The sequence below is a fragment of the Sturnus vulgaris genome, chromosome 2 (genome assembly GCF_052056855.1).
Source record: "Sturnus vulgaris isolate bStuVul1 chromosome 2, bStuVul1.hap1, whole genome shotgun sequence".
NCBI lineage: Eukaryota > Metazoa > Chordata > Aves > Passeriformes > Sturnidae > Sturnus > Sturnus vulgaris.
In genome coordinates this window covers 114,413,187-114,480,423 of record NC_142244.1, presented here as the reverse complement: position 1 = coordinate 114,480,423, position 67,237 = coordinate 114,413,187, and the positions used below count along the sequence as shown (strand labels likewise).

Genomic DNA, 67,237 nt, shown 5'->3' with positions numbered 1-67,237 from the left:
CCAGCATTTATTGTCTGGATTCTGTTAAAATGTTTGAGGGGTTTTTTTTGTGCCTTTGCCTGACATACAACGTCCAAGCCACAGATGTGCTGGGGAAAAACTGATTGGAAAGGAAAACAGCTTCTGCTTACAGAATTTCTGACTAAAATGTGCCTGAGGTGCCACCTAGGAATAGACAAATAATAGCTGGGATATTTTATAAAAGAAGAGAGACTCAAATCCCAGTTTCTGTTCTGCTTGATAGGAAGCAGGAGCCTCCCTTGTGAAAATCTTTTGTGAAAGCCCCTGGCTGCTGCTGGACTCGCTGCAGGGGGGGTTGTTTGTGTGTAGGAAGGGTTTATAGGGTGGGAAGAAGGTAAATAAGTAGCAGGGACAGCAGTGTCGTGTTCCTAAATCACTTTGAGACTTCTTCTACCTGTAAGTTCTGTGAACCCACTGTGCACCAAGCCTCAGTCCTGTGTGTTTTGCTAGTAGGGGAAATTCCAGAAGGGATTCTGCCATTCGTTTAAGGAGATTATTGCATGTGCTTCTGGCATAACATCCTTAGAATTCAGTGGGAATCCTCCACGTGTGTTTGTGCCAATGCTGTGCTGCCTCAGACTCTGGCTGAACTCACCATGTTCATCCCCGGGCTTCTTTGGTTGCTGCTGGAAGGTTTCTGATGGCTGGGGTGCAAAAAGTGCTGCTCAGGGTTAGGCAGGTGTAAGGTAGTGTAAATTAAATCAGAGGGTGTTTAGAGCTATTGGAGGCTGGTGGTTTTCATACAGAATTAATTTGGGGAAGATTGATCACAATTCCATCAAATGACACTCAGAATTGGTAATGGTGACGTTCTCTGGTCTGAACTAAATTTATGGCCTGGGTATTATGTAAGTGATTAAATTAGATTATTTCATGGTTTGTCCCAACCTCTGATAGGATGTTCTGATTGCTCACCTATGCCCTTTTCACCTTGGAGCAAGGCTGGTTGGGTTTTGTTTTGCTCTGTGGAAGCTGCCAGGGGATGGTGGGGACATGTCCTGCCCTGCTGTCACAGCCTGCAGGGGCTGCAGACACTCCTGGGGTTGTGTCTGCTGCTCTGGGGACCTTGAGCTGCATTTGCAGCCATGCTGAGTTAAAAACGTGGCTGTCATGGCTGGGGAGAGGGAAGGGGAGGATTTTTAACTGCTGGTATAATTCAGCCTCATGTCCAGTGACCTTAAGTGCAGGGTTAGGTGTCTCACTGCCTAAGATTTAATAAACTGGGTTGTTCTAAAGTGTTAGTTGTTTCCTCCTTTGTCTCTCTTCTTTTGGTTATTTTCCAGTTTGGAATAAAGAGATAATTTAGTTGATGCTTAGGGTGGGTTTTTTTGTTTTTTTTTTCCTCTGTAATTCCTCTTGTCTACCAGCTACCCTTTGCTGCAGTGAAACATTGACTGCTCTGTAAACTGGGAATACAAGAGCCAAACTTTCTTCAGCATATTTCAGGATCCTGCTCAATTCCTGTGTCAGGAGATCAGCTACAAAAATGTGTGCCGAGTTTCTTGATGCTGTACTTAATGTGGAGGGTTTTAAGGATGTTTTCTTCACCTCATGGTGATACTGGGATAGGGTTTCTCTCCCTCTTCTTACAAAGCAGCTGACAAATACCCACATTTCCACAATATTCCCTTTGGTCCAGTTGTTTGTTTCAGCAGAAGAGGACACTAAACAGACTTCACATGTACTGCCATGGACTTTAGAATGCTGTTACCAGGCTGGGGTTATTGTCAGTATATCTGGTACCTAAACCCTGAACAGGTGGTGTGAATTTCATGGGTTACTCAGAAACCAGCAGCTGCTTCCAGAGTTGGGGCCAGAATGGAAGCAGCAGCCTGAGTTGGTGTATTGAAACAAAGTGGTCAGTGATGTCTGAGTGCTCAGCTTCTCTTCCCTGGGATGTGAAGGGTGCTTGGTGTGGGCAGCCCATCACAGCTGAAGGACACAGGCAAAACCTCTCAATCTTCCACCAAACACACTGCTGTTATTCCTGCTGCAAGGGCAGAGTATTATATTCGAGTCTGAGTCACCCAATTTCACCATAGGCCACATGAGGCTTCAGCTTAGTAAGTACAGCAGGTTCTGAATTTTATTCTTAAATTGCTCAGATCATCTGGTTGGAAGCAGCTGAATGTTGTGTCCTGTGGCAGAATCTGCAGGTTTAGTTTTATACTGAGAGGTAATAATGGGATTCAATTTAGCCATTGCTGTTAAAAGTCTTTATAAACCTTCCTCTCCCTCTGACTGCAGCTTCTCAGTTACATGAAAGGAAGAAAATATGGTAAAAAAAGAACAAAAGAGGTCAAAAAATGTCTCAAAAATGTGCTCTTTCTTCCAAATTTTGCTTACTTGCTTGGCACCAAGGGAGATCCACTATCACAGCTGGTTTGTGTGTCTGCCTGTAAATCTGTGCAGAGAAAAATAGAAACCTTTGGGTTTCCTTGCTCTGATTTTCACAGTGGCAGTTCTCAAAATAGATGTCCCCAGCCCAAAAAGGCAGAATTAGCATGACTGACAAATCTGGGGTGCAGGCTGAGAAGCCCAAGGATATTTGGTTTAGGACTGATACCTGTGTTAGAGCTGGATTATATAGATTAAATTCCCATACAAATCCTTGTCCCTGAAGGCTCTAAACTTACCCCGGGTGTCAGCAAATAATCTTTTGAGGAGAGTGAAATCCATCACCAGGAAAGCACCAAGAAATGGAGCTAGAATAGATGAAATCCTGCATTTCTCAGAACAATATTCACTGTCATTTGAAATGAGACCTCCTGGTAGAAAGGTTGCAGATGATGTAAACCTTACAGTAACAGGGAGAACAAAGCTCCTCTGTTTGCCTGCTTGAAATCCTCTAATAAAATAATGCATCTGTCAAAGCAGCATCTAAATGCCATTTCTCTGTGTCATCAAAAGGGAAATGTTATTCCAAAATGCAGACTGATTCTCACACACAGGGTTTTTTTAGGCTTCCCAGACCCATAAAAGCAGTCAAAAGGGATGATTAGCAGCTCTGGTACATTCACCTCATGCATCTCTGCAAACATCAGGAGCTGCCTTCTGCATTGTTTTTGCCGTCTCTGTTTTTCAAGCACAGTTGGAATTGTCCACATAAACGGATTCTGTTCGGAACAACAGCAGAAAAACAGCCCCATGATAAACTGCCTTGCTGGTCTTATTTTTTAGGCCAAAAAAAAAAAAAAATTAAAAAGATGTAGTGCTGTGTGCCTTCCATACAAGTTTAGTATTCTGTGGCATGAGTCTGTTTTCAAGCAAGTTTGCCCAAGCAATTACTCTGTGAATTTACAGTTCAATTCACCCAGAGTCAAATCCTGGGTTGTTTTGGAGCAGCCTTTGCTGGGCTCTGCCCCTGCAGGTATCTGAGCTGCCTGGCAGCAGCTCCTGCTTGTGCTGGGATGCCAAGGACAGGATGCTTTCACAAAGTGATCCTGAGTGATGGGGTTTGTGTCTCAGAAGGATTTAATCGAGTTTAAATCTCCTCACCTTTGGAGAGAAGCAGAGCTGGTTTCTGAAGCCAGCAGGCTCCCAAGGGATCATGGCCAAAGAAACAGAGCAGATGCACCCAGGGAGCAGCAGAGAGCACTGGGGAGAAACTGGATTCCAAAGACACCAGGAGAGAGGGGGGCTCCTCTTGGGTGGTGTTGGGGTGTCTTAATCTTGTTGGAAGTCTGTGTATCCTTGCAGAGGACTCGGTGGGACTTCCTCAAATTAATACTCAGCAATGCTAATGGTGATGTTTGTTGTAACGTGCCAGCAATATTTAATTCACAGAGCCACCACCAGTCTCAGTGATGTGTGTGTGTGTGTGAGGGGGAAGGAAGCCTGTTCATAGTGCAGGTTATGCCTTCAAGCTTTGCAAAGATTCTCCCAGACATGGGTGTGCTCACAGACCTGCACACAACACAGGCACTCCAGCGAACAGCAGCTCCCCTTCTTCAAACACAGCTCCAGCCTCAGTCCCTCACCCTGGGAATGTGATGTGTTGGGCTGGGAGGAGGGGAGAGCAGTGTGCAGAAATAAAACAGACCCAAAGCACCATTTTATTAACAGAAACAAAGTGATGTGTTGCCTTTGGCTTTCTCCCTAGCGCCAGGGTCAGGCTCACATGTTCCAAAGTAAGCAGGGCTCGGGTTCCTCTGCAGGGATCCTGCTTGGCTGCTGAGTGATTCTGGCTTTGCTGCTGCCCCTGGGCACAATTCCTTGGGCAGAGGGAGGCAGAGAGCTGGTGTTTCTGCTGGCAGAAGGGCTGGATGGCAAATTGAAGGGAGACTGCACCTTTTGGATGGAGTGGGACAGGAGGAAGAGTGTGGAGCCCCTTCCTCCCTGGCAGGTGAGGACAGCGAGGCAGAGAGTGGGCAGCAGATGATGGTGAAACAGCAAAACAAATGAGTAAAAGTGCAGGAAAAAGGTGTGGGGTTGGAGAAAAGAGCGGGGCACAACGTTGTGTCCTTTTTAGTGGAGGGCTCCTGGGTTTTCACTTTATTTCTGTGTGTTTATTTCTGTACGTCCTTGATCTCAGTTTCTTGTTCCCGATCTCAGTTTCTCCTCTGAAAACCTCCTTCTTGCCTACTGGAATCTTTTAGGCAGGGGCTAAAGCCCAAGGAGAGGAAAGCCTTCACTTCCAGTGTCCAGGTTGTGGGGAAGCAGCTGAAAGTGAGAGGATAGGATTTTGTGGGGGGGAAAAAAAATTTGTGTGAGTCCAGTGAAATCCAAAGACAAAGGAAAAGGAGAAAGAGGAGGATGAAGGAGCAGGAAGGAGACACGGCTTCAGTGACTGGAGAGGGTCCAGCCTCTAACAAAGCCCCTCTGCAAGAAGCTTCTCACTGAAAGGTTTGCCTGGGGCCACCTCTAAGGCAGGAGGGAAGTGGTGGCATGGGGTAAAAACCAGCACTGGGGTGAAAATCTGGGCTGTGCCCAATCAAATGGAGGCTGGAGAAAGCAGAGTGAGAAGTAATCCAAAAATAAAATAGAATTCAAGTTCTCTATGAGGCACTCCCTCCCCCCATAAGCTACTTCCCTTTCATTTTCTGCATTACTTCAGCACTGCCCTCTCTCCTGACCATACCATTAATCCATGATGTTTACTGTTTGCTCAGGAAATTGGATTGTCTTATTGCATGAAAATCTCAGTTCAATTTTCCTCAGTGAGAGTTTCTGTCTCTCAGAGTTCTAGAGGGAATCTTATGTACCTGACATGGATGAACAGTCAGGTCCAGTAAAGTGGAGACAGCCAAAAAGAAGAGCTACAAACGTGTTATTTGAAAGCAGACAATAATGATTTGTCATCCAATCTTTTGAATTCCTTTGGTCATGACCTGTGATTTTTGGAGATGGTAAGAACACTCTGGAGAGTCGTGGGACTCCCAGGAAAAGTGACACTCAAGTACTCATAATTTTGGGAATTTAGTTAAAAATGTCTCCATTTCATGTTGGCTTCAAATGTTCTGGCAGAGCAGATCAGACACTTTCAGTGCTACTGCAGGCTTTTGTCATCTTTTTCACATTGATTCTGTGGCAGTTTTTTGGCCTCCCTCCCTAAAAGCTGAGACTCTTTCATCTCTTCTATTGAGAAAACGTTCTTTGGCCCATTAATGGAAACAGCACTGCATAGACAGAACAAATATGAGAAAATATCCACATCATCGAAAAAATGTCATAGATCTGAGAGATTACCTAGCTATTTATGAAGACTGGTATTTTTAAAATGTTAACATAGAAAGTCTAAACTTTGATGTACTGCAAAGGAGTGTGAAAAATCTGCTTGACCCCCCCCCCCCCAGGAATTCCAGGTGGCTTTCTCTGAAGTGATGCAGCTGAAGGACAATCTCCCACCCATTGAAAAGCAGCCCCAAGCAGTTTGCCTTTGCAGGCATTCCTGCTGCTGGGCTGGTGTTGTTGGAGGGGGTGACCAGCAGCCTGCAGACAAGGAGGCTCCAGGGATGAGTCAGGGATGCAGAAATGATCACCTCGTGCTCTGCCCGTGCCAGCTCTGCCCCTGTCCCCACCTCTGCGAGCTGTGGGACAGATTGCATCAGGCTGGCACCAGGAGCAGCAGCCCTCAGTCTTCGGGTTAATCTTTGGGTTGCCAAGAATTCGGGGTGTCTGAGGTCTGCTTGTCAGGGAGATGGAGGAGCTGATTTACAGTGAGTCACTGCACAGCTCCGAGCTGCTCACATGGCAGCCTCCCAAAACAGGCATCTGAAGCAACTTCACTTTCCTGCACCACATCAAATGCCAGGCAGCTTTCTTCAAGTGGAGCCATACATCCCTTCCCTCCAGGCTGGGATTATGGGCTGCAGCCCCTGCTCAGACTTTGCTGCCAAAAGCACGAGCCAGCCTTGCCCAGTGGAGGGAATTGATCTTTCCACTTCTTGGCCATCAGCCCTCTAAATGATCTAGTGGGTGACTCCAGGCACACTTAATTTCACTTATTTTTGTTCTCATCAGCTCTTGAAAGTTCCAGTTGGGTCTCTTAATTTCTTCCATGACCTTATGAAAACAGAGCTCTGAGAGCTGGGCTTTCCCAGCAGCTCTGTTCCAGGGATGCAGCAGGATCATTAGCAGCCCCGTGTGTGTGTGTGTGCTTTGCTTTGCAAGCTCCAGATCCTGCAGAGGTGCCTGGGACAGGATTCTTGGCTCTCTCCTACTTCAAATGAAAGCCTGGGAACAGACAGCTGGATTGAGGAGATGGCAGTGGGAAACAAAGAGGTGGGAAATGGAAAGCAGAGAGGAAAGGGAGGCTGAAAATCAAGCAGAGAGGCTGCAATGAAAGCAGGGCAGCCAAGGCTCTCTGTAGGCACACCAGGGCATGGAGATCCCTGGGGTCCTGTGGCTCCTGGAGGTGATGGAAAGTGGAATCAGGATGGGCTGTGCCAAGGACTTGGTGCCTCTGCCATAAAGGAAAGGAAATGTTTTTGGTGAGTGAGCTCCTGCCACACCCAACAGGGAAAGGCAGGGGGTCTGCACCACTGGGAGACCTTCAGGAAAACAACCTGGGACCTGCCAGGTATTGCAAGTGTTGTAGAAAACAGATCACTGAAAAAGCTGCTAACATGGAGCAGGAGAAAAAGGATTTTTTCCCCTCAACACATGAAAGAGAAAAGCCAAGAAATGCCAGATGCTGTATTGGACAGGTGCTTTACAAAATGGAAGAATTGCCCATGGCTTGACTCTGCTCTTCTCCATGCCAGCACTGCACACACAGATGTTTGTGAGGTAACAGGGATGGCTGTTTCCACTTCCACAAGATTTGAGCCTCTTAACTGGCTCTGAGTGTTGAGACACAGCACGAATTCCTGGTAGGAACCAGAATTTTCCCTACAGCTGTAAAGAGAATGAAGGCAGCATTATCACCCAGGCGGCCAAGGCTGCTGGATTAAAGAGCAAAGCTGGTTCCCCAGTGAGTAATCCCACATCTCCCGCCCACAGAGCTCTGTTCTGCACCCCAGTGCCCTGGACCAGCCACGTCAGATGTCACAGCTCCCTCCCAGCCCACGTTCCTGGGGGTTTGCCATGGAAACCAGCCTGACAGCGAGTGTGGCTGTACTGCGTGGACTGGGAATGGGGCTGGGGTGAGCAACAGGACCCAAAAACGGGGCTGGAGCCAGCAGAGAGGTGGAGAGCTGTGCTGCTGAGTGGGAAGGGGCCAAACACCCCTCCCAGGTGTTTCCAGAGTTTTCAGGGCCTGTGTGGACAATTCCTATAAAGGTCCCATTATTAATAACCAGTCATGCTCTAATTAACATTCATCGTGATCACTTCCAGCACTTTTCCATGTGGAAAAATAGCAGTGTACAAAAGAAATGTGCAAAGAAGTGAGGTAAAATTTCCATGTGCAGCACACCATATTCTTTCTGTGGGTTTATGGAGAGGAGTGAGAGCTGGGCTGGAAAGGTCAGTCATGCTCTGCATGGAGGAGCTCCCACTGCCACAGCCATCACTTGGCTGTTAAAAGCATAAATCAGAAAGTTAATTCCTGCAGAAAGCCTGCCTGACTTCGAGTGTACGGGGGGGAAAAACACCTAGAAGCAAAAATGGCAAAACACCAAAGAGGGTGAAAAGAGGGAGAGAAGACTGAGTGAAGTAGGGAGGAGCTGTGGGAGGGAAAGGGAAACCTTCCCAGCTCCAGGGGCAAGCTGGCATTTTGGCAGGTTGGAGCATGGAGAGGTAAAGCAGCAGGTCCTGTGGGACATGGAGACAGACAGACACACATAAAGGACCTGCAGGAGAAGGGATTAATGGGCAAAGAAAGCACTTGAAGGCTTAGATATGGAATAGGTGAGGAAAAAAAGTTGATTTCAAATAAATACTATTCTCTGCTTTTAATTCTAGGCAAACGTTTTCCAAAGTACAAAATCTTTCACTGAAAGTTTTAAATTTTCTGCCTCTTTTCCCCCCATCTCAATCCCTCTGAAGATCCCTGCTGTGCTGTCCCCAGGGCTAGATGTGCACACAGAGAGTTGCAAGGGGCACTGAATTTTTTGGCTGCAGCAAGAAAAGCAGGTTTCAGAGAGGCTGAGGGCTGTGCTCTCACAGTGACCTGGAGAAAGACAGAGATGGGAGGGAACAGGAACAGTGCAGGGCCTGCATGGAGAGTGGCTTGAGCAGCCCTTCCCATCCTCAAAGCTTTTCCCTCGCCCTCTGAGCAGGGTTTTTGCAGCAGGGGGAGATCTCAGCCCGTGCAAAGCCAGCGTGGCTGAGCTGTGCCTCGACAGCAGCGAGCCCGAGGGTGATGTGGGATCTGAGCATCCTCTGCTTACACCTTGGAAAGCCCAACAAAGCTGGCTCTGAACCACAAACACAGAGCTGATACCAGGGCTGGGACACAGAAGTGCCTTTTTCACTCCTTGGGGTAAGTGACATCTGGCCGGGGCAGTGCCATGTCCCCGTGCCCAAGGCTTAAGCCCTGACACTCTCCAAAAGACACATTCCAGGGCTTGAGTGCACAGAGTGAAGAGTGTTGACCTCAGTAAACAACCTAGGGGAGGCAAAGCAGAGCAGTGAAACACTTGATGTGCCCCTGTGGTCAGGGGTACAAATGCCAGGTAGTGCCCTGAGCTGGGCAAAACATTCCTCTAAGGCAAATGATGGGAAATCACTGTCTAGCACTGTCCTGCTTGGATTTGGTCTTGGATTTGAAGGATTTGATGAGACAGGATAATGCTTCCCAATATTTTTTGCCCCACATTGCCCAGTGTATACTGAAATAAGGAGACTCTGGAAGGTTAAATCAGTTCAAGGCAGTGATCTGCTGGAGCTGCACATTCTCTTTGATGAATGTTATCTTTCATCTCCTTTCAGGCATGGGCTTGAACTGAGCCTTCGATTGCATCATGCTTTTGTTGTAATTTCTGAGTGCTCGGCTTTTGAAGATTCACTTCTACATGAAGTTCTTGAAAAGAGAAATAGTCAGCAGTTTTACAGCATAGCAGTATTTCCAACAAGTATTAATGTAATTAGAGAGAGAACGATGTGTGCTGGAGCTTAAGAAACACAATTTTAAATACAAAGAAAGAGTAGATAGGACAAGGACAGTGGAGAGGCAGGACTAGGATCATCACTTGGATTGCAGAGCTTGTCTTTGCTGACTGAAGAAGCTGGTCACATTAAAAACAAAATCAAAAAGTAGATTCTCACTAATGTAAGGCTGACCATTAGATATCTCAGTGAGGTGTGATCAAATCCTGAAATGCACCAGTGACATTGTCTGACCACTCCTAGTGTGGATGATCACAGTGGGAGAGCTCAGTATCCTCCTCTACAGTCCCAAATCTCCCATGTGCATCCCCCAGAGTGAGTGTTCTTATTGTCTCTTTCCAAATGGCTGCACTTTTGTCATCATGGCCATCTTCCTCAGGAACCTGCTGGGTCAGTCAAGTCACTCAGGGCTGAATCACAGCAGGACAGGATTAGGGCAGTGCTCAGCAGGGCAGGCATGGAGTGATGGGTCACAGAGGTCCTGGCTGGTGTACAGAAGCACTGGGCTTGGTGTGGAAGGGCTGTTGAAGTGGGAGAAGCTGTAGGTCAGAATAGCCGTGGGGATTGCCTGTGGAGTAATCTGAGGGATTAGCCCCTGGGGTAGTTTACAGGACAGTCTCTGGGATAGACTACAATGCAGCCTAGAGCACAGTGGAGTGGCTAGTGGGATATGGGACAGGCTGTGGCACAGCCAAGGGGACAGCCTACAGGACAACCCCCAGGGCAAGGGCTCTCTCCTGAAAGACTTCCAGTGCCTGCTCCTAGCTGGCAGAGGAAGGATGTGAAGCAAAAGCTTGCACTTCCCAAAGGAAGTGCCTTGCTGCTGGCTCTGAGAGCTTTAGGAGTACCACTGGCTTCAGCCTGAAAGGTTCTGACTCCCAGGCAGCTCTGGGACCCACTCAGCCCTCCAGCCCCTACAAACGCCCTTTGCAGAACAGCAGAACCCTGTCTGAATTTCCAGGGGCAGCCAAGGACAAAGCACAGCCAAGGACAAAGCAGAGCCAGGGACAAGCCACAGCCAAGGACAAGCCACAGCCAAGCCCCTTTGGTCTCAGCTGGGGTCAGTTTTGTCTCTCTCTGGCTGTAGAGAGGGCTTGGGCTGGGCAGGGTGAGCAGCACCGACCCCACTGCCCCAAGCCCTGCTCTCCCAGCCTGCAGCACTAAAGGTCAGGAGATGCTTTTGCAGCCCCTCCATCAAAAGCCCCAGAAAACCCAGAGAGTCAGTACTGGCAGGACGGGCTGTGTGCTGCCTGTGCAGCCTCTCTGCTGCTTCCAAGCTCCGTCCCTGCCGTGCCTGAGCCTCGCCCCGACTCCCCGGGCACAGCATCCCGGGCACGGCATCCCTGGCACTGCATCCCGGGCACGGCATCCCGGGCACAGCATCCCGGGCACGGCAGAAGGCATCGGGCATCTGCTCCGGGAGCACCGCCGGGGCTTTGCTCCCTCCTGCCTTCCTCACGGGAGATGCCTTTGCCAGGAGGCTTCACGTTCCCCTAAATAACAAATTCCTTCACTCCGGGGGTGGCACGGATGGCGGTGGGCGAGAGCATGGGCTTTGTGCTTTCTGAGTGCTGCTGGAGCTTACAGGGGGAAAAAAAGCTTCTGCTTTTCCCTTCTGTCCTTGTAATGATAACGGGGAGGGATGTGGAAATGGAGCTGCTGAGTTTGGATTGAGATGGTCCAAGCCCTGGCTGGCAGTGGGTGTCTGAAAGGACACTTCCAGCACAGGGCACTCCAGACAGAGCCTGTCACTGTGCAAGCAGCTCACCAGGAGAAGCACTAACTAATAATTACGGTCCTATTTAAACGTAAAATCAAATTATATCTCTCACCACCCCGATGAAGGAGGTTTTTCTCCCTCCGCAGCACCCCCCACCCCCCATGCCGAGGGATAAATGCCACTTGATCTTGTGCATGACAGGAGCTGGTCAGTCCCAGGATCAGAGCCCCAATGCAGATGCCCAGCAGCTCTCAGCCTTAAAGCCAAGCGGGGTTGTTGCCATGGGAATGGAGAGGGGGTTTGCAGGCAGCATCTGGAGCCTGTGTCTTTCCCTGTCCGAGGCAGCTGGATTTGGAGGGAAGCGAAACTAAAAGGAGGTGGCAGAGAGAGACAGAGGCACAGCAAAATGCATGCATGTTAGAGGAGGGACCTTCCCAGAATGAGAGTACAGTGGGATCCAGAAGAGCGGGGACACCAAACTGTCAGGCAGCGGTGGCTCGGCTGGGTAGGATAAACCTGAATTTCTGCTCTGATTGACACTGGAAACAAGTCCGGTGAGAGCCCAGCTGTAGCAAGATGGGATCTGCCTCCTCCACTTACCGGCCCAAATGTATTTATTTGGACATTGATGGAAGAATTCAAAAGGTACTTTTGCTGTTTTTCACCAAGTGGCGTCTCCGGCCGCGGCTGCGGGCGGTGCTGGCTGCACTGCCCGGCCGATCCCGCAGCGCATCCAGCGGGCTCCGGATCCCTTTTGGAGGGGAAAGGGGGGGATCCTGCGTGCCTTCTGCTTTGTACACGGATGTTTGTTGAAAGGGGAAGGGGAGGCTGTCAGAGGGGAGGGCTGCCAGCGCTGAGTCGCTGCCAGCTCTCCCTGCCGGCGTGGGGATGGATGCTCGGTCTCGCTGGCTGGAGCAGCGTCGCTCCGTGTTTACAAAGTTTAGCCTGGGGCGAGGTTTCCCCCCCTAGGCAGAGGGAGTACAGATAAGCCCCTTGGAGACTGCCTGCCCCAGGTTCTGTCCTGGCCGTGGGTATCACCCCCCGAAGGTCAGGCAGGTGCCCGGCTCTTTGTGCGATGCTGCTGCATCGCCGCCGCCGGCGGGGACCCCGCCGCCCCTGCCAAAGTAAATGCCGGTAATTAAAACTTTCACTGCCATTTGTTTGGTTAAGCACGGTTCGAAGCTCAGGGAGAACTGCGGGAGAAATGTGTCCTGGCTGAAAGGGAGAGCTCGCACGCTGCCGAGCTGACAGCCCACTGCTTTTAAACACAAACAATACCGACGCCTTTATTCAAGTCTTTTTTTCCCCCCCTTCTTTTTGTCAGTTCTTTGGCGCAAACCAAATGCCTTTTCTGTAAAAGAGGGCTGCTGCCAGGCTCCAAGTAAACTCTGATTTGCATAATTTCAAATGTCTCCCGTCTTCCTGCTCTAAGTTTTCGGTTAACCCAGCCTTGCCTTTTGTTTCTTCTTGGTAAGGAAACAGCAGCGGTGCCCTGTCCCTTCCCTCTGCTGTGTGAGTGGCCGCAGAGGTGAATGGAGAGCTGGTACTCACAGTCCCATCCCACCACATACGCCTCCAAAATCCCCTCCATCACCGCCCTGGAGAACCACGGCGACCGCTCAAAGTCGTGTCCTCAGGAACAATCCTTGGAGAATCCAGATCTGTGCCGGATTCCCCAGAGAAAGCTGCTCCTCTTGATCATCTTAGACGTGGTTTAGCCGTGATGATGGTCCCTGTGCTGCCGTGAGATTGTGCCTGCCGGCTCTGCTGAGCTGAGGGCACTGATTCTCTTTTTCCAGGGTTTAATATATCGGTTGCCTGGTGGCCTCCCGAAGCATGGATTGAACGGAGCCTCCTGGTACCTTTTGTACAGTTCAGTACAAAAAAATATTTTGGCATTTCGAAAGGGTGGTGAGTGTTTCCATAGATGTCGTTAATGCACAGTGTTTGTCATCTATGCTGGATTAAAAAAAACAAAACAGCATTTCTCCAACCAGCCTCTGGAGAGTACTTTTAACGCTAGAGGCACAGTCACATGAGAAAGCAAATGCAAACTCAAGCAGCATTAAGGGGGTTTAAGCTGGATAAATGTTATCTGTTTCTTTTGTTAGATGTAAAATCCCGCCTGTGTAATGTTTGGAAGGATTCCTGAAGTAAAAATGCCGTGTAAATGGGGTTCACCCAGCGGTAAGCAGGGCATATCTCACATTCTCCTGCCTTCTCAGTAACATCATTAGAAAGAAGCAGAAGGGAGGGGGGATAAAGCAGCAGCCCTTAATCTTCCAAGGAATGCAGCAGTGGAGACTTCTAAAGGGAACTCATTAAATCAATGCTAAGCTTCTTGTCAACCAATAACGAGGTACGAGCTTTGTTATAACAGCACTTGTTGAGCTTGAAAGGGCTCAGCCCCAATGAGAACTGGGCATCCTACCCCAGCACTGCTTGTGCTTGCAACTGTTCAGAGGCAATTTTTGTGTTTCCATGGCCTCATCCTGAATTTCCTCCGGTGCAGCCGCAGGGTGTGCTGTTGACTTTGGGAGAAGTTGTTGTTTCACCTCGGTGCCGGGGTAAAGGAAGGGACAAATCCAGCCCAGGGAGCCTCCTCCGGGACCCTGAGCACTGCAAAGTGCTCTGCAGCAGGAGATGGAATTAAACTAAGTAGGTTTGTGTGCTGGCAGGTCCAGAGGGGCACAGCAGGGAGGGCAGAGGGACCTGCTGGTTATGAAAGAAGAGTTGGCTGGCTTTGAAACCCTTCCCAGGAGTTATTCAAATAAAGGAGGCACCACTGGTTGAAAGCAGGACCACGCCGGTGCCAGCACGTCCCAGAGGAAGGGCTGGAGTCCATTTCTGTCTCACAATATCCTTCTGGACAAAATGTCCAGCCCACAGCTGGGCAACTGTGTGGAGTGATGGGTGAACAAGTGGCTCACAGGTCAGGCACAAGGGGTAGTGAACAGGGTGACATCAGGCTGGTGTCCTGTCACTGGTGTCATTCTGGAGGGCTCCTGTGATTTTCAACACCCTCATCAACAACCTGGACACAGGACTCTAATGAAAACTAAAAAAGTTTGCAGATCACACTAAATTGGGAGGAGCTGTTGAGAGGCCCTGCAGAGAGACCTTGACAAATTTGAGGGCTGGGCAATCACCAACTGTATGAAGTTCAACAAGGGAAAATGAAGGATTCTGCACCTGGGATGGGGTGACCCTGGCTGTGTGCATAGACTGGAGAATGAGATGCTAAAGACCAGCACCCAGGAAAGGGACCTGGGAGTCCTGGTTGATAGAAAATTGAGTATGAATCAGCAGTGCTTTGGCAGGAGGGACATCCCTGTCCTGGGGACATCAGGCACATCGGGGCAGGGGAGGGGATTGTCCTGCTCTGCTCTGGGCTGGGGCAGTCTCACCTCGAGTGATGGGGGCAGTTTGGAGCACCACAATATAAAAAAGTCATTAAACTATTAGAGAGTGTCCCAAGGAAGGCCATGAGAATGGTGAAAGGTTCTGAGGGGAAGCTGTATGAGGAGCAGCTGAGGTCACTTGGTCTATTCAGACTGGAGAAGAGGGGACCTTCCAGAGGCACAGCCAGGCACAAAATTGTCTTCACCAAAGCTGACCACAGCGCTGGGCTCTGCTCCAGTGGGCAGAGTTGGCTGAACACCTCTCCAGGCTGGGGCAGCTTTAGGAGGGAGCTGAGGTGGCCCAGCCCAGCCCAGCAGACTGGCAGAGGAATGGTCATACAGGGGCTATGGGATTACAGCCACACTCCACATCCAGGGCTCTGCACAAACCTGCTTCAAAGAGGTCACTTGCTCTTGGAGCTGGGTGACAAATAAAATTCCAGTGTAACCCTCTCATATCCAGTCCCCACAAAAAGGGGTGCACACCTGGGGGAAACAAGTGCTGCTCAGTTTATTTATTTCTAAGTTTGTTTAGAAACTTTAGAATTATATTAGAATTATATTAGAAATAGAATTAGAATTATAGTTAATAATAACTATAATAATAGAATTACATTGGAAATTTTCAGTTTATTTATTTCCATCACCCACTTGCTTCGACACACACCTCCCTCTGCACTTCTCAGGAGCACGTGGGGCTGGGCACACAGGGAAACACCTCCGTGTGCCAGCCCTGCCACAGCTTGCTCTGCTGCCAGGCACAGCAGGAGACAGCAGGGCAAGGGGAAGCCGTGGCTGTGTTTTGTGCAGGAGAAGGTGATCTCGACAAACCACCATGGGCTGGGATTTCTCCTAGCTCCTGGAGTGCCACTAGATGGGGTCGAGCATCCAGACCCCCAATATCAGTGGAGAGGTGCCAAATTTAAGCCAGATCTGGAGTCTTATTTTCCTTCATCCTGTTATTAACCCTTTAGCTGCGCTTTGAAGAAAAATTCCTATTGAGTCTGTTTTGAATTAAAAATCCACCAGAAAAAAAAAGAACAACATTCCCCAGCTCATGCCCAATCTTTTTTCCATGGAGAAACTACTGGGAACATTTTCTTTTGACCTTTGAGATTTAAATGGTAGCAGAGCAGAACCAACCAGTGGCCTTATTCCCAGCAGGGTGGCTTCATGGCTCTCCTTTCCAAATGTCACAGGGTAGTGGCTTTGCTTGCAAGGTTTTAAGGAGCTCCTCTGAGAAAAAGGCTTGTTTCAAGAGGATTTCTGTCTCCAGTGTCTTAATCAACATCATATTTGTAACAAGTATGGAAAATCAGTGGGCTACAGAGCCTGAAGTAACTGGAAAAAAAGTACTGTTGCCTTTGTCAAGGATTCTATGAAATCACTCAGTGGTATTTTCCTCAGAAAGCAAGTAAAGAATTTTGGAGTAAATTTGCTGGTTTAATGAGTCATTCTGGATGTTAAGCAGAAAATTTGGCTTTTTTTTTTTCCCTCAAAGAAATGCATTGAGCTCAAGCTTTCTGGGTGCCTACTGACCTGTGTTGCAGGACACTGAGCCATCCACAGGCATTGTTCCTCTTGGCCTGAGGTCCCAAACAAACAGGACAAGGCTCAGACTGAGCTTTGGTGCCGTGGTTGTTGCATCGAAACATCAGCGCGCAGAAATTGCTTCTGTCACGTGAGATTTTCTTTTCAATTACAGCAGCAGCATCTGTGGTATAAATGCCCAGATTCTAGTAAAGCCAACAGATTTTTTCCAAGGCTCACCAGGCTATTTTTAACCTGCAAAACTGGATTTAGATGAAAAACAAAACACAGCAGAAGAAATAATGGCGTGATGATCCCTTCAAGGCGATGGAGAATTTTTGAATCCTGATGATTCTTTCAACTCAGCAAGGCAAGCATGGATCCCATCCTGTGTCTGTTTGGACTGAGGATTCAGGGAATCCTTTCAGCTGCCAAACACCAAAGGGGGGCAGAGGGTGGGTGTTCATGGCAGTCAGGACACAGACACCCCTGGGGCTGCTCTGTGCCACATCCTGCTTTAGCATGGTGAATGCTTTTGTGGGATCAAGGCCATTTTCTTAATGCTGGCAGACCTCTGTGGGTGTGGGAGGGTAAAAGGTGGCACAGCCTGAGTCTGGTCAGGTCTTGGCTAAGTTTCTCACTTTAGCTGGCCCTGGTGAACTGGGGGTGGCTGCTTGTTCTTGTGAAGCAGCACAAAACGAGCAGCAGGTTCCTTGAACTCTGTCACATAGCAGCACTCAAACATTTTAAGGACTAAACATGACTTAAACCCATGCTTTTAAAAACATGAAAGATAGCATCACACATGGGCCTCTCTGTCCCCTACTCTCCCTTTTCCTTCTTCCGCAAAGCATTTAGGGGATCAAACCATAATCCCAGCACAGCTCTGTAATTCCAGAACAGCTCCAAAATTCTTCCATACCCATCACTCGGCAAGGCTTGTTTACCTTGTTTATTTTTGTTTATCTTTTACTTGTTTGTCTTTGTGAAGTCACACTCAGTGTATCATATTTATTACAGTTTATGTTCACACTAGTCCAGACAAAGTGTAAGTTTAACACTCTCAGTCTAACACTTTTCTCATAGGTAACTCTGGTGTTACCTATGGGTTTAGACCAGCCAAATATAGCTTATTCTCCTCATATACAACTCTTCTGGCTCCTCACAAACAAGACAAAATTATTCTGTTTCTAGAACTGATGCCTTAAGTTTCAGCTTTCATATTTTCCAGATTCTGTACTGCCTTAGTGCACAACTCTGAACTTGATATAGAGTGTTAGCAAGTTCTCCTCACAGCTCAGTCACACAGAACAATCCTTTTCCAGCCCCAGAACCAAGGACACCACTGCAGGTTCAGCCCCAAAAAGTGCAAACAGCAGAGAACTGAGGAGAGAATCTGGGAGGATGGGACTGCAGAACCTGGAGCTGGAACTGGACAATGAACCCCAATATGGAAATGGACCAAAACTTATAAAAGTGTGAAAACTCCTGGCTCAGGGTCCATCTTGGGTCCATTTTGGGTGGAGCCCTGGCCAGGCTCTTGTACTGCCCAAGGTGCATCCTTTGAAGGCCTTTTAATAAATCCCTACTTTATTCCTTCAACACTGTGTAGCCTCTGCTCTAGGCCAGCCTCTCAAGGCATCAGAACCTTCCTCATGAACTTGCTTATATGGATTCAAGTCAGCCTTTTGCTGGTCTCTCCTCAAACCTGCTTTTCCTCACTCCATTAATTAACATTTTCCTTCTAACAGTCCTCTATCACCAAGCCAGGTCCAATGTCAGAGTTTAATCATGTGAGCAGCTTGGAAACAAGAAGCTTCACTCAAAGCTACTGAGAACATTTGATGCTAAAGCATCCCTATTATCCAGTTTACAAAACACTTCAAGCCTCATGCATTTGTGTGCTGCAGGGTTAATTGCACTTAGTACTCCATTAGCAGCAAATGTGTGCCCTTCTTGTGTTAAGAAAATCCAGAATATAGACATTTGTGTTGTTTGTTAAAGGTTGAGATACTTACATGAAGTGGGGCTTTTTTCTGCTGCAGAAGACCTGACCCCTCACAATCAGCCTTGCTGGTTCCTGGTTGTGTTCTGCCATTAATAATTAGTACTCACAGATGGAATATTTGCAATATGTCCCTTAGTAAGGTCGGTAGGTTGCAAAATTTCTCTTGAATGTAATCTCTCTATAAGCCCTAGTGACTCTAAGTATTGCTGAGATCTTTCTTTGCTCACAGTGAAAGATCCAGCCTCTGTCGTGCTGCCCCTCTCAGTGGACAATCTGCAAGACTGTTCTGGGCTCATTCATCTATGAGTGCATCATAGACATTTTTCTTTCCTAAAAAGAGGAAAATCTCTTTTCCCACAGCTCTCTTTTCAGAGATGCTACAAGGGTGGGAATTGTGACTTATCACATGCCACATGCCTCGGGATCCTGGTATGTCAGCTCTGTCTGGCAGCTCCTCTTTCTGAATTTAGGGCAATGTATACGATAAGGAAACGAGCAGGATTAACCACAGGCATCCCAAAGGGAGTGATGGCTGCTCCAGGAGAGCCATGCAGGCTCCCCTGCAATCACTGGGGAGGCAGGTGGCATCTCCAGGGCATGATTCATCCCATCCTAAAGGGGGTTTTGGAGATATGTGGGCTAATTTGGACATCTCCTTTTCTTCTGGCAACAGAGGGCACCTGGCAGGGAGACACTGGAGAGATGCTGAGCCTGTGGATGGTTAAAAGCACATCAGACAAACCCCACCCGTACATTTCGTGTTGAAATGAACATTCTCAAGCCACGTCCCTGCCCAAAACTGTGAATCAGCAGGATTACAGAGCTGTGGCTTTTGGGACAAAATATCTGCCACACTTCTCCTCTTCTATCAGAGTCAGTGTTTGAGGAGCTCGGGGGAGTTTTCATTTTTGCTCAGCTGAGGGCTCTCGTGTTTTCTCCCCCACACATGGACATGCACACATGCACTGGTTTTCTGTTCTTCTCTTAGAGAAGCTCCCACTGTATCAAACAGATGGTGAATCTGGCAGACTATTTTTAATGCTGCCTAACATTCAGAGCTCAGATAAATGAGTGGTTTTCTGAATACCAGCTGTTAATTAGTGCGAGAAATAAAAAAAGGAGACGGGGAGTTTTGGTACAGTTGGGCTGATGCTATGTTTGTATCTGAGTTTAAAGAATGAGAAGGCTGGAATGTTTTTAAATATGGGATTTTAGGTAAAGCTTCTTTTGGATATTGGGGATCATGACAGAGAGGACATTTATGGATATTTTTTGAGAAAGACCTATTTGCTTACATGTCGAGAAATATTAATTCCTTCCAGTGATTCCCACAGAGGGATACCTCAAATTCTGGATTGTTCTTCCTTTTGTTATAGATGACAAACACCTCTGGAAAGACAGGGAAAATCACAATGAAAAATTTCACATGAACCTTCTGCCTTAATAGTTCAGAAATCCTCCATGAAAACTGCTCTTACAGAAGCAGTAGCAATTTTCACAGTCCATGCCAGATACATAACTGAGTTTTACTAGAATCTTTTCTGACATAGCATCCCCCATTCTCATTAGTGAAAGACTGTAATTTAGAGTGTTTAAAGTCTGCAATTTCAGCCCTGATTCTGAACATTGCTCACTGAGCTGAATGAAAGACATGACCAAGTGCTAAAGTATTGAGGACAGCAGGTTGAAACCAGAAGAAAAAAAGTAGAACTGGAAACTGAGGGTACACTGGCTTCAAAAATATTTTTACATTTTTTATTTGGGAATTTTACTAGAGTAAAATAAAAATAATCAAACAGAAGTTAAATTCTTGGAAGAATACCCAATTACAGACAGCAGATCAGAACAGGATAGTGTTCTGGACAGAGTTTGCTGTTTACAGAAAGGATTAGTTGTTCTGAGGATCAAATATAGAACAGAAATTGGATTTGTAAGATGTGTTTTTACCTATCCTATCTGAAAGCAAAATATAATGTGATTAGTTGTAAACTGTGCACAATGGTCCTTTTGTAAAATCTCCATCACTGAACTCCTCTCCAAGTGGGAAAGCCAGCCCAGAGCACCTGGGCTCTTAATCCCTGATCTTCCCAAGAGGGGTTTTCAAATCCTTGTCCTAGACCAGAGGTGGATACTGTGGATTAAGAGACAATGTCTCCTTATTTCAGAAGAAAATGGTTCAAAAAAAAAAGCAGAACTGTTTCCAGGAAAGAAACCAGTCCCACAGAATGGAGGGCCAGGCCTGTCATCCCCATGGAACCACGCTGTCCTACTTTGCAGTCCCTGCATGCCTCATCAAAATGTTATTTCCACTCCAAAAATCCTCAGTTATTATTCATTCTGCTTTCCCCCGTTTGTGTCACGTTGCTTTCCAGGGCTGGCAGAACACTGCCCACTTAAATTGAATGGCTGCTCCTTGATCTTGATGGAAGCTCCTTGACACAGACAAGTTAAACCTTTTCCTGTCTTTTTTTTTTCTAGGTGTGGCAGAATCATAGAATTGGGTTGGAAGGGACCCTTAAGGGTCTAGTTCAAACCCCTGCAATGAGCAGGGACATTTTCAAATTGATCAGGTTCCTCAGAGACCCATCCAACCTGGCCTTGAAGGTACCCATGGATGGGCCATCCACCATCTCTGAGGTTTTGGTAACAACAGCAAGGACAGAAGTATGAAATCATGTTAACTCTCAGGGGGAAAAAAAAAAACCTGTTTGCAAATGTTGCATGGCTTTTCAGGAATATAGCCTTTTCCTCTTGGCACAAATCCAAGGGAAATGCAGTTAACAGGGTTTATATGTGGCTGATTTTCCTCTTGGCAATTAGTCATCAATCTGCAAGCTGAAGCTGAGGCCTCTGTTTCCCTTTCCCACGTGGTTTGTCACTGCTGTGACTCTGCTCAGACATGATTTCAGTTCTGCCTTTGCTTTCACAAACTGAGTGTCTTGTGTTGAATGGTCTTGCAGGAGACTTTCATGCCACCAGGCAATATTAGAGTCCCTGTATCTTCTTCTTCATCCCTGGATTTTTTGGGCTGACATTTATGACTATGCACTTTTAAAATGTGTATTATGAGAAAACCTGGAATTTCATTACAGGAAATCCTGTACATGCACGATCTTAGACCAGAGCTGGAGGAACTGCTGTGATCTCCTGACTTTGGCCTCTGTTATCCAAGATCTCAATCTTCTCCTAAGCAAGGATTTCTTCCAGCACCAGGCCTTAATGCAGGGAATGAGGTCCTTGAGACACATCTCAGCAGTGGCTTGTCACCCACAGGGACCTCAGCAAGATGACTGTGGGTCAGAGACAGCTGAGACAGGTCTGAAGGGAGAGGACATTTGTGGATCAGACCACCAGACAGTGTGTAATGATTTGAAAGCAAAACCTGTGAGAGACTCCAAGTCAGAAATACAATTTAATAGGAAGAAAGAGAAAAATAAAATACATGCAACAGTACAAAAGAAAACCATTGACAGAGTCAGGATACAACCTGACACCCCGCTAGTTAGGGTGGTGGTAGCAGTCCAGATGAAGTGATGCTGTTGAAGTAGTGATCCTGTAGAAAGGTCTGGTTGCTCTTGTCCTCTGGATACCAGTGGGTAAGGGCAACCTTGGTGTTCCAAATAGGTAGGAAATGCTTGGCTCCTCCCCCTGGCTGGAGCATCTCCCAATGGGATGATGTCATTTTATCAGTCATGCACTGGGACTCAATGGCCCATTAACAGGACATAGCTCCCTGGAGGAAGGATGGGATGTGGAAAAGGTCAAGAACACTGCCCCACCTGGTTCTCAACAGATGGCCCATAAGCAGAGAGTCTCTCCCTCCAGAGATAGGGATCACTGCCCCACCTGGTTGCAACAGATGCTGATAGAATACAAACTTTTGGGCACATCTTTACATTGTAACCCAGGACACAGTGCCAGAAATGTATGATCATGGAGACTCAGGCTGAGCAGCAAAGGTTTTGGGACACCTGCCCAAGCAGGGACATCTCCACAGGGCTGGGTGAGATGTTTCTGTTCTGCAGTCAGTGCCAGGGCTGCCTGTCCTCAAAGCTGCAGGTCATCCTCTGCAGGTCACAGGAGAACCCACGTGCCCCACACGGCCAAAGTGTGGCCACCAGCCAAGTGTCCCCACGTTGCCTCTGTTCTGCTGATGTCCCCCCAGTGACAATGGACTCCAGGCAAATAGGATTCCTATACTGGGCTGGAGGCATCAACAGTACTCAGTGCTGTCCTCCCACCCTCTGAAACACATTCCAATTGTGTTCCATCAGCACAACTGGCATCGACTTTACTGGGAGCACGAACCTGTGGACAATAACAGGAACAATTGCACATTGCCACAGAACATCTGAGGCTGGCTGCTGTGTTTTAGAGCAGAAGAGGGATGCTCAGAAAAGCTCAGCAGGCTGCAAAAGAAGGAAACTTTAATACCATGTGCTTTTTGATTTAAAAAAAAAAACAAACCAGCTGAGGACAAGCATCCTGAGAGGAGTATGAATCTGCAGTGGGTGATTCACAAATCCAGTTTTAGCAAACCCAAGTAAAAATGCCAAGTATGGAAAACTGAAAATCATGTATGGAGATAGCTCATGATCTAGTATCACAGCCTTTGTTTCGCTTCCCACTCTTTCACTACTGCATGGAGTAAAAGGAAACATTAAAATTCATCCTCAGTGCATTGAAAGCTCCTACTGCTTTCAATGAGTCAGGCCAACTTTCTTACCTTTAATGTTTGCTAATATTTTTTTTTAATCTTTTCTTCTCTTGTCTGTCCAGGTCAATAATAATTGATTTCCAGAATAAGAAACCTCAATACCTGAAATAACACTCCTGGCACATCACAAGCCTTTGGCCTCTGTTCAGCCACAATTAACATCATCTGCCCAGTTACTGCATATACCAGTTGTAATGTCCAATAATCTGCCAGCCAATTTTAGCAGCTGTCAGTCTGTCAGGAGGCTGGGTTCTGCTAGGAGCAGGATTTCAGCCCTATCTGAACTCCATTGGCTATATTTTACTGCTCTGATTGCTTTAATAACCGAGAGTCAATCACTGGGCAACAGAGACTTTCAGAACACACCCATTTCCCCAGCAGCACTTACTATCTGCCTCAGCAATCAAGTGCCTGCAGGTTTAGTGAAGATATTGCCTGAAGTAATTTTATTTGGGGCAGAACCCGGGGAAGGTGGGTGTGAGTGTAGCTGTAGGTCACCTCTTGAAGTGGCCACCATCATCTTCTCTGCCTCAGCACCCCTGATGCTTTGCTCAGGAGTAACAAGGCTCCTCAGCACCAGGGAAAGCTGGAGGCTGGAGCTTTGCAGTGTCTGTGCACCCCAGGAGCAGCCAGCCTGGCCAGACCTTGCTGAGCAGTCCAGCCTGTCCTGGTGCTCCAGGCTGGCAAGCCCTGAGCTCTGAGCAGGCATTACAGCCTTGCACAGCCTGGGATCTCCCGTGACTTCCCCATTTGCAGTGGCAGAGGTGTGGTTGGCACCGGGTGACACCTCCAGGTGAGGAGGGATTTCCCCAGCAGCCTGAAAGGCTCCTTGGAGGAGGCACAGGGGAAACTGTCACACCAGTGCTGTGACAGCTCAGGAATTCAAGCACCTGAAAGCCCAGGCTGACAAGGTGAGGCTGCAGGCTTAATTACCTCCTGGCACCTACACCTTTCCGAGGAGTCATTAATTAGATGATGACTTGTTATTTTTTCCAGCGTGGTCCTCGCCTCACTGAGCAATCTGGGGAGGGTGGCTGCAGCCCTTCTGCCTTCTCCCAGCTGTCATCCCAAGAGACACATTCCTTATTCCCTGGGTCACCAGCCTCCAGGCTGATCTGTGGACATGCACACCCCTCGTGCCTGTGATGGGTGGCAACAGAAACTGTGCCCGAGAATATGGAGTGGTTGTGGGGAGCAGAAAATCGCATTTCCAACACTCAAGGAGAGGAGAATTTTGACCTTGATGTCCCTGTTCATCTGCAAAATGCAAGTTTCTTGTTCCTCCTGAGTTTTGCCATTAGGTCAATCTCCACAAGTGCCTTTGAGGTGCTGCATCCCGAGCCCAGAGGCTCTGTGGCTCTTTCCTGTGGGATGTGAGAGGAGAGGGCTGCAGGGCTGGGCAGGGAAGCTGCCCCTCTGTGCACCACTGCTGCCCCACTGCCAGCCCCTGCAGCTGCAGCATTCCTGTGTTCACCAACAGCAGCAGCCTCTGCACAAACCATCCCCACTGCTTGCTGCTGCTCCTGGCTTTAGGAAGGAGAGTCTGCCTGCAACAGAGCACTTCATTTCTATGGCAGGTTCAAAGCCTCCCCCATAGTCACTTGAAAGAACTCAGAGCTGCTCTGAGAAAAGGGCCACAACACTGGCAGAAGCATTCAAACCCAATCCTTTATTCTCATGTCTACACTTTTTTTTATTCCACCCACACTTTCTTTTTTCACTGGCAGCAGAGATACTTTTCAATGGCTATGTTTTCCCCAATAAGTCCACTAGAAACAAGATTTTGATTTAGAGCACTGGAAGATTTGATAATGCAACATGCACCCAACAGAGGAGATGTGGGTTTGGATTGGAAGTAGCCTCAGGGGCCTCAGTCACAAGGACAGACATCTTATAAATGCACATTTATTGAAATGGGACACTCCTCAGGCAGAGTTCTGCTGTTGAATTCTTGAGTGGTTTTCTCAGGTTTTTCAGAGGCACACTGCCTCTGAATCCAACAATACATCAAATTAGGACCCCTGGGTTCCATTTCTGACCTGCCACTCACCCATGATAAGATACAGGGCATGTAATTTAACATAAAAAAACTTCAGATTACAGAGTTTAAACATTGCACAGGGGCATAGTGAGACTGATGGGAAGTACTACAATGGTATTATTAAAGTGTTTTCTAACTGCAGAAGAAGCTGGGAGGACCATGACCTGCAAGTCCTGATGGACACATGAGTCTTGGGGAAAACTGTGGCATGGGATTGTGTCACTGAAGGCACAGGAATAGCAGGAATAGAAAAAGGGATTGGGGGATGTGCTGCTCAGTCTTCTCTGCATTGGGGCTGCCTGCTGTGTGTGGAAGGGTGGGAGGATGAAGAGGTATTTGGGGAGATGGGAAGGTAACTGTGGCACATTTTATAATTCCAGGTCTGGCTTCTAACCTAACAACAGGAACATCTGACAGTCAGTAGGAATTTTGGCACAAGCTCTGCTCACTTTAAACTTAGTATAAGATGGTATAGTCCAAAAAAACAGTGCCCTTGTATACCATCCCAGGACCTGCCCAAATCCGGGCAGTGTTCTGCCTAAATCCAGGCTCTTACATTCTTAAATTTACAGTTGTTATCATCCCACAGCAACACTGAATTTTGAGAAGCCCTGTGCTCTCAGCTCACACACATTATTGCTCCACTTCTGAACAGCACTTAGGTCTCCAGAGCTTGCTTGCTTTATCAACAAAGACACAGGTTTTACACAGGAGTAGAGAAATATTCCAGCTCACAAATCAAATCAGATAATTGAAATCACAGACTGTGCCTTGAAATTAGCTCAGTGCATGCCTGAACAGGATTCATATCTCACTGGGAACTAACCAACCTTTCTCTTTTTTTTTCATTTTATCCCCTCTGCTGCTGTTTCCTTTGGAAGGTGATCTTCAGTAAATACTGCAATTCCAAAGATATTATGGACCTTTTCTGCATTGCAACAGGGTTACCGAGGTAGGTCTGTCATTTGTGACATTCATTTCACTTTTGTTTCTTTCCTTTGGGAACAATTTAAAGACAGGCACCAAATGATTTATTTAGCTGCTATTCAGGCTTGTTTCTCATTCCAGCCTGCTGGAAGAAGAAACTGGGGCAATCAAGAGCTGGAAAAGTGAGGAGGCAGGGAATTGAGCCACCTCAGTGTTGGCTGCACATGAGGAACAGAGTGGAATAGAGTAGAAAGAGGAGAAATAATCTAAAATAAAAGCAAGTGAAGAAGCCCAACCCTGAGTACACACAGGTTGGGCACACCTACCACTTATATCTCAGCACTACATTTTTGAGTGAAATGCAGCCACATGTTTAGAACCTGTATTTATGGGAAAAAATGGGGTCAACAAGAAGTGTTGCCACTAGGTAATAAGCTTTCTCTTTAGGTGTTTTAAAATCTAATCCCAGGCATGGGATAGTCAAACAAAAAGCACCTCAGCTGAACCATTTTATAGAGCATAAATATCACCATATCCATTGCCCAAGACACATATTTCCTAATTGATGTTGGCTTGTGAAGTCCCTGTATCCCTTCTGCTGTAATTTTCCATTTGGGGAAATTTCAAATAGGATTTTTTCCCTTCAAACTCAAGAGCAGTATCCAGCTGAAACCTCAGTGTTGAGAGGGGTCCAGGGTCATGGGTGGGTGTGTGGGAGATGCCAGGATGTGGTGGAGGGTGGCACAGTGTGACATCCATCCATCCACATCCATCATCCATCCATCATCCATCATCCATCCATCATCCATCCACATCCATCATCCATCCATCCATCATCCATCCATCCACATCCATCATCCATCCACATCCATCATCCATCCATCCACATCCATCCATCCATCCACATCCATCATCCATCCATCCACATCCATCCATCCATCCATCATCCATCCATCATCCATCCATCCATCCACCCATCATCCATCCATCATCCATCATCCATCCATCCATCCATCCATCATCCATCATCCATCCATCATCCATCATCCATCATCCATCCACATCCATCATCCATCATCCATCCATCCACCCATCATCCATCCATCCATCCACATCCATCCATCCATCCATCCATCCATCCATCCACATCCATCCATCATCCATCCATCCACATCCATCCATCATCCATCCATCCATTCATCCACATCCATCCATCATCCATCATCCATCCATCATCCATCCATCATCCATCCATCCATTCATCCACATCCATCCACCCATCATCCATCCATCCATCCATCATCCATCCATCCATTCATCATCCATCCATCCATCCATGCATCCATCCATCCATCCATCCATCCATCCATCCATCCATCCATCCATCCATCCATCCATCCCTCCACCTCTGCAGCACCTCCAGCCAGTGGAGCAAGGGGAGGGAAGCCCCTAAACCATCTCTAGAACCTTCCATCACCTCTAGAAGGGGGAATCTGCTGTCTGCACAAGGACCTCGAGCAGCACAGGCTGGATGCAACAAGGCAAAGTCTTTATCTCTGGACACACAACTTTACACTACAGGAAAAGTGCAGGAGAAAAATAAGCCAATCTTTTAATCATGGTTTTATTGCATGACTCCAGCTCTGAGGATTGAAAGATAAAATTAAAATTTGCATAAGTTGCTTGACAGAATTAATGCCCTTTGCTGTTTGTTCTATTTCCTCCCATTTGACCTTAGAGAGGGTAATAACTCTCATTTTCCTATGATGTCAAATACTTCCACTCCATTACCCAGGAAACTTTGTTCAGCAGTTTTAATCATTCACAATCAGGATGTTAACTGCATACTTGGCATTTTATTTTCATCAGAAGATTTTCAAAGGAAAATTGCATCTCAACCAGGATCCTGGAGCCAAAGTAAATCTCCATCTGAGCCTATGAGATCACCTTTAGCACAGTATTTATAAAAGACCCAATATTCAGCAAGATATTTGTTTTGTTTGTTTTGGTAAATGAGTAACTAAATAATTTCAATACATTCATAACACCAAAAGTCAATTGTATGATATGAGTCAATATGTACCTGCTGAGTCAATGTATCACAAAATACAGCTTTTTAACAGAAATTATTATTCAGTGAGTCAAGAGAGCAAATGAATTAGCAGGGAGCAAGGTCTGCTCTGAGATCAAAAATGATCACACTTCACATTTTACATGGGTGGAGCATCAAGCCTACCCTGCCCTGGGCTTTGACTCCTTCTGCTCTGAGGTAACAGAGGTGCCAGGCCATGAGTGAGGAGAAAAGATGCTTGTGCAGGAGAGAAGGTGGCTCTGCATCACATGCAGCAGCACAGAATTCCAGCTGGCATTTCTAGGTCAAATAATCCTCTTTGGAACTTGCTTTTCAGGAACACAACCATCTCCCTTTTGACAGCAGACAACTGCATGGTGTCCATTGACCCCACGATGCCTGCAAACACAGAGAGGTAAAGCCCTGCTGCCACCTGCTCCTCCAAAGCAGGCTCAGCCCCAAGGCCAAGGGATTTTACCTGCAGGAGCCTTTTGTGTGCAGTGGGAGGGGAGCAGCTCCCCAGAGGGAGGGGGATGGCACTAAGAAATGCTGACCTCTAACACCAGTGCTGGTTTGGAAGAGTTTCACCTGTTAAAGCAGGAGTAATTGTCTGAGGGAAAAAAAAATACTGCTTTTAGGTGTTTGATGTAGAACATCTGTTCTCATCCCTCCCTGTTTGCTGTCTGAGCTCTGTTGTTCCCCCACTCCTGATTCTCTGCTAGGGCACAAGCAGCAGATTACTTGAAAAGCAAACACAAAGCCTGTGATGCGTTTAGCTCTCTTCATTGCTGGCTTTGGCTCATATTTCATCATGATTTATCACTGCCATTGCTGTTATTGATACCGTGTGGTGGAGCCCCAGCAGCTGGGAGGGAGCTCCTGCACAGGACAGTGCACACAGAGCAGAAAGAGATTGTGGCTACTCCATCCCTAGAAATGTTCAAGGCTAGGCTGGACAGGGCTCTGAGCAACCTGGGATGGTGGGAGGTGTCCCTGCCCATGGCAGGGGGTTGGAACTGGGTGATTTCTAAATCCAACCCAAACCATTCTATGGTTCTAGGATTCTGTTTCTGGTAAACCACAGGGTTGTATGTTCAGGAAAAGTGCCTATTGCTCATTCAAACTCACAGGTTTTAAGAGAGCTTAGAATATATTCAGATATTTCTCCCTGTTTCTCAGGGAATATGGATGTGAACTACAAACTGCATTTTGAGTGTTGCTTACATCAACCCTCTGTGACTCTTCCAGGTCTCCATACAAAGTGATACCAGTTGTGACTGAGCAGCTCTCAGGTAAAATGACCCTTTTGAACTGGATCTAATAAAGCTGAATTAAGTAAAGCTGGATTTGCAAACATTTGCATGTGGAAATTATGAAGCAAAAACCCAAAGATGTCGGTGTCATGGTTGTAGCTGCAGCAGAATAAGAAGTGTTTGATCACAGTGTTCTGCAGGAAAGTTTAAAAATCGTGCCAGAATTTCAATGAATTTGAGGATCAGGTAAATGGCTGAGTCCAGGGAACTTTCCCAGTGCCTTGTTCTGGTCTGGCTCAGCACTCCTGATGCCCTGGGGAAAGTCTAGCATGGAGCACTGGGGGTTTTTCAGGCAAGACAAATGAAAGCCTGTCCTGCAGTGTTTTGTTAAACCTGCCCATTCCTCAGCAAAGCTCTGCTGGAAAGCTGAGCACAACATTTGGCCTCATGTTATTTCCAAATGGCTGAGGAGAGAACATAATTTCAGTTGTGGGCATGGTAGCTCTAAGTGTGATAAATATTTAAATTCACCTGACAAGATTAAAGAGGGCCGGGGTGAAAGAACACATCTGGAGCACATTCCCCAGCCACAGGCAGGGCTCAAGTGCCACTCCTCCCACTTCTCTTTTCCTGCCAGTATCACCCTCAGGCCAGCAGCTCTCAGACACGAGCAGAACATTGGCTTGGGGCAATTCCTGTGAGCATCTGGCTCATGGTTTCTCTCATCTGTGCAGCTGCAGCTTCTGCTGCCACTCACATCAGGGCAGCCTGAACACTCTGGAGCCACGGGGAGAGGCTGGCAGGGGCTGCAGCAGGAGAGGAGACATAAGCTGGGGACATTCCTTGGAGCAGGCAAATGGGAAGATAGGAGAGACAAGGGACAAGAGGTTATGATTGTCCTGGAAACACGGAGTGCACAGGCAGAACAGGAATGAGACAGAAAGCCTGGGGCCGGAAAAAGTAGTGAAGTTGGCATAGGAGAGATGATGTTTTAGTGGTCCCACCTCATCTACTGGCTTTTCACCCTTTTTCATCCTGAATTATGGATGAAAACAGAGTGCCTGACAGCACTTCTTCTTCTAGAAGGGGAGGCACAGGGAACTGAGGCTGTTCTGTGAGGCATCTGCATTGGCAGAAACATCTGGAAAGGAGGATGTGGGGAAGACAGAGAGGCAACAGCAGGGAGATTGTGCATGCAGGGAGCAAAGGTGAACAGAGAGCAAAGAGAGCACGGAGGGTAGGGAGCAGGGAAGAGCCTACCCACAGTAAGATCTGTAACAAGCCATAAACAGGCTGCATGTCAGTGATTTCCAGAAGGAGATAGTCACAGCCAAGGGACACGTGACTGCCAAGGCATAGAAGCTGTCTGACAAACTATTTCCTTATTGTGACAAATCCTGCTGCAGCAGCATCCCTCTCCTGGCCTGGGAGTGCACGGTTTGCATTATCACATGAGAAAAGGTGGGGTGGAGCACGTGTCTCTGTGTCCCAGCTGGTGTGAGTAGCCAGTCTCCAACTGCCCCATGACAGAGAAATGGGGCCAGCATGGCTCCACCAGGGAATGCCACTGAGTTATACCAGCTGGGAAGCTGAATGAGGGGCTTGCTAGAAAGTATACTCCTTTTTGAATGTAGTTTTTTATTCCCCTAACGTGAAGCTAACAGTATATTTTTAGAGGACCATGGATGACTTTTCACACTCTCCCAAGGCCCTCATTTTTCATCCCCAGCTGACAGCACGTGGCTCTGCTTTGTGCAGAGCACAGCTCACTGTGTCAGCAAGATCTCTCTTCACTCCCTGCATTTCATAAAACAAGGATTTCCAAAGATCTGAACTGAAAAGGATAAGAAATATTCTGGTCATAGTTGTCAAAACATAAGACAGAGTCTGCTATGGAAAGAGGAAGAAAGTTGAGCTGAGTGTGATGGAACTAATGTTCCTTGGTATCTTTTTCTCTTTCACATGGCTTGTCATTAATCTTAAGCATTCCTGACATTTTGCTGACAGTAGGAAGAATAAACAGAGTGGGAAAGTGTTCCTCTTCATTAAAAGAAAAAAACCACAGCTCTGTTCTATTCTTCAATTCTCAGACAACTCTGCCTGCATGATCCTGCTTCCCAAAGCAACTCATCCAAATATGTGCCAAAAAGGGGGTCACCCCAATTTTCACAGTGGTGGGAGGTAATGCACCTCCTTTCAGCAGTCTCCCAGGCAGCTGCAGAAGAATGACACAGGGAACAGAGGCTGTAAAAGGTGGGACTGGAAATATAATCCTTCGGGAGGAAAAACATGAGCAGTGGCTTCTACCCAGCAGAGGAGATATCCACTGGTGTCCTGCTAAGAAACAGTTCTTCATTTCCTGGCCACAGTCATGGGAGAGGGTTGGAAATAAAAACATTATTATTCCAGAGAGTGTTGGATGCAGCAGCAATTGATGTGTCAGGGCTCAGCTGTCTGCAAGTGTTAGGATTAGGGTGAGGGTGAAGGCAAGAATTAGGGTTAGGGTCAGGGTGAGGGTTAGGGGAGCCCAGAGCTGGCTGGCTCTGAGCCTGTGAAGCTGCTGGATCACACCCTGTCCCTCCTCCCATGGCCCTGGACCAGTAGACACACGGCTATCCAAGCAGAGCATCAAAACCCCTGTGGCAAAGCCTTTTCTCTGTGGTATTTAAATTTCCAAGCCCATTGAGTGAGCATCCTCTCCCTCCCAACAGGAGAAGGGCTCTGGTCTGTGTCCTCCTGGTGAAATGACTCAAAACTCACGAATTGATGGCTGTGCTGTTGCTCTAATTGGTAGGCTTCGGGCACTTATAGATTAGATGGAGGTGACAATTAATTGAACAAACCCTATTAGCAGCACCCTCTTGGGGGATAAAATTGAAGTCTGCTGCATTTCTGGTAGTGCAGAGAAAGGAGCTACTGTGGAGATCAAGTGAGTCTGAGCCACTGTGGTCCTGAAAGGACAGGAAAACACTCACAGGGACTTTCCTACTGTTCCAAAGGTAGGGCAGCAAAGCCCAGCAGTGGCTGCACTAGAGATCTGCAGGGATGCTTTTTCCCCCTGGATGATTCAATACCCGAGATCTTGTGCAGTTTGGTATTGCTAAAACAACAGAAGCTTGTTGCTGTGTCTAAATCTTCTTATTCTGGCATGTCTCTCTTCTCCTTTTGGAGTCTTGTTCACGCTCACAGCTCAGGCAAGACTGAGGAGGCAGAGACTGGGAGAGAAAAATCCTCCTCCCACTCCTAAATGCTGCTCCTTAGTGCATCCCACATGGATGCATGCACCGGGATGTGGCCAACTCGGGACTGCTCACCTGATGGGGAATTTGCATGAGACAGCCCAAATTAACCTGAGCTGTGAATTTCATGAATTTGGGGCTCAATATGACAGATTCATGGACGTGGGCTTGGGCTTGAAATTCACCCTTTCCCAAGACTCTGGCTGCTTGTGGGGTTTTTTAAATTACGCTGACTGCCCTGATCCAAGCAAACCACAGAAAGTGAAATGCAGAGAGAAGCCCAGAGGCAGAAACATTTGTGAGAAACAGGGTAGGGATTCACCAGCCCGATGCTGGCAATGAAGGGGAGATGCCCAAGCCCTCCCAGCCTTGCTTGGCCACAGCAGAAGGGACAGGGCGAAGCCAAGCCACCCCCCCAACCCCATGGACTGCCTGCCCACAGCCTGCTGAGGCTGGCAGGGTGGCAAAGGGAGCCAGGGACAGTGGGAGGATGGAGGTGGCTCCCTGGCCGTGATCCCAGAGGGTGAGAGGGTGGAGGGAGAGGCACTGCTGAGTGTGAGGCACAGGGTGCCTGCCCGTGGGTAATAAAGCACCTGTGCCAGTGCAGGGTCACCTGAGCTGCTCCTGTGTACCTGGTGCCAGTCTGGCAGGGAAGGTGTGCTGTCCCTGCCAGCCTCCCACCCGGCCACAGTGGGAGTCACAGGAAAAACTGCTGCTGCCATATTCCCCAGCACCTGCTTTCTTCCCAGAACCTGCTGGAGACAAGGCAGAACTGCTCCTTTCTCCACGGTGTGCTGGCCAAGCTCCCTGCTGAGCTTGGCAGAGGCCATAGGGCAAAGAGCAGGAGTCCCTGTGCCTGCAGTGAGCTGGGCAATGAGCCACGGGGAGCCTGGGGAAGCCTGGGCTGACCTGTCCCCTGCCCAGCATTAACCATTGCAGCATCTTCTGGAGGGATGGGGAGTTCTAATTGTCGTTTGTCAGCTGTAAAACACCCAGAGTGTTGTGCAAAATCCTTCACCTGCGTTTGTGAGCATGGCACATTCACGGTGCTGGTGGGAGGCGAGGGGAGAAAAAAGGGGATTTATTTGGGGATGCTGCAACAGGAACCTCAGCAGAGTGCCCAGAGCTGCTGCCAGTGCTGCTTGCAGTAGGATTTCCTTTTCAGAGAGGGAATCACGGCAAAACAAATGCAGCAATCCGAGGTAAAAGGTGTCTGTGTGCACCTGGGGCTCCAGCCCTGCCCAGAAATATCTAAAAAAAGAAGGCAGAGGGTAATGAAGGGAGCAAAAGCACACTTAACTCTCCTGTCCTACAAAGGAGGGGACAAGCAAGACTAGATAACGTCAGAGCAATGTCTCATTTTCTTCAGAAACAGGGGTTACCAGAGGTCTTCTTCTCGGAAAGGAACAGGGCAGAGAAATGGATCTTTGTCTCTTTAAGATGAGGCGAACTGCCACTCTTAGTCATATATCTTTACTGCACCCTAGGGTTATAAAAACATACATCTTCATTTTGAAAGTCTTTTATTACATCCATAAACATCAGATTGCAGCTGACTGTTCCCTGGACGAGAATTTCCAAGCACTCCAAGTGAGTTTTGACAGGGGGAGGGAGTGAAAGTAAGATTGTTGGCTTTTTTTTTTTTTTTTTTTTTTTTTTTTTTTTTTTTTTTTTTTTTTAACTGGAACAGTGTTTATAGGGAACTTGTCAGTCTCTGGCACGCTCCAGCCACTGTCAGAGGGCTGAGCAGCATTGAAGGGAGAGGACACGGGTTTCTCTGCTTTCTCTGCTCATTTTCTCTGTTGGATTTGGTGCCATCCCAGGTGCTGCCCTCGGTAAGTTTTCCTCCTTTCTTAAATAGGACACAGCGTTTGCTTTGTTTCAGCGCTTGGGTTTTGTGAGAAAACTGGAAAATGGGTCTCTGTGAGACGAACCAATCTCTCTGTTTTCTCTGCTAGCTGCTCTGCTGGGAGCTGGGGGTAGGAAAAAAAGGAAAAAAAAAAAAAAAAGAAGGAATTAGATCTGAGACTTTCAGAGCACAGAATGCTAGCTCCAGTTTTGAGACACAGGGGGTAACAGGCAAATTGTTTTGACCAGCAATGTGAATGCTCTTGACAAGTATCACTGACGTCTCTAATACCCAAGGAATTGCAAATCCTTTCAACAGGTACAGGAGCTATTATTTAGAAATAAATTGTAAATGCTGGGCTATACTTCTATCTGATGTCTTTTGCCTGGGTGATTGCACTTGTGAGTTGTTGTGTTCCCTCGGGGAAGGACAGAAGTATCTGCAGAAATGCCATCGGGGTGTTTCTGTGTGGGGTATAAATAGGTGTTCTGTGATCTGCAGTGTGTTGATGAGTGCACTCAGTGTTTCCTTTCCTTGAGCATATCCCCAGTGCAGGAATCACTGCAGCGCTTTGGGGCAGTTTGCATTAGCTGGTGGGGGAAAGAGGGAACAATCCCAAAACAGCATCTCGGGGCTCAGCAAAGGTGATTTGTGCTTCCCCTTTCTGCGTGGGCATCCTAAAAGATGGGAAAACATTGCCGTCGTGCTTCTTCCTTCCTAAAGTGTGCTGTCCCTTGAAATCTAGGGTCTTGTTTTGAGGGATTGTTTGCTTTTCCCTGTGCTGGTGATTGAAATCCTGGGAAAGGCTGGGGCTCCATCGGGCTGACTTTCCTGAGCCAGCAGAAGATCCTGAGCTGGGGAGCTCCCAGTGCTGCAGGAACTCAGGGAACAATGGGATCTTGACAGGACCTCTGTGGCAGCTCCGTCCAAGCTGTGTTCCCAAGGGAAAAGGGGCTGGGAAACTTGTGCCCTGCTGTGTCCATCCCACAAACCAGGAAGGGCAGACCTCGTTCTGCAGGGACAGCACTTCGTCATCTCATGTTTTCCTGGGCTTCGTGCAAGGCAGCACAACCCTTAGGCATTTACAGCAGAAAAATTGGTCTCCAGGATAAAGCTGGAAGGCAGGCTGGGTTTTATTTTGTGCTCATGAGGTGTGATGCTGTTCATGGGTGCTCTGTCATGGTGTGCTGGTGCTGCAGACACTCTGACTGTCAGCAGAAATTTTCAAAAGCAAGCTGGGATTCTGGGTGTCCCACCCAAGATCCTCTCCACAAAGTGCTGCCTTAAAACAAACCCCTTCTCAGAGACCCAGCCTCCCAAAAATAAAACTTCTGAGAAATCCTGACTGCAATCTGCAGGAAGAGGAAGGCAGGTGAGACAAGGAGTCATTCCCAAACCCTGTCACTCTTCCAAGGACCAAAACAGTTTTTGGCCTCACCATCAGAACTGGAAGCCTGAGGATGCCACTCTGAAGAAGGGTTGAGGGCGTCTTCTTTCCTTTCTATTTTTTCTATCATGTCTCCCTTCTATTTTTCTTTTCAGACAAAGAAGAATTGTTCCAGAATTTATTGGGACAGATTGCTGAGCAGTTCTCGAGGTAAGAAACTGAACATCCTTATTAATTTAAAATGTGATTTCTTTTATCAGCCTGAAGTGAAATTTTCACAGGAGGCAGAGGGGCATTTAAGACATCTTTCAAATCCCACTCTGCCTGCCAAATTTAGGTCTGGGACACATTATTTCCTGCTGACAGCAATACAGTAGCTTAAACCAAAAGCAATTTCAGTGATTATCTTTGATCTAAAAAGGAGATCAAGTAGTAAATGCTCCTTCTCTCTTAGGAAGCAGAAGACATGCTTCTTCGTTGAGTAGTCAAATCATCAGATTTGTTCCATTTTCCTCTTTATCACCCAAAAAATGTCTCTCCTTCGAGAGGATTTCTCAACATCTGTGTAGCTGCTTATTTAATCCCAGCTGGTTTCAATAAGACAGATGAGTCCCACCACAGCCCAGCAAATCACCAGCATAACTCGACAGGGGGGAGGAGGTTTCAGAGTGTGCAGACACCAAGACGCTGCTCTTGGACAATTATGAATTATCAATTTAACAATTATCAATTTAACTTTGCTTCCTTGGAGGGGTGCAGTAGCAAGATGGGGTAGATGAAGTGTTGTAGAGCCACAGTACATTCCCAGGGCCATTAAGAAGAACATTACTTGTTAATTTTTCTGAAAATCAAACCCGGATGTATTTTCTGCCCCAGTGTCAGCATTTCCATGGAAAATTTGCTTTTCCTTATGACAAACGTGGCTGAGCAGATCAATCAGAGAGACACAAGTATGGACATTTCTAGCAGAAGTTCTTATTACTTAGGGTAGGTAGAGCATTAAATGTTTAACATTAATACATGAGGGTTTTCTTTCCAGGGTTTTTAAAATCAACGAGCTAAAAACGGAAGTAGCTAATCACTTGGCAATGCTGGAGAAAAAGGTGGAATGTGAGTGTCCCTTTATTCCTATCACAGTGGGAACTGGTGCCTTGTTGTGCCCTCTGACCTGTCCTGCTTCCACTCTCTCTAACCTCTTCTAATTTGGCTAAATTTGAGCCCCAGAGGCCACAGGTGAGGGTGGTGGTGGGAGCCTGTGGTGGCACAGGTGTGGGGACCAGGGTGGGCTGGCTGGTGCTGCCACCATCCAGAGCTCCTCCTGCCCTCCCTTTGGGGGCTGCTGAGCCCTCCACTGAGCTCTGGGGCCACGTCCTGCTGTTGCCATGCCCCTGTGGCAGAGGGTTCCCACCACCCACCTCTCCACCTCCCAGCCTCTGGTCAGCCCTCCCAGGTGTCTGTCACCTCCCTGCACCCAGCAGTGACCCCCCCATCCCTCTGCACCCCCTGATCCTCTAACACGGGGGAACCTGATCCCACCCTCACTGGGGCATTTGGGCTGTAATTCCAGGGGGTAACACTCTCCTTCTGCTGTCAGTCCAATCCTTGTACTGTAACATGACCATATTGTTACAGTGCAACAGCCAAATTAAATTCACCTGGTCAATGAGCTCCTTTTCTGATTTTTTGGGGTTTTTTTGTTTCCCCTTGTGCAGTTTCTGAGTTGTTCCAGTGCCTTATGCAGAGCACAGGTCCCAGAGAGGCAGGGAAGGGGTGTGAATAAGGTGCTGCCATCCAGTTGTGACTCCAAAAGCCACATCCTTGGGGATGCTCAGTGCTGAAGTCAGGAGCAGGGAGAGCCTTTCCCAGCACTGCAGCAGGAACTTTCCCACTAGGGCTGTTTGGAAAAAAAAAAAAAAAAAAAAAAAGAAAAAGAGTTTCTTGTTAGTTGAAGAAGTTGTTTTCCTGCAACTTCCCCTGACCAGAAGCTACCTTGACCCTGCAGCTGCTTGGGGAGACTGATCCTTTGTCAGCAGGGAGAGGAAGAAATGTCCTTATTTGACGAGCAGCTGCAGGGAAGCCTCTCCCTGTGGCCACCCCAGCCTCAGGCTCCTGGTGCTGAGGGATGTCCATGGAGGGGCCAACCTGCAGCTTGCCTACCCCCCAGAAAGGAACCCAGGTATGAATTCCTCCCTGTCTGTTTGGCTGCTGCTTCTCCCAAGGCTCTGCTGGTTTATTCTCTGAACCCCCCAAAAAAAAGGGAAAAGAAAAATGAGCTCAGTCACTCTGCATTTTCAGTGAAACTTCTGATCAACTCCACTCCTCAGGGCTAAATGCCATGGATTAGAGCTAATGAGGTAAGCTGTGGGTCTTTGTATCCCCTTGGCAGCCCAAGCAAGCAGCTCTCCCAGCCAGCCAGGGGCTGCTTTTGGCCCCTGGTGACCCCCTGGGATCCCTGGCACACACTCTGCCTCTCAACACTGGCAGCTCATGGCACAGGAGGGACATAACCAAGGCATTCGTGCCATTCCTGGCAGGAAAAAACTGAGCACCTGCCCACTCCAGCACTTTATTGCTGCTTTAGGGAAGGCAGGCTGCCCAGAGCTGCTGTGCCATGCAGATTGACTGAATCCCCTGCTCCCCAAAGGAGGGCTCTCTCCCTGAGTGGGTCCCACTGCTGATGGAACCAGCAGCTGATGGAGCAGCCTGTGGGCAGGAGCTCTCTGGGCTGCCTGTCTGCAATCCACCCATCTGCTCGAAATTGGCCTTCCAGGGTTTGCAACAGAGCCCAGGCTGCAGCATTCCGAAATGAATTCCCCAGGCTGTCACGTTTAAGAGGCAAAACCGTGGGAGAGAGGGAGGGTCCAACCTCCCTGCTTGAGCTGGGCTCCCAGAGGGTGCTCTAAGAGCCGTGTTTCACTGATGGATTCAGCCCAAGGATTTCTTTAGACAGCGTAGGGTCTTTTCAGAAGGTATTTCTCGCTGCAGAATAATGTAATGGGCCCTTAATCAGTGTACATGACATGGCCATTTATCATTTGCAAGCCAAATGTGGAAAGAATTGTGCTTTTATTTTGCCTTTTCTCCTGCCTCCTTCAGCGATTCTTTTTCCACCACTTTCACATGTGCTCTCCAGGATTTCTTCCCCAGAGGGGACGTTGTGTGTGGGGATAAGTGCTCATGACAGCTCTACATCTGCACCTCACATGAAATGTTCTCGGCTTCCTTTCCCATTCCTGCCTGGAGACCTCACCAGAGAGGTGTTTTCAGGGAGCCAAATCTTTTAGCTGATTTTTAAATCCCAGCTAAAGCTTGTCACTTCTCCTTGGAAAATTATTCCATGCAGAGCAAGCACTGGGAATGCTTTGTCCCGTGGCTTGACTTACTCTGCACAGCAGCCCACACAAGAACAAGGAAGCTGGCAAAAAACCCTTTGCAATTTTTAAGTACTTCACATCTACCTTAAGAAAATAATTATGTAACTTCTCTGCTCCCCCAGAGAGATTTGGGATGAAAACCAAAGTGATGCAACATGAAAAAATGCTCAGGGCTTCCACTTTGCACCAGAACTCCTCCCTGCAGTTGCCTGTCCCACTTCCCTGTCACTCTGATAACTCTGCTTGGCTCCCACTGCTTCAAATAGGCACTGGCCACCAATTGGACATCTTGGCAAATGGGCTACCCAGAAATTTCTCCCAGGTGAATGCACCAGTGCAGCACAGAGCCTGCAGGTCAGCTGCAGCTGAGCATCAGCTGCTGAGCAAAGCACCCAAAAAAGTGCAGGCAGGTATCGAGAATGAAGATAGCAGCTTGCCTGCATCACCACATTGTGATCACCCAATTAAATTACCTGTAACTATGACAGAAAAAAACCCCATAAATGTCTAAATGGGATTTTTAAGAGGAGGGCATCCCTGTAAGCAAGCGTAAACCAACCCCTTTCCCTTTCCTAATATGTGACATTCTGGGCTTAGTTCATACACATTTATTTCCCTTTTCCACTCCCAGCTGCAATCTTTGTTGTTACTCTCATAAAGGAAAACAAACCTGAGGTCTCTGCTTATCTCCAGAGCTGTGCCCTTCAAGGCAGGGTTTTATCACTTACATGCTGCCCTCCAGATAAGTGTGATCCAGACTGTGATTTTCTAAGAAAGTTGCTGAATGCTGCTTTTCTGACTGCAGTCTCTCGAGTTCCCCAGCCATGGCTCATCCATGCAAACAACAAGTTGAGTAAACAAATGAGCTGTGAAATGATTGCATGTGAATGACATGGGCGTAATAAATGGTTCTGTGTCCTTGATCACGCTGACAGTTCAACCAGGGGGAAAGAAAAGGGAGAATTATTCTCACACTCTCACTGCGTTGGGCTCCCTCAGCCACAGGGAATGAAATGCCCCACTGCATAAAAAGGCAATCAAACTTTTTGCCTCGTGGCTCTGACAATTACATGCAGAAGGGAAATATAGGATTTTCTGTGCTGCATGTAGAAATAACCTTTGATTACAGAATTGATTGGCAAAAAGAAGTGACAGGATTTCAATAGTTTAAAAAAAAGAAATCTATCATTAGAGCCGAATTTTCAATATTTTGCTCTCCCTCCTGCATTCTCACTTTGGTTTTTCTGTATCCAGCAATGCCTCTCAGAGCTTCTTAATGCTCTGCATGAACTTCCGAATTAAACCCTTTTATCTTAATGGGAATTCTAATCCTACCGGGACGTGTTTTCATAGCTGTGCTTATCATCCCATCACGGGAGTGGGGTTTTTTTTTCTGCTCAGGATTTCCTCTGACTCGTGCTCTACAGCAGAGAAGCGAAGGCAGCAGAGGAGCTGCCTGCTGCTGTGGAAAAAGCTGAGATGTTACAGCCATTCAGTGAATTAAAGCTCTGTTATCTGCATCGGCAGCAGAGAATTCCTGTGGGTTTCCAGGATTTTTGGCAGCACCTGCACGGGGGAGAGCCGAGCAGCCTGTGAGAGCTGGCTGGCTCATGGATAACCCCGCAGGCAGAGCTCTCTGAAATTCTGCACCATTGTGGAACGAGATCCTGCGACTTTTTGCCACGGTGACACCCCTGTTGTTTCCCTCTGTTGGCAGTGGAAGGCCTGAAAGTGGTGGAGATTGAGAAATGCAAGCGTGACATTAAAAAGATGAGGGAGGAAATGGCAGCAAGGAACAGCAGGTAAGTTCTGCCTGGGACCTAACCACAGCAGCAAGTGCCTGGTTTCAAACCCTCATGCAACATTTCCACAGAATTATCTCCTGGGCTTAGAAGTAAAAGAGCAAGGAAACCAATAATCATCAAGGACAGTGGCTTTAATTTACCACTTGGAGATTTATAGCTATTCACCAGTTAAATTAGTTTGGGCCATGGGAATAGAGAAAAAGGTCTTGGGAGTTATTTGTCACCATACAGAATGGGAAATCTTCATCCAGATTTACTGGGAGAGAGAGAGAGAGAGAGAGAGAGAGAATGGGAAAAGAACTTCTGCACAGTGCAGCCTTTGGCTGGGAACCAGTTAGCACCCAAATCAGCTCTAATATATTCTGGGAAATTACCAAATAAATATGTAGCAGCTCCTCTAATTATGATCTCATGCTATTATAAATCATCCGTTTCAAATTCAATGAGAAATTGGGAATTTACTTTCAAATGCAAGGGCTCATTGTGATGTTGAAGCTCAGTTTTGCTGTAATTAAAACACCAGCAGAAAAAATTGCATTTGGTACGGTGCGTGGTCTCAGCTGGAAAATGCCCCCTGTGTCACTGAAGTGCTCCACTAGGACAAACAAATCATCACTGTGAGCTTGGGAATACTTCTGGGAAGGTTGCTGGAGAGGAATATACCATGCTGCTCAAAATGGGAAGGGCATTTTTCTCAGCAAATGTAACTATGTTGTCTTGGCAGTCTCAGGGTCAAATTGTCTGACCTTTAATCAAAACTGTTTCCTACTGAGGGCAATGGGAGATGAGCTAAAAGGTTCAGGCTTTATAATCACTCGATTTTATAAATGTTGCCATCCAGATATGTCAGGAGGCACAATGATAATTCATTCCCATGAAGTCCAAGGCCAAATTCAGCTGTCATATTAGCATAAATGCAGAGTAACATTATTAACCTCAGATGTGTGCCTCACATTTATCCCAGCAGGGTGGAATGCAGTTTGCCCTGTGACTTGCATCATTTCTTGTTGGGGTGTGTGGAGAAATCTCATTAGAAAAATCCAAGCCCTGGCTGGCAGCAAATGCAAGAGCATGTGTGCTGATTTGTGCTGGGTGTGATGTGAGAAACGTGTGTGCCCATGTGTCTTTCCTTCAGCTATGGCAGGGAGCTGGCAGAGCTGAGCACTGATGCACAGGTGGACAAGGAATTAGGTCCAAAAAAAGAAATTACAGCAAGTTCGTGTTCGCTCAGTTGCCACCACACCACATCAGGAAGTACGAGACTGTCCCAGCAGCCATGACTAATTCCCAGATCCTGTCACCTTCCAATCTATATTTTGTGGTCTAAACAACAACCTGTTAACAAGAAAAGCTGGAATGGGGGGTGTTCCATCTGCTCAGTGCAGCCAGCTCCAGCTGGGGTGTCACCCTCACCGAGGGCCCGTGCTGGGATGTGACAAGCTCCAAAAGCCAGGGAGCAGCAAGGGTGCGAGGCTGGAAAGCTGTGCTGAAGATGGGAGTGGGCTCAGCTGGGCACAGACACCCAGCCTGGCTTGCTCTGAGCTCACACTCACAGCTGCTCTCGCTGCAGCAGGACTGGCTCTGCTCAGCATCACTGTGTCCATATGGCTCTGTCACAGCCCCTCTTGGTTACCTTGAGCTGCACCTCCCTCCTCCCAGCTGCTCGAAAGCTCCTCCTGCTTGCCCAGAATTCTGCCCATGATTATCTGCACGCTGTGGGTTCAGGACCCAAAGCAGCAGCTGGATGTGGATACAAGGCTGAGGAGAGGATGCTCCTCGGTGGCTCCCATCAGGAGCTGCTGAGGAAGGAGCTGTGATTCCCTATTCCCAAGCCACCAGCAGGTCACCAGCCTGTGGTGACCCCAGCCTAGGGATGCTTCACTCCAGGGTGGTTGAGCAAAGCCTCTCCCGTTGGCACGAGATATGTGCTGGAACAGGCATCCCAGGGAAGTGGAAATGTGTTTGCTCTCATTTAGACCTGTCATCCCTTGTGCAGTGTCATTTGCTAGATAATGCATTGTGGTTGCAATTAGGGATCTCATCTAAATTCAATTAATGTACATAAATATGTGTGAGTGCCTGTATTCCTTCAATAAGATCACAGTGTACACAGCTGTATGGATGTTTACCTATCCTTATATTTGCTGTTCCATTACTAAATGAGAGAGTAAGGCTGAGCAGCCAGGTTTATAAAAGCACAGTGAATTGTGCATCTCTCTGTTCAGAAGAGCAAAGCAGCTCCATTTGCATCCTCCTCAAATTGCTTTTTTTTTTTTTTTCCTTGTCTGCTTTTTGCACTCACCACTGGCAGATGCTAATAGCATTATGGTGTCGTTTAAAATCACGATCATTTGCAGATACAGTTTTACATTTGTGAAGGTCTGATGCATCCTGGCTCTGGTGTGTTCCCCAGTGTGCTGGAATGAAGGCTTCAATATCCTACTACAGCTAGGAATTAGAGATAGCTGGCTGACCCTCAGCTAACCCTGGCAGTCAGCTCCAATTAGGGCAAGGAATGCCCCAATCTCACTATTTTTATCCTACTTATACCCCACACAGTGGAGTTCTGAGGAAACAGCTTTAGAAACGATTAAGACAGCTTTTCATCAACTGAGAATCTCCTTAAACAGGGCAGGAAAAAGCAGCTGGTTGAAGTCAGCTGGCCACCATGAGCTGTAAAATGACATAACTTTCACAGGATTCAGACAGTGCCACCAGAAATGACAGCAGGCATCAAAGTTAAGAGGAGAAAAGAGACCTGGACTAATTCCCAACAGAGAAGAGAATCACTCAAAAGAGATACAATGCAAAATACAATAATCAAAAATGCACAAACCAAGTTAAAGGAATGCTTTGCTTGGCTTCTTTTGAGAAGTTTCTTTTTGCTTCCTTTGGCAGGGGCCTCGAAAATTGAGAGAGGACAATCCAAATTTTAGGACTCCAGGGATAAATCCCTAGAAGTGCTCAAGGCCAGATTGGAAGGGGTCCTGACCTAGTGAGCAGCATCCCTGCCCATGGCAGGTTGGGTGGAGCTGGATGATTTTTAAGGTTCCTTCCAACCCAAACCATTCCATGACTCTATAAATGCAAAATGCAAGAAGATCAGCCTCACATGAGAGTTAATGAAGTCCATGTGGACAGCTACCTGGGAAAAGCCCTGCAAGGCCATCAGTCCCAGCTGATCCCCATCTTGTCCCCAGCCCAGAGCACTGAGTGCCACATCCAGACCTTCCTTGGACTCCTCCAGGGATGGGGACTCCAAACCTCCCTGGGCAGCCCCTGCCAATGCTTGACCACCTTTCCAGTGAAGGAATTCTCCCTCATGTCCAGCCTGTCCATTCCAGGCACAGTTTGAGGCCATTTGGGAGAAGAACCCGACCACCACCTGGCTGCACCCTCATCAGGAAATTGCAGAGAGTGATAAGGTACCCCCTGAGCCTCTGTTCAGATGGAAAAGCATCAGCTTGGCTTTTCCATCTGCAGAGGAAAGAAGAATAGATAACTGGCAGTGTTAATAACCAGGCAAGTGTTAATTACCTGTAATTGCTGGCAGTGGCTGCCTTTCTCCAGGATCAGGGAGCCAAGCAGAGCTGTTTGCCAAGGCTGTGCCTCTCTGCTGTTGTCCCATGTGAAAGGCAGCTGGCAAGGAGCTCACACCATTAAAGTGGAAGTTCTTATGGGCTGCAGCAGGGCTCAGTGGGTGCCTTCAGCAGTAAATCAGCACAGGTGTGCCCGTGCCCATGGCCAGCGTGGTCCCTGGTGGCCCTGGAGAAGGATGCCATGGACAGCGAGCTGCTCACTGAAGTTACTTGGTTTAAGGAGAAGTGATTGGGTATCCATGGATACACGCCTGAACTCAGATGCTTCTCTCTTGGATGCAAATAGACCGAGAAAAGGCAACAGGGGTGTTGTACAAGGGCAGAAAATCCTAAGGAGGATCACGCTTTCAAAACATTTGAACAACACTGCATTAGAAAGGGAGAGGCTGTGGAGTGGGATGGTTCTCTGAGAGGTGGCTACTGGGACACCAGAGCACTTCTGGCACTTTTTGAGGCACTGTGCTTCTGTTCCCTCAATGTTAACAGATGAATATTTCATTTCAGGACTAACTGTCCCTGCAAGTACAGCTTTTTGGATGAAAACAAGAGGCCAGCTCCCCGGCGGGATGTACCCTCCTACCCAAAGGTACCACACAATCCTTGCTCTTCCCACATTCCCACTGCATGGCTGCCATCCTGACAGGTGCTGCTTTACAATGCCTGACTCCTTAGCCATTCACTCCTAGTAATTCTAAACCCAAGGTCTGATCCAAAACTCCTGTGAGCCAATGGAAAAAGCCATCAGTTGCCCACGGTGACTTAAAGTTTAATTCTCAGTAGTCTCTAATACTTGAAAGCTCATTAGTGTTTGAAATGTTAATGAACATGGTGCATTCATCAACATTTAACACTCTTTTGTCTAGTTATATTTGTTTATTCTCCATGCTCATAGCAACAATCAAAAACACCCTGTAATGCTGTGTTCTGGTTGAAAGTAGTGCTGCTGCCTGTTTTCTCCTAATAGATTATTTTTTAATTTAAAATGTAATTTATGGGCATGCTTCACCTAGGGAAACAAAGAGAAAATGCGACATTGGATTCTCTCCAAAATGATTCATTGTCCCTGAGAAAATGAGTTAGTGTATTTGCTAGAGAAAACAGTAATGCTGGAAGAAAAATGTCTCCTGGGCAAATACAAGTACAAATCCACAGTGATGAATGAGGCTGAAACCATGAAGGATCTTTGGTCCCAGAACCAGCAGTCTTTGCCCACAAGAATTATTAAATGTGGCCAGGTTATGCCTGCCCAGTGCCCAGCTCAGGCCTTGACAAATCACCAGCTCATACATTTGTAAATCATGGTTTAACCATGGGCATCTCCTTGAACCTGAGCTGAGCATCTCCTGAGCACCAAAGCTGGCTCAGGCACCCTGAATCCTCACGCTCCTGTGTGATGCAGGTGCATGATTTGGAGGTGGCTCTGTGCACACTTGTCTTCAGAGCCCAGCAGAGCAGTAAATTCTGCTCTTTGTTCTGCTCTGCCACTGAAGCAGAGACTGTGGGACTTCTTTTAATTAACTTCTGCCCAGGAGGCTTGTGCTCCTGACACTAACACATGATTTTACAGAGCACATCAGTTCGAAGCCAGTTTTTTTTTTCCCTTGATAAGTATACATGTCAGATTAAACTTTGATGGACTGCTGCATTAGGATCTTGAATCAAGAATAAAGGCTATGAGGAGTTGCACTGACCCACTGCAGAGTAGACTGGTAGTTTGTATTTCTGCATTATTCCTAGAAGAAAACTCATAGGAGTTTTGGATTTTGGAGATTTGCAAAATTTGTTTTCAATTGTCAGATGCTGGATTTGTCCAGTGTCAGGGAGGCTGAAAGAAGCTGTCACTGCAACACTAAATCTGTGCTGCTAATTTGCAGTTTTCTTGCAGAAAGTCACACTAAGTGTGCATTGTGTGTGCAAATGCAAAAGTCCTTGCCCTCTGAAGAGGAAAAATTAATCTTCTCTGTTATTCCTCCTTGGATTAAGTATCAAACAACTTGATGGCTCAGAAATTGTCATTCACCTGCTCAGGAGAGTAAACCCAAACTAGAGACAGCCATGGTAAATGGGCCAATTAAAGCCACGAGGTTTTTGAGTCCCAAACCCACTGATAAATAGGATCGTGAAAAGATGAATCTCTAGAGTCCTGGTACCCCCATCCATGTCTTTTAACCCTGCACATTCCTTTTCTTTTCATTTTGTATACAACCATAACTGGTGAATGGGCTTGATTTTGTTTAAGGCTTCTGAGCGTAATGATAAAAAATCACTTGAATCTTGCAGACTGACAACCAATTTGAAACTGTGGGCACTCTTGAAAAAACACTAGAAATGAGAGCATAAATCATCTGAAAATAAACATATCATCCCCACCAGCCAATTTAGCACTGTAAGCAGAGACACTTCACACCACCCCTCCCTAACTGGCAGCTTTGATGCTCTGCAGGCAGCAGAACCAGTGCAGCCAGGGGATGGTCTGTGCCCTGTGCCTTTGATTCCCTGTGCTGGATTTAGCCATGACCCTCTCCTTAACACCTCCACTCTCCCTTTTCTCCCAAGTTCTGCTCCACAAGGATCTGCCCCAACGAGCAGCTGGTGGGAAGGGTGAGGAGGGTTGGGTGGCCAGAGGGAGAGATCATCTGCTCTCTCCTTGGGAAATGTGGCTAAACCCCTCATGAATGGAAGCCTGGGAGCCCCAGGGAGATGCCAAGAGCATTCCCATGGCAGGGACACCCTTGTTTACACCTCCTGCCTTTCTGTCTGCAGTACATGCTGTCCCAGGAGACCATCGAGGCTCTACGGAAACCAACCTTTGATGTCTGGCTGTGGGAGCCCAACGAGGTGAGGATGCCACGTTGGCTGGGTTGGCACTTCCTGAGAGCCAGCAAGGCCAGAAGAACCCTTTGAGACAGTCTGCAGGGTTTCCCCCTTTTCTGCCCCTTACTCTCTCTGTTTTTTTTATTTCCATAGCACACCAGAAATGCAGTGCTTGTTCCTAGCAGGTGCCAGGTAGATTATGCTGCTTGTCATATCCTGGCTCCTCTTTATTTGCTCTTTAATCTCTTCCTACTAAAGTCCCTCAACTGATGCACTGTCATTACTGCCACATGAGCTCTCTCATACCACTTTATCTGAACAAATCAATTCCCAGTGAAGTGTGTGCTTAAGCACATCATCAATAACTCCACTCAAATCAATAAAGCAGCAGGCAGAGGTGCAGGCATTGATTCACACCCCTTCAGCTGAGAGTTTTTTCTGCAGTTTGTTCTCAAGAGGTTGCAAGGCTGCATTCACAGCCAATTAGTATCTCCTTATTGCTTCATTTTCTTCCTGTTCTTACTGCTATTAGTGTTATCCATCGTTCATCACTTGTACTGCAGAAGGTTCTGGAAGGTCTATGTGTAAACCTGCAGGAGTCTGAAGGAGGATGTTAAAAGTGGACAGTTTATAATATAATGTAAAACCAGATTTAGCAAATACAAGCAAATCTCACTGGATAAAAATACAATGGAGGACAGGACTAAACCAGGAGTTTGGTGCTGGTTTTTTTCCCAGAGGAAGGCTTGGGTAGTTCTGGCACATCCCCAGCAGCAATCACCCTCATTGCCTTCTCAGAGGCTGTGCATGCAGAGTAATTCTGGCTCAGTATATCAAGGAAAAACAGCCCATAGCACATCCACAGGAAGAGCACATTCCCTTCAGGATATTTCCTATGTCTGGAAGAACAGCAGAAGGGCTCTCTGGTGGCTTTAGGTCCATCTCCCATTCCCTGAGGCTGGCAGAGCTTCCCTGGTGTGGTCAGAGGTGCTCTGCAGCCACTGCTCCCTCTCCTGCCCCTTTTCTCTGTACCATGGCCATAAATGCCTGTCAGGTCTTTGCAGCAAGAGGGAATTACAGTCTGACAGGTGCACCATAACACTGCTGGGTTATTGCTGTTCTGACTATTAAGAAAGAATGAGGAGAGACAAAATCCATTATCCACGGTTTCCTGTGGACTGGGGGACAGCACTTTAGCACAGAAACTCATTCAGAGGGCTAGGAAACATTATGTGGTGGCATGAACAAGGCAAACAGGAGGGTGTGGAGATTAAACTTGCCCTGCAACGAGGAGCCTGCTCAGAAATGAGATTGCACACAAGCTGTGGCGAGCCAAGCACCATATGGGTTTATCTCGCCCTCTTAGCTCTGCTTTATGTTTACAGAGAATATTTCAGTTCTGTCAGTGCTTGTTTAGCTCTGAGTGTTTGCCCACGTGCTCAGTGTGGGACAGGCAGGTCATAAACCTCGGTCATCTGTAAGCAAATGAATAATGTGCTGTGCTGCATCTCAGTAAACACTGCTTTGCAGCAAGCCTGGCTCCTCCTTCTCAAATGCCCTCTCACTTTTCAAGCCTTACAAGAGTCACATATTCAAGCTTTAGCTGCTGACCAAGAAAACTGAGATTCTCCTGTGTTCAGGGGCAGGGGTTTTGGGATTGAGAGCTGTCTCCTCACTCACCCAAAGCTCTCTTGGCAACAGCTGCATTTCTAAGGGTAATTCAGCACTTCTGGATAAAGTTCACTGTCTTGGAAAGTCTTTCATGGAACTATTGGGAAGAAGTTTATCACTGAAAGAATAATACAGTATTGGAATGCTTTGCCTGGGCAGGTGGTGGAGTCACCATCCCTGGATGTGTTCAAAAAACGACTGGATGTGGCACTGGGTGCCATGGTCTAGTTGAGGTGTGAGGGCATGGGTTGAACTTGATATCTTGGAAGTCTCTTCCAGCCTAGTTGTTCTGTGTGATTCTTGGTGTGATTGCAAAGCATGTATTCTACCAGGACGAAGGGATTTCCAGCAAAATGCTGTCTGTGTGATCTGAGCAGAATTCAGCTCATGGCATTGTCCCTCAGGTCCTACAGGAATGTTTCTTCCTGTTTGGATTACTCAAAATCAGCCCTGCTGTTACTCCATGACTTAGATTTATTCTCTGGATAAAGTTTCATTAGATTAAATAATTTTTACTGGTGAGTTTCTAAGAGCCTAAATAGCAGAAAATTAACTAGAAATGCCTCCAGGGCTGTATTTGTGACATTATACTCATCATGCTGAAACCCCTGGATCACTTTAGAGTCTAAGAACTGCATTTTTAACACAATGGCCACATTCCATCCCCTGCAGATTTGCCCTTCAGGAATGGGAATGCATACACACATAAACTCCTGAACTCCAGGAAATCTGTTCATTTCTGACTGGTGGAAGCTGTTAAGCACCCAAACACTTGAGGTTATCAATATCTTTTGGTTTCAGTTCTTTCATGCCCAGATGATTAAACTGGGATGAAAGGTGGTGCTAAATTACCTGCATCCTCCTTGCTACTGCAGAGCAGGTGTTGTCTCAAAAGAGCTGCCTGTCCTAGCATCTCAGCTATTGGGATCCATAGTTACAGTCTCCATGAGGGGATAATCACAAAACTGCTGCAATTTTGTAGGGTTATAGTGGGAAATCTTTTAAACAAGAAATATGAGCTAAGGTAGCGGAGTTAGGAGCTCACAAGAAGTCATAAAGAAAGAAGGTATTGACAAATGCCTGAAATAAATGTTTCTTTAGGGATCTCTTATTTTCTGCTGTCATTTTCTATTCAGCTAGAGCCTGATCCATTCCTGTACATCCAGGGAAAAGCTCCCACTGGTTTCACTGAGTGACAGGACACATCCCAGCTGAACTAGAAAAATGGCAATACTATTTTTTTTGTGAGCAGGAATTGCTGTGATACACAGGAATCACAATTACTGAAGAGTGCTGGTGATATTCAAAGCCCTGCACAAAACCTGTGAAGTCAACAGCAGCGTGTCTGCTTCAAAACACCTTTCAGACCTTCTCTGTCTCCCCTCTTGCACTGCCTTTAATCATGCAATCTTTGAACATCTTTCTTTCATCTAAAGAGGCCTCTGCAATTATTTGATGCTTGCAAGGGGGAAATTCACTTCACAGGGTGTCCTCAAGGGATATTTACAGAGCCAACAATAACCTGCCTGTTCCTGGCTGCAGATGCTGAGCTGTTTGGAGCACATGTACCACGACCTTGGGCTGGTAAAAGACTTCAACATCAATCCTATCACGTTGAAGAGGTGGTTGGTGAGTATTTCAAGTTACTGGTGTTTGCAATTTTTCACATTCAAGCATCAATAAACAAGGCATTTAGTCATGGAATTAACATGGCTCACATGAGTAATCCCAATGAAAGCAGTCAGTCTATATAAATTCTTAAAATTTGAGTACTTCAGAAAATATTTGCATTCTTGTGGTCACAAATGACTCTTTTTAAACGGTTTTGCATTCATTTGCTGAGGTTTCTATTACTGAAAGCAGTTCATTTCTGCTGAATGCTCTTGATACCTACTGTAAATGGAGGCAAGACAAGTGCCTTTAGATATAGCTAAAAAGTGCCAATATGTGCAATAATCATTCAATGTACTAAATCACAGGGAGCAGAGAAAAGAGCAAGTCAGGAAGGAAAAGGAAATGCTGAGAAGGTAACTTTCTTTGCTTCAGTCTTTGATGTGAGAATGTTGCAGAGATGCAAAATGTGAGAAAGATGAGATCATACCAAAAGTGAGAAGTCTAAGGAAGAAACACTGGAATATTTAAAAAGCAGTGAGTTTTCAGGTCCAAGGGAGAGCATAAGAAAGTGTTTGCTAAAAAGCTAAGAATATATTGGCTTTCTTAGAAAAAAACTGTCATGTTCCTAAAGAACTGTAGAACAGTAAATATTTTAATCATTGTTTAGAAAGTATCCAGGGATACCTGAGGAATTATAACTGGTAAAAACTTATCTCTGTGTCTCACAAATTGATAGAGACAATAATTAAAAACATCACGGTGTGGATTCATCATACAGATGTTTCACAGGATTCCTGTACTAAAGACTCATAAATCTCATAAATCTCTTCTAATTCCCTGAGGAGCTTGCAGAGAGTAGAGGGCACTGTTTTAGATGGATGTAGAGTCCTAAAAAATTTCACAAAATCAGGAGGTAGCTGGAAAAGACAAAGAAAAGACTGGGTCCATCACGTGTTATTTACAGTACAGCAATGGCAGGAGGCACAAGGGGCTGTCACTGCTTGGTGTCCTGATGGAGGAGGGACACAACGAGGCACAAGGCTGAGCAGAGCCTGGAATAAAGGATAAAATGTCACCACAGGAGGCAGGAGGCTCACCTGGAATTTATTCCCAGCGCTGGTGAAGCCTTTTTAGAAAAATAATATGACTGCATCAAAGGAGACACCAAAAACGATCAAAAGCTGGTAAATCTCTCTCTCCAAAGAAGGCAGATGAAAAGCGGGGTGGTGTTGACCTTGGATAAGGGGTGGGATGAAACCCAACACAAACAAGGGTAACACAGAGTAGATAAACCAGAAGATCTCCCCCTCCTGTTTCACAGCCCCAAAACATGGGAAGCAAGGTGATATGTCAACACACAGCAACAGCCCACCCACACACACTGCTGCAGGCAGCTTCCCCTGCCTTGTCTCTCCAAGCAATTTGTCACCACTAGCATTTCAGACAGCCTTACTCTGAGCAACAAAAGGGGAGTTTGTTGTGTATTTTCTACAAAGGTAACACAGGGTGAGTTTTCCTATCTTTCCTATCCTGTTTCTTGCAGAAAGAAATGTGATTTTTAAATGCCTTAAGTGCTCTGGTCCAAAGTGGGATACTTCCCCGTGTACAGTATGAGCATCACTTTGAACTCAATTAGGAGAGAAAAAACCACCTCGTGCTTATCCTGGCTTTCTTGCTCCCACATCCACTGGCTACAGAAGTCTTCTGGAAAGAGGAGGAGAGAGTGATTAATGCAACACAGTGACTCCATCCCTTCAGTGCTCTGAGTCAGGAGTCTCCTGGGATGCTCTGGGCTCCAGTGCTGGATGTATACATTGCATCCATGCAGTTTTGTCCAGTGCCGTGTGTAGGCTGTGAGATGCTCACCACCTGTGAGCCTGGCTGACAACCATATCGTGCCATTCCTAAGTCATTTAAAATAATGAAATGTGTTTCTAAAATCCTTGCTGCAGAATAATCTGTGCAGCTTTTGCAATGAAACCCAGATGTATTGAATAAGCATTGAAATACCACACTTCTCTTGACCTCATCCAGAGCTTTGAGGTTTCCTAGAAGTCAGGTGATGAGTTAAAGTGTTTGATCCTGATGGGCTGTGAGGACTCCTGAAGTAAATTCCTGATTTTAGCTGGGGAAGTGGACAGGAATTCTGTCCATGTCATTAATTCAGGCTCTGGAGGAGGGTTCAGTAGAAGGGTCCAGCAGTGCTGCTGACTCTTGACTGCTTTGTGAGGGACAGGAGACCAGAGGAGCATTGGAATAATGACCATGGCATGTGTCAGCCCAGCTGTGCCAGCCTCCCTCAGCCAGCCTGGCTGGCACTAGCCAGGACACAGGGACAGACAGGTTTTATCCCGCCTGTGGAATGAGGGCATCCAAGCCAGGATCTGTACAAAGTTAAACCACACAACAATGGCCCCTGTGAGCCCATAACAGCTCGATCTCCCCCTGGGTGACTGGTGTAGAAAACCCACCCAGGTGTGCTCCAGCCTGGTGTGCATTCACATCTTCCCTTTGCCAAACAACACGTCCCAAAGTGCCACCTCTGAGCATTGGCAAATGGAATGACAGCCACATTTCAGCCCTCAAGGTATCAGAGCTGCAGTTTTTATTCAGCAGGAGAGGGGAACAGGGGTGGGCTCTGTTTACTTTTCCCCATTTTTACTGTTCCCCATTTAGCCACTGCAAGGTTTGAAATACAAATTCAGGATGAGATCAGAGAGTCCTCTCTTAAGGACTGAGATGCAGCTGTGCTGGATGTTTGCCCATTGCTGGCTGGCATGAGAGGGGATTTTCTGTGAGCTACCTGCTGATGAATTCTTGGAACACACAAATCTCACCCAGGAAGGCAGAAAGTGTCAGAAGCCCTGTGCTGTCACTCTGTCCTAGCAGAGACTAATCCTTGGCCCCATAGGACTCCTTTAAAGATATCCAGTGCTTGGTAAAGATCTGTGCCACCTCTGACAGCTTCATTGCCTCTCTCTGCAGCTGTGTATTCACGACAATTACAGAAACAACCCCTTCCACAATTTCCGGCACTGCTTCTGCGTGACCCAGATGATGTACAGCATGATCTCACTCTGCAGCCTCCAGGTACCACCCCCTCCATGGCACCACTCCACTGCCATCCTCAAACCATCCTGAGCCACTTCTCTTGCAAAATGGGCCACCAGCCAGCTGGCAAGTGGTGGCCCTGGAGGAGGCTGCACTTGCTCAGTCCCCGGGCACACACACATAAGGAGAAGTGTTGCATTTCCACCTCTGGCTGCCCACTCTGCCACCCCATTCCTGACCCCAAACCCCTGCACAGCTTTCTGAGGCTGCTGGGAAGGTCACTTCACCTCCTGGATGTCCACAGTCCATACTCTGATGGAGTGAGGCATTTAGGAATGACAGCCAAACCCCTACTGAATTATGTGCTGTGGCTATGTTCTTTGTTTGGGGCACAAAATGTTCCCAAATGTGTGCTTTTACCTGTGCTTGTCCTGTAACCTGGCATGTATTATATGCAGGACACACATTTGACCTTTATTTTGTCCAAAACTATAGGCATCAATTAATTTCACTGTCTGGATAACCTGCACTCATATATTTGTTTCATTTCTTTACAAAACTGATTTTTTCACTTAAAAAACCCCATTTTTTTCTCCGTAGTTACACATATCAGTTACTGGCCTAAGTCTGTTTTCTTGCCAGTAGCAGTATGAAGAAAAATTTGCTTTAATGTAAGTCCATGCTATTCAAAAGCTGTGGGAACACAAGATTTAATTTTTCTTGCTCTTTTCCTAACTTTATTTAATGCAGAATGCAATGGCAACAGAACCATCTTCCAGTCCTCCCTTTAACTAACCAGGGTATTTAAATGACTTGTAGGAGACTGTGCTAATGTCTCAGTGCTTTTAGATGATCTCTGCAGTAAGAGCAAGTTTCAAGGAAATTGCCTCCTCTGAGCTGCTGTTATTTAATGCAACAAAGGCAAATCTGAGTCATTTTTACTGGAAGGGAAGGCAGATTTCTCTTTCTTGACTGAAGTAAATTCATCTAAGGAAAACTGCTTCATTTTGCTCAGATTTGCATTTCTCTAAAAAGTAAATATGTCTGGTTTCTTTATTTATTTTAATTTACAGGGATAGAGGAAGTAGAAATCATAATACCACATTCATGTTTTGTATTTTGCAGGAGAAATTTTCCCAGATTGACATTTTGATTCTCATGACGGCAGCAGTGTGCCATGACTTGGACCATCCAGGCTATAACAATACGTGAGTCAGTTCTCTTGCTTCCTCCTCCCTTAAAATTTATTGGGAAGGTAACACTGGTTGGCATTTTGTGGTTTTCCTTCTCACATCCAGACCTTTTCCCAAGGCCCTGCTGGTCAGTCACATGTGGGCCAAAGCAGAGCTCAGGTCTGGGTTGGGGTTTGCCAGCTGTCCTTGCTTCTGTAAGGAAAATGTTTTTTTTTTCAGATTTCTATTCAAACACTTTTCCCCCCCCAGCACCTGAGAAAAAAAGGTGAAATACTTTGCAGCTGGTAACAGAGCCATAAATTATTATAATGGAATAATTACACTAAAATGCAAAGGGGGGTTTAGCTTACACTTTATTTCATAATTATGAATAATGAAGAGTACTTTACTCTGTCAATTTCATATGAGGAATTTATTGCCGTTGACCCACAGACACTTTTTGTGTGAAAGAGAGAATATCTGATTTATTTGTAAGCATTCATTAAATGAGGCAGCTCTGACTGGGATCAGTGAGAATCCTTGCATTTGCCATTAGTGGGGGTTGAATTAAACCCAAACACTTCCTTCTGATTTTGCTCTACACCATCTTAAACTAGAGATGTGGCAAAATTTAAAGAAGGCAAAAAACCCTTTTGGGTGAATGTCCATCCACTGAGGGGAATCAGCACCTGAGATGATATTAAAGTAATATCAACTTTCTCTGAAAATCTGATTTAATACCAACAACCAAACAAACCCCAAAGTTGCAGCTAAGTGAAAAAACATTGAAAAGAATGCAAGCAAGAGGAAGCAGCGTGGTTTGGAGCAGCTGGAGGGTGCCTGCAGGAGTTTTTGGTGACTCCTTTCCCGTCCCCCAGCTACCAGATCAACGCGCGGACGGAGCTGGCCGTGCGCTACAACGACATCTCCCCGCTGGAGAACCACCACTGTGCCGTGGCCTTCCAGATCATCTCCCAGCCAGAGTTCAACATCTTCTCCAACGTGGACCAGGAGCAGTTCAAACAGATAAGACAGGTAGGGACGCTGCTCCTGCGCGCTGCCGTTCCCGGGGTTTCCGTCGCGCACGGAATTCCCTGCTCCATGCTGAGAGTGGCTCGTTCTCCCTGGAGGGCAGGGCTGGAAAAGCCCCTCCTTGGGATCCGAGAGGAATTCTTGGAAAATTTCCACAGCAGCGCTCCCTGGAATGCATTGCTGAGGAATAACTGAGTGCATCCTGACAATTAAAGCCTATGACATTTTGGGGGTAGATGTTTATATTGTTGGAGGAGCCAATTAGCTCTGGCTGGGGAAGGATTAAGCTCCCACAGCAGAAGTTTATGCTTTAAGGGAACGCTGTATTAATTTTAAGAGGGGCTTCAAAAGGGGAAAAGATTTGCAACAGCAGAGCTCTTGTATTGTTGGAAGAGGCTCTGGTGCACTGGGAATCATCACAGTAATCCATGAGGCACTGAACAGTGTTACAATTCCCATTAGTGCTCTAAGGGCCAAAATTCAGTCTTCATTTCTCCATTTCTCCTTCCTTACACACTGAGTGAAGAAGCAGTATAAGAGCTGGTCAGAGTTTCTGATTCTGGCAATATGTGGGAAACTGGCACAGAATGGACTCTTCTGTGTGAAAACACACAGCTTTAAATTAGCCACACGTTTTCCCATCATAAACTCTGCACAGAAGGAGGATACAGAGCTCCTTGTCCGTGTCCAAGTGTTTCAAAGCCCTTAATCCAAAGAGGATGGGCTCAGCTGGCACCCACATCATGATTTCTGTCTCAGGGCCACTAAGAGTCAGCAGCAAAACCCAGGGTGCCTTCCAAGGAAATGAAAGTGGATCTTGGCAGCCAGAGTGTGGCTTTTAACATCCTGTTGTACAGTTTACTTTTCTGCAATTAGTCAGTCAGAAAGGAAAAACCTCAGTGTCTCTGGAATATCACATAAAACCGTGATCCTCATGCACCATGAACTCTTCATAACCTGCTTCCAGTTTCCTTGGCGGTTCCAAGTCAGAAACTTCCCCTTGCAGCATGAGAAATTCAGTGCATCTCAGGCATTTTGTGTGCAACACAGACCCTACTTGGCTTCACCATAGCAGACTTTGTAAGGAATGTCAAGTTAATATGTGAACATGTTTTCTTTGCTAGGGGATAATTACATTAATCCTGGCTACAGACATGGCGAGACATGCAGAAATACTGGACTCTTTCAAGGAAAAAATGGAAAACTTTGATTACACAAATGAAGAACACATGACCTGTGTAAGGAGGTTTCCTGGATTGTTATTTTTCTGTGCATGGAATGAAAGCTTGTAGATTAACATTTGTTTGTTTAAAAAGCAAGATTTAATATATATTATCAAAAAAGAATCCTTCCTATATTCTCTGCCCCACCAAAAAATAATTAGAATTTGGAAGTGCTCTTTATTAAATAGATTATTCCAGCTTTAGAAATCCTGAAGTCCCATCGGGAGAATAAAAAAATTTTACTCTATTAAACCACAAATTCTTATAGTCCTTTGCTGTGGGGCAAAAAAAATTCCGTAAGAGTAAAACCTCTAGTCTCCTTTATTTCCCAGAGCGGTTGTCTTTGATTTCCAGGGAAATCTTTTCCCAGCTGCCTCTGAGAGCTCCACAAAAAGCTCAGTGATCACTTGTGACTGAATCTCTTCATGCAGCAGATAAGTGCACATCCCACTGTGTCACATCCCAGTGCTGCAGAGGGGGAAACCAAAGCAGAGAAAGGATAAATGATTTACACAGAGCAACTGAGAGAGGGGAAAAAGGATCCAGATCATTTAAGACCTCTGGTTTAATCCTGAAATTGTCCTTTCTGGTTGAAAGCATTGCCTCCCACTGCACTGTGAGGTTGTGGATGGGGGGAAAGGGGCTGGCTTTAGGACTGCAGCATTGAAGTGTTATCCTCTTTCAGCTGAAGATGGTACTGATAAAATGCTGTGACATCTCCAACGAAGTCCGCCCGATGGAAGTAGCAGAGCCCTGGGTAGATTGCTTACTGGAGGAGTATTTTATGCAGGTAAGAGTGAGAGAGAAATGCAATTGCACAATTTCACAATTTTCTGCTATTTCCAGATCTCACACACTTCATTGTCTGACAGCCCAGACAGGTTCTAGCTCTGAGCTACCTGGTTTAGCGGAAGTTTTCCTGCCCATGGCAGGGGGTCGGAACTGGGTGATCTTTAAGGTCCTTTCCAACCCAAACCATTCTGTGATTCCATGGAAACCTTCTATTACAGAAAGTCAGAGAAGGATGCCAGCAAAAGAAACTGCTCAGTAAGCAAGTGGATGCAATTGATTTTTTTCTTTTAATCATTAGTAAAGAAGGAGATATAATTTCTGTCTGAATACTTGAAAATAATTACTCCCCAGAGAACAATGGAGAAATCACAGAACTATTCCTTCTCTTTGAGAGCAGCAAGAGTCATCAGCAGCTTTCTGAATGCTCTGAAATATTTTGCCTCACAAGTCCAGCGGGTTTGCAAAGGAAGTCAGCCACCCTGTAAGCCTGGAGCTGAACACTTTGATGCTGGTGCTGAGCAGAAATAACTGAACAGAATTCTCTTTATTCAGATGTTGCTCTGCATAAAGCAGAGACATTGGCCCGAGGGAAGCACATCACTATTCCGTGCTATCTTCAGACACCTCTGTGATCTGTATCTGAGGGATACTGATCTGCTGGGTGCATCACTCCTCTCACAGCCTCCTGGACAGGATTAATATTTGTTACCTCCGGGTTTGTTCCAGAGCGACCGAGAAAAATCCGAGGGGCTGCCGGTGGCGCCGTTCATGGACCGCGACAAAGTGACCAAGCCCACGGCACAGATCGGGTTCCTCAAGTTCGTCCTCATCCCCATGTTCGAAACTGTGACGAAGGTAAAGTCACCCAGGGCCAGACAGCAAGGAGGGGGAGAGCAGAGCTGCAGTGTTTGCCCCTCCAGGTGTTCAGTTACCCAGGGAAATGGGGATGTGCCTCCCACACCCCTCCCGCCACCCCGTTTTCAGCATGTACAGTTAAATAATGCAGCAAGTTAAGGAATGCAAAGGGAAATGCTGATATTCTTTCTCTTGTTTCCACCTAGCTGTTCCCAGAAGTGGAGGAGGTGATGCTCCAGCCTCTGTGGGAATCCAGGGACCACTACGAGGGGCTAAAACAGATAGATGATGCCATGAAAGAGGTAAACTCCAATTATCTCCTTATAATTGAATAAGCCAAATAGTGTAGTTAAGCAGCAGCTTAATTCTGAAACAGTGGGAATGCTTGTGGCATAATTCTTATCCTGAGAAACGCATTCATTACACCTGGAGAGAGGTGTGTGCCACAAGCAGTAAAGACATGTCCTTGCAGAGTCCACACAGGTATGGACAGGGGAAAGGAGCTGCTTGCGAGGCACAGACCCCAGGGATTACTCCCCTGAAGGGAGCACAAAGCCAAACACCTCTCCCTGGAGGGATCAGCCCTCCCTTGGGAAGGAATTTGCCTGGGTTACACTGCAGCAAAATGTTCTGGGGTTGGTTGGGCAGTTCAAGGCTATGCAGCACCAGTGCATGAGTTTATTTTCTGAGAAGGAATTTCCAGTCACCTCTGTGTCATCAAGGATGTGCTTGGCATTTTATGAAGAATAACACTGTCATGCAGAACACCCAGGAGGATTCAATAGACAACCAGTGAAACCCTTTTATTGCCCATTAGGGACTTTAATGTACAGAGCATCTCTCATTTTGTAAGGCTCAGGGGAGGTGGGAATTCCAGGTAACTGCATTTGCTGTCTCTCAGCATGTCTGTATTGCCTCAGGAGCCTGGCAGGGCAGAGACCAGTGCCCAGGGCAGCAGTCAGAGTGCTGGTCCAGCCTGTGACAATGGCCCTGCACTCCTTCCTTGCACACCTCTTCCAGTGCCTCTTTTCCCTGCCGAGATCCGTGACAAAACCTGCCCAAACGGCATCACAGAGCAGGGAGTTTTCTGACATGAAAAAATTCATCATGTAGGCAGGGTACTCTCAGCCACTCCATCATTAAAATAAGTTGGGAAGTGCCCTGGAGCACCAATTGTGCTGATATTGTTTAATGTGTGGGTAATGAACGTTCCTTCACTTGTTCATCCATGGGTGGGACAGGAGCTTTGCTGCAGCTCCCATCTCCTCCCAAGTGCTGTGGAGGAAAAGCCCCTCAGCAGCTCGAGTACTGAGGCTTGTTGATCAAAGAGCACAGGCTCTGAGGACACTAAATTTTAAAGGAGAACAAAGTCTTTCAGGCATTTTTCCATTTAGACAGGAACATTTCTCAAACGAGGGCAAAAGAACTCAAATACGATTGCCAGACTTTCTGAGTCCTATTCATCTTTCAAGTTGAGCTGAGATTTTGCTTCTGGTTTACAAAAGCTGTCAATGCAGCATTTTTATACAAACTGATGGAGCTTTAATTACAGTGTATGGGCACAAGAGGTCTTAAAAAATAGGAGCTGCTTGAATTCAGAAATATCCTGAAACAAGAGGACTTAATTAATAATCTGAGAGCCTAGTACAATAGCTGATGAGAAAGACTGAGCTCTGTTTGCCCAGGACATTCATCCAGAGCTCTTTGGATGAAACAATGCCTGTGATATTGCAAGCTGCTGCCTATTATTTCCCAGGAAATGTTGCACATGCCTTGTGGAGAGCTGAGCGTGGGACTCACAGCAGCGCTGGAATCAGCACTGTGAGTGAGTCAGGGGGGATTAATCCTGCTTTTCTCCTCATTCCAGCTGCAGAAACAGAAAAGTGAAGGTTTGACGTCCAGCAGTACTGAAAAGTGAGAAGAAACAGCCTTTGAACAAAAAACCACGAGCCCTGGGGCTGCTCTGGTTTGAGAAATGCTGTATTTGCCAGGCAGAGGTGGTGGCTACGTCAAAATCCCAGTGGGACCATACAGGGAGAGGTGGCAGGGATGGATCCACAGCCTGCAGCCTCCTCTCAGAGGAGCTGTGTCGGGCACCACGGGCTCCCCAGACTCTGGCATCCCCTCCACAGCCTCCTGCAGGACTCCTCAAAATCCTGAATTCTCACCACAGCCTCCTGCAGGACTCTCCAGAATCCTGAATTCTCACCACAGCCTCCTGCAGGGCTCTCCAGAATCCTGAATTCTCACCACAGCCTCCTGCAGGACTCTCCAGAATCCTGAATTCTCACCACAGCCTCCTGCAGGGCTCTCCAGAATCCTGAATTCTCACCACAGCCTCCTGCAGGGCTCTCCAGAATCCTGAATTCTCACCACAGCCTCCTGCAGGACTCCCCAGGCTCCTGAATTCTCACCACAGCCTCCTGCAGGACTCTCCAGAATCCTGAATTCTCACCACAGCCTCCTGCAGCGCTCCTCAAAATCCTGAATTCTCACCACAAGAGCCTCCTGCAGCACTCCTCAGAATCCTGAATTCTCACCACAAGAGCCTCCTGCAGCACTCCTCAAAATCCTGAATTCTCACCACAGCCTCCTGCAGGACTCTCCAGAATCCTGAATTCTCACCACAGCCTCCTGCAGGGCTCTCCAGAATCCTGAATTCTCACCACAGCCTCCTGCAGGACTCCCCAGGCTCCAGCATTCCCACAAGAGCCTCCCAGCAGGACTCTCCCTGTGGACACTGCACAGGCTGCAGCAGATCTGCCTTTTTGGTGACCACAGTCTGTAGAGACAAATCAGAGTTTAGCCAAGGAGCCTTTTCTGGGAAATGATCCAGTGGCACCAGGAGCTGTTTTAGTCGAGATGCTCCCTGTATGTGTACAGCAGTATGCTAATTACAGCATAGCTCACCAGATGCTTATACACTGACAAGGGTCCTGGCATACATTTTTGTTTGCCTGGCAGGCCCTAATGACACATTTCTCCTCATTATTCTCTGAATTTTATAGTGTTCACAGTACATTCAGAAGCCCAGCATAGTGGATGCAATTTTCTTTTTTTTTTTTTTTCCTACAGTAGAAGAAATCAGAAGAAACCTTAGTGGGTTTGCAGGGTCGCTTTGTGGCTTGGTACAGCTAGACACCATGGGATCCTTCAGCACGAGCAAAGAAGGGAGCACAAAGCTGAGAAAACCATGGTGCAAACACATTTTTATCCTTGTTGATGCAAAAAAAACCCAACAAGAGACACCTTCAAAGATGTACAGATTTTTTTTTTTTTTTACTTTTAAACTGATCTGCTAAATAATATATTCTTCTACAGAAATGGGTGTTACTGTTTCATTTTGTGTATGTGATCACATGAGAGCTGTCCATGCTCCCTAAAGACCAATGCTCCCATAATAAATACAAGGGAAGGGGCTGTGCAGGAGAGGGGAGGGATGGTTTTCCTTAGAGGAGAAGCCTTAGAATTATCCCTGTAGCACATCATGAAGAGTTCAAATCATTGATGGTTTTGTGATGGTTGGGAGCCAAGCTGTGCCCAGGTGTTGCAGCTGTGTGAACAGCTGGGATTGATTCCTGTGCACCACCTCACCAAAGGGAAGGCTGGAATAAATCCCCCACGAGATTTATCCCCCATAAATCCCCCCACAGGCCACAGCCAAGCTGCTCACCTGGTTTCTCCCAGCTGGGAAAGGTTGTCCTCCCTATCATGGTGTGGCAGCTGGGACCAGGGGTTCCATGCATGGACATTGCCCAGGCTCCCCTTGGCTCCCCAGCCCTGCAAAGCCCAGAGCTGGTTTGTCAGAGAGATGAGCAGGAGGGGACCAACCTTTCCCCCCATGGCCCAGCAAATCCTGCCTCCTGCTCGGGAAATTCAGGTTCATTCTCCTGTTGTTTCTGCACATTAATCCTGAGTTTAACTCTCGTTTCTCCCCCAGTGTCGTTTCCTGTGTTTGGTCTCTTTCATTAGCACACAAAACTATTATTTCAGTTACTCTCCAATCTCTCAGGGAGATCCAAATTACCTCAAAACTTCCATCCCTCTATTCTGTTCCTACCTGGAAGTTTCTAGAGAGCCAGGACAGACTCACAGCTAGTTCTGTCTGCTGGTGCCTCCTCCTTTAAACAGCTTTTTGTGTGTGGTTTTGGGCTTTCTGTTGCAAACTCTGATCCCTGGATTTGAGCAGATCCCAAGGGAAATGGAAAGATCCAAGCACAGGGGCAGCTCCAACTCACGCAGACATCTTCATGAATGGATGAACTACACCCTAGTTTTGATTAACCTCAAACTTCTGATGCTTGAAGGTCGAATCTGAATTATGTGGTTTCTGCCCTTTTTCTTTACTAAATCTTATGATCCAAAGTACGTTGGATTGTTGGACCTGGATTGTTCCACTATGGAATCCTTCACCACTTTTGCACAAGTAAATCGAATTTACTGTCTCTGTTCAAGCGGATTTCCGTCACAAATCAGCTCCCAGGGCAGATGAGCTGTGCAGGAGCCATGAACAATTGCTTTAGCCTTGCCAGCTCCTGCACTGTGCTGCTCACATTAGATGGAAAAACCTGCTGTACAAACTTCACTGCACCCTCCTCCCACTAAAACTTCTTAAGAGATCCTTATAGGAAGTTTCCTTTCAACTGGAAGGATTTTCTCTAACCACAAACCCTAATCTACCAAGTATTTATCCATGTAATTAACTCCCACCAGCCTTGCCTGGCACAAAGGAGCTTCTTGCACAGTGCAGGCTCCTTGGCTTTCTCTAACTGAAGGAATTTTGGGAACTGATGGTTTGTTTTGGCCTCCACCATTTTTAGGAGCAACCAAAAAAACTGTTTACTGGAGACAGATGAACAAAAGACATTGATGAAATCCTGCTGGATTTTTTTGGAGCTGCATCAGAAATGTGGAAAAAGGGAATGCAACTCATCCTCAGGGCTGCAGTAGTAGTGGCTGTGGTGATGCAGTAATGTGCTGTGAGGGTTATTGAAAGAACAGGCAACACCCAGGCTGCTTTCACAGGCAGCTGTAAAATAAATTTTAAAAAACCTCCATGCAATCACAACCAGCTGATGGTATAAATGGGAATACCACAGTATTTTTTTTTAAATCTCATTTGTCATTGTAATATTAGATTTTTATGAGACGGTCCTCCCAAGATATGTTTAACCAAGGGAAATGCAAGGCATTCTCTCATAATTCTAGTTTCTTATGCTTTTTCCCACAATATTTAACATTGTGATTCATATGCTAATTAAAAGATTTGAGAATCTTGGCAATCATCCCATTAAAATGTCACACATTTTCAAGGTGACATTTTAAATCCAGACTTAGCATGACAATGAAGTTTTTTGAGGCAGGGAGACAGATGTCTCCCACAGAGTGTGATTTAATCTCTTCTCCCCCTGTTCCAATGAATAAGTGTTGTGTCTCAGTGTTGTTTCTGTTTACAGTAGGTGTCTTACAGAGAACTTTCTATGACCTGTGGCAGCTTTCAGCATCATGACAGTGTCAGGTGCATCCCAGCCTTGCTTTGCTATCCTGGACCTGTGATCAAAGAAGCTGAACATGAAATGGATTATAACAATTCCACACCATTTATCCTGGGAAACCAATGATGAGCTCTGAGATTTTACTTCCTTTTTTTTTTTTCTTTTTTTTTAAAGCTGTGAGATCCCACAGCCCATTACTCTGTTTTTTAATATAGTTCGATAATCAGATCAAATTGGGTCTTGGGAAGGAAATAGCTTTTAAAAAATGTGAGTACCCCCACAGCAGCCAATTTACAAGGGAAATTTAGTGTCTGTTAATGCAGGAGTCATGCAATGCCACAGGAGTATCTGTACATGGAAATTGTTCATCTCAGAGCTGCCTCTGAGCAGCAATAACAACAGCATCTGCTCCATGTGGGGCTTTGAGCCTGTCAGGAGAAGCACTGTCATGCACTGTTCAATTTTCCCATTTTAAACACCAGGTTCTTGCTGCAAACTTCTCTCTCAAAACACCTGAAGAACAAGTCTCACCTTCGTGCCTGGTCTGTGGGATTAAGAGAACATAAATTGCTTTTATTCTCCTGTCATACTGTGCAAGTTTCTGTGAGAGAACAAAGTGGGCAAATAATCTACCCCATTAATGCAAAATCTCCCTGTATTTGCCTGTTTCCCATCTCCTTGACTTAGCTGTGGCTATAAAACAAAGGAATGTGCCTGTCAGGGATGAGGAACACTCGACCCCAGCCCACAGGAAGAGTTTATATGAAAGGAGCCTCATGGGAGCCATCCAGCTGCTGCTCTGACTCCCCACTCAAAAAAAAAAAATTACTGTCCCAGAGGTTGTTCTGGAGCCTCCTGAGGCACCCTTCTGTATTCTCCACCTCTTTCCACACAGCAGCCTTGTCAACAGAATTGTTCAGTACCAGAAAAATGCAGCAAGAACTCTCTGAAGTGTGTTTAAAATTAAAGAGCTTGGATGCTCCTTTTCTAGGCAAGGTGGCAGAGCAGCAGGCGATCTCTCCTTTCTCTCAGCTCTCCAGGGCACTGCCTAGGCAGAGATGTTGTTTGGACTCTGAAAAAAATGGTACATTGGAGGTCTGTGTGTGAATGCTGTGATAACACAAAAAAACAGTAAATCGTAATAAAAAAACTTGTTAATCTGCCACTGGCTTCAAATCCCTTCTAGAGCAGGTGACCAAGCCAGGGCTTCCCTCTCCTTTCAAACAGGGAGACTCACATTTATAAAGCACCTTGTGATTTTCTGGATGCAAAACCCAACAGTTCCTATTATCAGAAAATAAAAAACTTCTGGCCAAACGCACTTTTTAGATGTCCTCATAAATGAAGGAGCTGTAACCAACAGGTCAGACATTTCTGGCACTTGGTTAGTGAGAAGTCAAGCTCACACACACAAAAAAAGCTTTCTGGCTATTTTGGCATGTAACCAGGAATCACAGGTGTGCTCAGGCACCAGCACACACATAAAGCAGCTATCTGTAGACATTTTTTGTAACACCACTCTTGGCTCTGTTGCAAGACAAACTTAGAACCAGGAAGGTTTGGAAAGTGCAAACTGGTGTTGTCAGAGCCAACGTTTGTTATAAAGTCTCTGAGGAAAAAAAAAATCTCTGTTTTCCAAACTGTGTGGAGGCACAGCTACAGCCTGGCTGGCAGATCCTCTGCCCTAAAGCTCCAAACTGACAGGGGCTTGGAGCAGCTCTGTCATTTTATACAGAAAAAAAAAAAAAAGCTTTTTCTCAGCCCACTGATGGTGTTCTGGGCTCAGGACAGCTGGGACACACTCCAAGCTGGAAAATGGCATGAGAAAATCAACACAAAAACATATAAATCCTTCTCAGATTTGTGTGCCCATGCCTCCTGGAATGCCCAGTCAGCAGCTGCCCTGGGTAAACCTTGGAAGCCAATTTTGTCCCTGGTGCTCGTGCTACCACTTCAGGGCTGGCCAAAATTACAGCTTGTTGTTCAGGGCATTGACAAAACACATCTTAAGCACCAACAGGCTTGGAGCACTAACCATCTCTCTAGGAAAATGGAAAGATTTCCCTTTTGATGAGTACATTTCCCACCAAAAAACCCCAAAATCCCAAAAACCAGTACAAACTTGAAAGTTCAAAATTTCATTTTCTTTACTGAGCAAGCCTCAGCTAAACGAAATGAGCATTCAGAGCAGTGCTTACGTGTTTGAGCTATTATTTCCCTTAAAAAAATTAAAATTATTCATTTCAAGCAGAGTTATATTAAAACCCAACCCCCTAGTGTGCCTGTTAGAAGTGTTTCCCACCACTTTTCCTTGCCAGGCTTTGAAACAGCCGTGGACACTCATGGTTGTGGCTGGGATCCCTGCTGCCCTTGGGCCCTGTGGAATGTGGGTAAGGCACAGGGAGCTGGTTAAACACCCACCAAGCCATGCTCACACTGGGAATTTGGTGCTCCCCCAGGGGCAGCTGCCCTCCCACCACTCTCCAGGGCAACTGGACCCACTGGTCCTCCAGGTCTGGCTGCATTTTTTACCGTGGGGAAGAGTTGAGGAAATGTTTTCCTAAAGGTTATTGGGTCACAGGTCTAAAACGCCATGTACTCCTGAAAGTTCACCGAGGTAACGTGTGTGTCATAAAGGATGATTTCATTTCTTCCAGACTGTCGGTTTTTTCTTCCCCTCACTCAAGACTTTGATCTTCCTCCTCCTCCTCCTCCTCTGCTGTGTGTTGCCAAGGGCAGATCTCCAGGAGCAGTGACTCTTCCCAGCTCCTTCTCTTGCAGAGGACACATCGCCCATTTCAGGGTTGTTGAGCCAGGAAATCATCCTGGCTTGTAGTAGGCAAAAACTGCAGGAATCTCCCCTTTATTTACAGTCTTTCATTTTATCCTACCAGCTGTGCCATTTCTCCACCCTGCATGGTGATTTACTCCTTGACCTGTGCTGCAGGTTGCCTTTTCCATCCATGCAGAAGCATCAGGTGCTGCCTGATGTCTGCACCTTCATAAAGCACTGAGCTAGGACAGGTTATCCAGCTTCATCCACTGGCAACTGCCTGCAAAAGGCAGGGGAAAAAGTGTATTTCT

General features: G+C 46.7%; 1 protein-coding gene across 2 annotated transcripts; it reads left to right on the top strand.

Moving 5' to 3' along the window:
• Positions 1–11,631: 11,631 nt before the first annotated feature.
• On the top strand, positions 11,632–61,171 carry PDE9A (phosphodiesterase 9A). Of its 2 annotated transcripts, XM_014876782.2 has the most exons (18): positions 11,632–11,878; positions 25,812–25,882; positions 28,266–28,343; positions 29,177–29,220; positions 35,812–35,866; positions 36,696–36,766; positions 40,748–40,832; positions 44,939–45,020; positions 47,198–47,272; positions 50,462–50,548; positions 53,519–53,623; positions 54,710–54,792; positions 55,635–55,791; positions 56,913–57,026; positions 57,697–57,801; positions 58,530–58,658; positions 58,865–58,960; positions 60,526–61,171. In XM_014876782.2, the coding sequence occupies exons 1-18, from the start codon at positions 11,810–11,812 to the stop codon at positions 60,574–60,576; spliced, it is 1,557 nt and encodes a 518-aa protein (XP_014732268.1). In that variant the 5' UTR covers positions 11,632–11,809; the 3' UTR covers positions 60,577–61,171. The 2 variants fall into 2 exon arrangements, with proteins under 2 accessions (XP_014732268.1, XP_088016580.1); XM_088160454.1 differs by lacking the exons at positions 11,632–11,878; positions 25,812–25,882; positions 28,266–28,343; positions 29,177–29,220; positions 36,696–36,766 and adding an exon at positions 33,778–34,010 and having other exon boundaries at positions 60,526–60,725.
• The last annotated feature ends 6,066 nt before the right edge of the window (positions 61,172–67,237 follow it).

What these genes read in the sequence shown, in the direction of transcription:
- PDE9A (XM_014876782.2), top strand. Translation starts at nt 11,810, where the DNA reads ATGGGATCTGCCTCCTCCACTTACCGGCCCAAATGTATTTATTTGGAC. An exon ending in ATTGCAACAGGGTTACCGAG is followed by an intron (nt 25,883 to 28,265) that starts GTAGGTCTGTCA and finishes CTTGCTTTTCAG; the next exon opens with GAACACAACCATCTCCCTTT. An exon ending in ATGGCAGCAAGGAACAGCAG is followed by an intron (nt 40,833 to 44,938) that starts GTAAGTTCTGCC and finishes ATTTCATTTCAG; the next exon opens with GACTAACTGTCCCTGCAAGT.